The sequence below is a fragment of the Takifugu flavidus genome, chromosome 2 (genome assembly GCF_003711565.1).
Source record: "Takifugu flavidus isolate HTHZ2018 chromosome 2, ASM371156v2, whole genome shotgun sequence".
Taxonomy (NCBI): Eukaryota; Metazoa; Chordata; class Actinopteri; order Tetraodontiformes; family Tetraodontidae; genus Takifugu; species Takifugu flavidus.
In genome coordinates, this window is record NC_079521.1 from 3,128,767 (window position 1) to 3,198,561 (window position 69,795).

Below are 69,795 nucleotides of genomic sequence, written 5' to 3' on the forward strand. Positions count from 1 at the left end.
AATTAACACATTTCAACTGAATCCTGTTACGACGAGCAAAACCTGCCATTTTTAACTAAGCACTCTCATTTTCATTCGTGCAATTATTTCATTTGTGATGTAGAGTTCTTCCTAATCTGATGTGTAAAATAATGAAAATCAATGACAACTACAAGGAACAAGAGCACTAATATCATAATCAATTTTCTGTTTTGGAGCTATCAGCACCAGAGATCAGCTCAATCACCATTGACAACAATACTGATTAGAATGTGTCCATGTAAATTCTCATTCATCCAGCTTAGAAGTCTTTGGATGACAGGTGACGCATCTTCCAGTTAGTTATAATGCTTTGTTACACCTTTATGCAATGGAAAGAATAAGAAAAAAATGCCAACAAAAGTGTTCTAAACCAAGTTATGAAAACATCAAGAAAACAGATATTTATGGCCGAGTGAATGTTACATGTACTTAGAAAACCAAGCAGATTATTTTTTTCATGTCAAATAATGGGTGAGCTGTTCTCAGCATGTGGTGAATGCTGCTGGGCCAACAAAGGCTTAATGTTGAAACTCCTGCTGGTGTGACCAGCCACTGCACGGCCTGATGCTTTTATGGTGTGGCAAAACTATGAAAAACTTGGTCATTAAATATTCAAGGAACCCAGAACTTTTGAGCAGGAAGAGGATTATGATGATGGTGTGAGGAGGACGAATACTGAAGGATCCATTAGGAAGGAGAGAAGAGAGATACTGTGTCTTATTGTGTTCTTCTGACCATGTGTTGAGTGTATCTAAACTCCCACTGGCCTGATTCAGGCTTGATCATTTACATTAGGCGAGAACAACAGTCAGATCAGAGGTCACGTCCTGATCACATCTGTCTACAAAGAGTGCAAGAGTCAGTGCAAATCGGACAGTGCTTTACACTTTTAGGAATGTACCACAGCTCCTCAATACCTGAACCCTGAGGTGTTTTAGCTGTCAAGGCTTTACCAGATTGGGATTTTGGGGGGGAAACACCAATTAGTGAGTTTACGTAAAGAACCCATCATGTGAGGGAGCAATATGTCTATTTGAATAACCTGTTTATTTACTGTATACACTTGCCTACTGGTGAGTATCTTTTTTTGCCAATTTTTGCTGAAAATGAAAAGGTTAAACATTAACGACCTCTCGCGGCTGAACAATCGTTCACCACAGAAACACTCAATGTTCCTCTGACCGTATATTAATCAGCACCTTCACCTCCTCCCCGCTCATTTTCCAACAATGCACAAACACCTATAATGGTGAAGTGCTCTAAAAGGCTGGTTAACCACCACATAATCTCCACACTGACCTCTGGACTTGACCTACATCTGTTGCACTGAGGACACCATCTCTTCTGCTCTGCACCTGAGTCTGGCTCACCTGCAGGACAACGACGCGTATGAATGCTGCTGGCTCAGACTTCGACACGATCATCCAGTAGTTGGTGAGCAGACTGAGTTCATCAAATATCAGGGCCCCCATCATCAGCTGATGGACTCTCTCACTCACAGACCACAGTCAGTGAGCGCATGAAACACCATCTCTGGCTCTATCTCTGGCTCCCCCACAAGGATGTGTTCTAAGCCCACTACTGTTCTGACACACAGCTCTGCGTCCCCCTCAAACCACATCATTAAATATGCGGATGACATGACAGTGGTGGGTCTCATTCGAGACAATAACGATCTTTCCTACAGAGAGAGGAGGTAAAGCGACTGGTGGACTGGTGCTGTGAGAACAATCTGATCCTGAATGTCGAGAAGACCGAGGAATTGATCATCGACTTCAGGAGGAAGCAGCACAGCCGCCCACCCCTCATCAGCAACAACAAAGCTGTGGAGGAGGTCAGCAGCACCAAATTTCGGGGGGGTGCATGTAATGGAAAGGCTGGACTGGTCACTGCAAACATCCTCTGGTTTGTCAGATCCAGGGACTTAGATCAAAAATCCCTGGTGGTTGGTGGTAAAAACAGTAGAGAAAATCATTGGGACTTGCTCAAAGCCCGAACATGATCACAGACTCCACGAACCCCCACCCTGGCCTGTTCTCCCTGCTGCCCTCTGGGAGGACGCCTTGCAGTTTCAGAACCAGACCTGCCAGGTTCTGCAACACTTTAATAACCCTCATAATACTTTTAAATTCTCAGTAGTTCCGTTTGTTACTGTTCTCACTTTTTTTGTTTTTGTGCACCAGTTAGTGTCTATTCTATTCTATTCTATTCTATTCTATTCTATTCTATTCTATTCTATTCTGTTCGCTTCTTTGGATTTCATCTGTTATGTGATGCTTCTTCCTCTCTTTCACTTCTGCATTTGCGTTCACACTGGAAGCGAAGGGCACCAGGGTTTGGTTGCAAACTGAAGGAGTTCCAGGCGTTCAGGCCAGTCAGTATTTGATACTTTCAGCTTTCACGTGTGTCCAAAAGGAGTAGAAGAGAAAAAGTCTGGTCCATTTAAATGACTCAAAGAGTTTTTGCTTTTTGGAACGTGGCAACAATACTGACCATTGAGGAGTGTCTTTTATTGTTTCATTGTTTTACACTTAAATATTTACACATCAATACAGTTTAAAATACCTGAAATGTATTAATCATTAGATTAATTCACTTGGCGCACAGAAATAGCCTTACATGGGTGAGATAATGGTCCCTAACCGAAGAAAACCTTTCAAACTCTCCCAGACTTTCTTGAAAGGTCCATTTTTTCCATTTGTTTTAGTCATATGTAGGGCTACTTTCAGACTGCCTAGTCAAATCATCTGTGCTCAGATGCTTGGCCCACGTGATCATCTCGCTGCAGTCTGCTTCACAATGGTAGCTAATTGCTCATTTAGAGTCTTGGGTCTCCTTTTAGATTTGCCAAAAAAGCATAATGAGGGGATCGTTGCTCAATAGGACAGAGCAAAACAGTCAGCGTGGCTGATCACCACTGCTGTGTGGGTGATCATCTGATGCCACAGGAGGTTCCGTTTGTTCTCCAGGGAGAGAATCTAACTTTGTCCTGAGCGAGATGGCTATCTGCCGACTCTCTTCTCATTACTCCTCCCTATCTGCAGTCGGATCCTTTTATTTGTACCAGTTGATCTCATATTATCTCAGCTGAACTTGATCAGTCTCAATTACAGTGCTGCCGCCCCTCTTTATTGGCCATTCACCTCACTTCATATCGGGCAGAGATCATTAACCAGCGAATCAAAAACCAGACATATTCAAAAGTTGGGAAACAGAGAATTTCAGTAATGAAAGATTTCATCCCATCTGACATATGATGCATGTTTCTCCAGCCTTTGAGCTTCATCTGGACGTGATGTGGTGTGAAAACAGCTCTGCTGGTCCATGTTAAACCTACAACAATTAGCCTACTTGATGAAGCTCTTGATCTGTGTTTCCTCTGATGGTATCTCTTAATGAACTGACCACGAGAAGAGAAACACAATAATAGTCTATTGAGCTCCAGTCAGCTGTCTGTGCTGCTACACCAACCCATCCGTCTTAACAACGGCGCCATGTTAGGTAGAAGAAAGTAGAACACATTAACAACATTATTACTAATTGTCTTTATTTGATAGTAAGTCTAGAAGAACAGATATCTGATATTTGTTGTTTAATATCACAAACAGAAGCCAAGTGACTTATTACTGTTGCCAACTTGCTGCTCCCTTGACTTTCCTGGATAAACCTTGTACAATAAGGCAAATATTTTTAAAATTATTCTAAAACCAGAGGTTGGACAGCTTCTCAATCTGACAGTTGCTTGATGGATGAAACGAGCTCCCCTGTCAGTTTTTTTCCCCAAAATCAGAACATTTGAAATATCATCTGTCATTTCCTGCTTGTGTAAAACCAGGGTAGATTGTTTTTCCAGGTAGAACATGTAATATCTCATACGCATTTGGATGAGTTTGAAAGCAAACTTTCTTTTGAAAAACAATGTAATTCTTCTTTTGGACAGAAGCTGTAAACTCACTTGTTGGTGTTGTAGGTAACAGCACACGTGTAAACAAAACAACTTTACGTGTGACAACTCGGAGTACAGCGTGTGTGAAGAAGGTGTTATGCATAAATACATGAACCTAAACTGAACAAACTCAGCAGCCATTCTGTAAGATCATTTTGTGACTCTTCGATCCCTCTTTCATCCCCCCTGAGCTCTTTTCCCTCCATCTTTTGCTTGCAGCCAGTTTCATGTTTCTTTCTATTGAGCCACTGCCAAATACTGCTTTTCTTCACTTTATGTAGCCAGAACGTGAGTCTCCTGTAGAAGGAGAAACCTCTCACCCCTATTTTCTTCAAAAGATGTTTTTTTTTTTCTTAGATGTAGCAACAAACTGCCCTCTGCCCAAAATCCCTCTTCCTCTGGGAAATGTCCCCAACCTTGACAGCCCATTAGGACTATTTTCTTTTTCCCTTGAACAAATGCTTTTAGTTTTTTCTGGAGGTCAATGTTCAGGTTGGGTCCAGGCGTGAGCAGCCTGCTTTTACCTTTATTTGATATACGATGGCATGTCGGATATTCACTCCCGATAAAACTTGGGAGCCATTTGTGTTTAGACAAAGCAAAGCTGGAGCCTCTGCACTTTGGCCCTTGTCTCCTTACTGTACCTCCGTCAACATTTTCCTCTTAGATTCACTTGTGTCCATCTGTCTCTTGCTGCCAACTACACCATAGAAGAAGACAGTATACAACAGCTTCAGCTTTGGCTCAATGATTGAAGATTTTTGTTTCAGTTCAAAAAGTACAATGTCGGATGTACTTACTTGGTCAAGTGAAGATTATGCGTGTTCTGACGTCTTCTGCTCCACTCATTAGATTATAGTTTGAAAGCAATATCTGTGAATGCCATCAACAATAACCAGCATAATTAAATGTTTCGGAAAAGTGACTTCATCTGAGAGAAACAGGACTTCTCTCATTAAAGTGATAGATCGATGCAAACATGCTGCACTTTATCACTGCTTGTTTTTCTTTTTTGGATTTTGGTTTTTGTGCCGACTGACAGTAATGCAGGTCTGCTGTCGCCTGCCGGGAGGCTGGGCAACATCTGATTGTCATTCCCACAAAATGGCGGAGGAGTGACAGATGGATGTCCTCCAACCTCTTTTTAAAACAATATTCAGTATGACTTTGGCTTTTTTTAGCCTCATATGCAGCTAACTTTCTGTTTTAATGTAGCTATGAGTAACGGTGGCAAATTAAAGCAAAGTTTGATATCTATTGTTCTCACTTGAGAATGTTGCAGGTCATAGAAAGTAAATCCGAGCAGTTTTGAAAAACATACATGTAAACGTGTATCTAAATAAATTATATCCACAACTTATATCAGAAGAATAAAGATGAAAATGAAAAATGAAAAAACTTTATTATAGGAACAGTAACTACTATTTTTCGTCAATTCCCTAGAATATAAAGTAATTTAAAAAATATACTATGTGTTCAGTATATACTGTATCTGCTTGCATCTGCTTCTTGATAGAAGTTCTCTTTTAGGTTTTGAGTGAGTTTGGAAATACTTTTTCAAATATTAGATTTGAAATAATTGTGTTTTGTGACACGTCACGTCCAATGAGCATCTTTTCATGTCCCCAAGGGGCTTTTTTTTGCTTTGCAGACGTAATTAATCCAGTGAATAAAAATGGAAAACAAAGACAGGATGAGATCTGTATCGCTCATACAGTTCTGGGAGTAAAAGTTTATTTGGTCCTGCTACTCTGTACGGATGGAGGCTGATCAACATGTGCATGCTGACGACCTCCTGCATGGCTCCAGAAAGGCCAGCTGAGACGCCTGTGACACCACCCACAGGAGGGGGTAGCTCCGTCTGCTGGGACCTGGGCTGAGAAGCAGGCACTTCCTGGTTCAAGTCCTGGTGCTGCCAAAACTTGGAAGGTGTTGTACTAGTAAGGGAAGGTGTCAGAGCACTGCTGAGCTACCGTTGGGGAAGGTGCCAAATCCACAAATGCTCATATAGCGTCCAGCGATGAAGTGGTAACTCATCCAGGGGTGGACCTGCCTTGACCCCTTGTATTCCAAAAGGAATAAAGTGGTTAAGAAGATGAGATGAGACTTTGACAATTACATTTAAAAGCTGCAGTGAATACTTTACTTTGGGAATTTGATCATCCTTTTATTGGTCATGAATCAGATATTCTGGACGCATATCACACCCCTCCTCTTTACTAAAATAGATGATGGATACCTTTCTTGATTCCTGTTTGTTTAGTCTCTTCCTTCTTCCGCTCCACTTTAATTTCCTTTGTTCATGTTCTCATCTCCTTTTTAATTTTCCCTCCTCCCCCTCCCCCCCCCCCTATCTTTTTTGTTTCACCATTAACCTCTTCATCATGCACTCCCTCCATCTTTTTCTTCTCTCCCCTTCATCCTCCCCTTCTTCTCTCTGCAAATACAGAGAGAGTTTTGGAAGAGAGAGAATGAGTGGGTTGGAGGGGAGGGGTGGGTCTCTATAAGAGCTGCAGCCTCCAGCTTCCACGTAGTCACAAACATCACGCAGAGACTGACAGGAGGAAAGACACACTGACTGAACATCAACAAGCGCTCCTGGGACCTGGATAGGCTTCCATATCCTCAGTCTGATACAGGTAAGAACCCCCCCCCCCCCAGTTATTAAGGAGACCAGAAATTGTCACGACCTCTGACCTTTGCTGAGTTTGTCCATTCCCTCGCATTTCACTCCCTTTTTTTTTTTTTTAGGAGAGTCTATTTTATGATGGAAGATAATCTGTTGGAGTTTCCCTTCAGGAAAAGTCATTTCAGACATCCATCAGTTGATGTTGATTGTAAATGCCGCACGTTTAATATTTTCTTTTTTTACTTTTTGTTGAACATATCGATCCAGCTTGTATTCTCATGCTGCTGTGACCTCCAAATCCTCCAGGTCCAACAAATGATTCCTTTTCATGATGTGGACACTTTGGATCATTTCTCATGTGCCTCGTCTCTAATTTTACATCTTAAATAATCAATTTTAAGCAATTCTTTTAAAACAAAACAGCAATTTTGAACACTATTGTATTCTCCAAGGTTAAATGCTGGTGTTTCAGTGGCATGAGAGCACAGAGGACGGTCAGACTACAAGCAAGGGAAAGCAAGGGAAGACTCTCAGTTGAAGGAGCGGACTTGCGCAGGCACTTTGTTTTGTCTGAGTTAAGAGTGAAATGACTTAAATGGTTTACTTCCAGTAGCGGTTAATCGTTAGGGCCTAATTTACTGCTGCACACTGCTGGAGTGAATGAACAGGGTCTCTCTCCTGTCTTCTTCATGCTGTAGCTGGTAATTTGGGTGAGTGCTCCTTTGTTAACCAGTCACAACATTTCATTCTAGAGAGCTTATTTGTTAATGTGTGAATTATGACAAACATCAACGGAAAGGAATGTACCCCGACCAGTAATTAGTTAACTCTTAAGACAATGCTTCCCGAATTACACCACAACACACCACCACAAGATTAAAAACAAACAAACAATGAAACGGCAATTAAAATGTTTTTATACCAAAGCTTTACATTTTAGGAAATCACAAATTCTGTCATTTTCCAGCTTGAAACATTATAAACATGTGGAAAGTTTTATAAAAACCTCCTGAATTGAAGCTAAAAGTATCTACGCGAGCCACAGCCTGACAGTTTTCATTAGATCCATTGTGCTTTCCTGAAGATACTTAAAAACACCAGATAAAAATGTATTAAAATGTATCAGCGCTGCAATTTCAGTAAAATCCGTGAATGTTTTATGGAACCTATTTCTGTCTTTATCTGTTGAAACATCTTGGTGTAATGGACAAATGTTCAACAAATTATGACTGAAATATGTCACTTTAACGCTAATGCAAGCCACATAAGCATAGGAGTTGCTTTATAATTATTAGTATTTTGGCACATTTTCCCTATTACCCATTAATTCCTAGCAAACTTGAGGCGTTATAATGAAAAGCCAATCAGGAGTTTGTTTTGATCAGTGTATAAAGTTCGTAACCTTCTGTGTTGGATTAAATAATTAAGGTTCTGTGGAGCCTGAGGTGCTTTTGCTTCTGACCTTGAAAGAAATTTCATTAATGCCGGAGAATTTGGAGTGGATTATTTTAAGAACGCTTTTATAAAGAGCTAACACAAAGCTTTTCATTTTTTGTCATGCAGGTAGCATTTGTCAGTGGGCTCCGACAGGTTCAGGCCGCAGGCGCGGGATTTTTTTCAAATTCCAGAATTCGACTTTGCATTTGTCATGATGTAAATGAGTCAACCTTTCTTATAGAAGTCGTACAAATGCATTTGAGCCTCATTCATTTGGAATTTCTCTAATTTTCCTCCTGCAAGGGGTCATACAGTATGATGTGGGAGAACAGTTTTCTTGTCTTATTGCAATATTTAAACCTTGATCCTATAATAGAGTGTATTTGCAAACATGCATGTTGGCGTTGCTAAAGAGAAGTTGATTGATAGCTAATTTTGCTACTGTGTAGGTTTGGATTTTTCAGGGAACAGTGATGCTTCAGCAGTTTCACAAAACAGTTGCCAAAGATGTTGTTTCCTCCCAAACATACTTTGAACAAAACCCCATTTAGGCCATTTCCTTGTTGAATTCACTCATTTCTCCTCAAAAATGAGTCTTATGAGCATTAGGAGAGTTCCTTAACCCTAGGAAGTCATTCACATCCCAGGCTGATGGGGAGAATGGAGTGAGAATCACAGGTCACACAGCATCATTATGGTGTGTGAAACCCTGGTGGCTGCTCTGAATGGGCTGTAAACACGGAGCGTTGAGCCACAGATATTCGGAACGGCAGGGTCTCCTTCCATCCTTTTGTGCTGGGGGGATTTTCTCCTTCATGTCCTCAGCAGGGGGGCCACCCCTCATTTCTATAGGAAATGAAAAATAAGTGCAGTAAAAAGCTGTTTCTGAATGAAAACCAAGACAAAAATAGTCCCTTGTGGCTGCATCTGATGGAGATATTTGACCAGTAAACTGAAAAGATCTAGAAATAGTGTGATCAGTTACAGGTCGAATCCTCGGAGTTGGGGTTTTACATGACTACATATGCTGCCATGTTGAGTCACCTTAAATAACTGCTGTCATCATTAGCCTGCAGCAGCAGCGGAAGCAGGTTAGAGGCTTTCAGGGGCATCCACTGCAGTTCAGCTCTGTAACTGGGCCCGAGAGCACAAAATACACACCTTTGAGCCAGGCTCATTATTTTGGTCTTTATGTTCTTGAGTCAACCCAGCTACACACCAAAGTAAACAGGAGTTTTGTTTTTTTTTTCATTTTTCATCATATCTAGAAGAGCTACAACATTAGGTGTTTTTGTCCTGAGATTATTATTCTTATATTTGGATGATGTCTTTATTCACTTGTATTTACATGCTTTCTGTCCATAATTGAACGTTATTGGTGGAGGAATGAGTTGTGGCCTTTCATTTCCTTTGGAATGCAATTTTTCTTGTTTTGGCTTGTCCAAGGAGATATAAACCATGATTTAGCTCTACCAACAAGCCAGCCATAAGAGGTAATAATGATGAAGACAGTAAATGATGACAGCAGGAGGCGGTAAAATTTGTTCCTAGTTGTAATAGAAAATCACAATATAACAGGGCGACACCTCATCTCAAACAAACAAAAAATCAATATGAAATTAGTGTGTTATGATCCCCTGAAGCGTGTTTGCAAGGAGCACGTCCCGGCCATTAATCGACCCGAGGTGATTTGATCCATTGAGAAGGGAAATTGATTTGGCTGAGCTTGTCTGCCTGTAATGGTCTCAGTATGTAATCTTCAGCTACGTCACACAGACCGACGACCAGGGAACATCTTTAGAAGCACTAAAGATTCCTTTTAAAGGATTCTCTTGTTCGACAGCCAGGACCTTGCAAGACATTTCTGTTTGGTCATATTTTTATAAAACACACGAGAGGTAGAGGTAAAAACACGCACGAGAAAGACACTTGAAGCAAGTATTTCTTAGATTGTGTAGTGCAGCTTAAAGAGGAAAACATCCCTAGTTGATGACATAGAGGATTTATTTAAAGATTTTGCCATTTACCAGCCTGATTGGTGCCACAGGTCTAAATCAAAGTTACAAATGGGTCTCACCAGTGACCAGTCATCAATATAAAGACAAAGAGGGTTTTTGTTTATTTGAGTGGGCCTGAGAGAAGCTGTCAGTCAAAATGATTCTTCTGCCAAATAACACTGATGTGAAGTAGTTAATTACTTGTCAAACTGACACTGGATTAACAACACATCAAATATATACAAAACGTCCAGTGCTTACAGTGTTCACAGCATTATAATGACGCTATTGTTGGTTTCAAGAGCTGGAAATGTTAAAGGGGTTAAGGATACAAACACAGTGAAATATTTGAGATTCCAGCTAAAATAAATAGTAAAAAAACAAAGATAATAATAGAGGTTGAGCATAAATCAGTTGTATACTCCTAAAACTAGTTTTGGGCCACATTTAAATTGGGAATTTGATCAAAGTTGAGTCACTGAATTTTCCTAATTTAGTTATTTAGCAATTATAATTGCGACGCCTTCACTGACTCAGACTGCGCTAAGGCAAATTAAAATATTCTGCTCGTATAAAAATGTGAAGTTCAGCTTGTAACAATCTTGAAAAGCTGTAAGTCTGCGGATCCTCCGTTCAGCCATGCGTGAACAATCCGGCTTTAAGTCTCCACTCGGTTTGGGAGTAATTTATTTTGTACCGCCTGCTCTTGATGAAAAAATAGCAATAATGGAGGACAATAATAGCAGAGACAGTTAATAAAAACTGTGGAACTGAAAATGTACTGGAGTGAGTCGTGACTTATGTGAAGATGGGACTCCACTGGGCGTGAACTTCGCTCTTCTCCATTTATTTTTCTTGTGCCACAACGTAGAGATTTCTCCGCGGTTCCACTCGATGGTAGCCTGGCTTAGCTTGCAATACTTTAATAAAGTTACAAGTTAGAGCTCCACAGATGCTTCCCCTGAGCAGCTCTGATGCTGCTGCTTCCTGAGGACGAACATGCTCCTCTGCTACCTGTCCAAACCTGAGAAGTCATGGTGTCGTTATCATCTGCGAGGCTCCACCAGCAGCCGCTCAGCCCAGACATGGGCAGTAATGACTTAATTAACTGGTGTATTACGTGGTTAATCAGTTAATTAAACGACTAATTGGCTTTTACGTCCCCCAGGAGAGCCTGAAAGACGTCAGAACGAGACCTCGTTGAGAAATCACGTTTATCCATCCAGAGCTTTAAACAATACAAATAAAGAAGAAGGAATAGATTTGGGGGAATATGTGGATGCGTCTGTCGAGCCAGAAGCTGGAGCACCAGTCTGTGTCCATGTGTCCTGCACATTAGAGGAGCTGGTCACACTCGGCCTCAGATGACAGCTGTCAGTCACTCCCGTTTCCTAAGTATCAATATTTCTGTTGGAATTATGAATGACAGAAGGCTGAAGCTCAGAAAAGATCACGATCCACAAGCTGAGCTGCCGGTTTCCTCTTTCTGCCTCACACTTTTTGGTTTTGATGATCCCGTGTTGGAAATCACCGACCTTTCTTCTGCTCTCACTGATGGACACATTTATATATTTTTTCATTTAGATTATTTCTCATTTGTGCTTCAATTACTGACTGTAAATCAGTGGTCGAAACGACGGCTCTGAAGTGTCGATGAAGAGTCATTTAATCTGCTCTTCCCTTTCTTTAATGCAGTAACTCATCAGCATTTCCAGACTGACACCCTCCAGACTGCCTCTATATCAGCTCCCTTTTAAAGAGAGCAGCTGAGATGACTCTATTTTTATTTATTCCATTTTTACATACTGTACTTTGTTTTTATTTGTTTTCATGCATTTAGTTGTCTCTATTTTAATTTTTAATTGATGTTCAGTGTCTATGCTGGCATCAGAATCTGGAACTGTGAGGGCGCCTCCCACTTGAAAACGGAGGCAGCAGCTGGAACTTTTGCAACTTCAACATCTGTTCGGCTGCTGGCGACATCATCCAAACACCTGTTTTAACGTTCCAGCCTCTAATGGCTGCTTCCTTTTTGTTCTAAGGGGCATTTGCAAGTGATCCGACACCCACTTGGATGGTTGCACAGCACGTTAATCTCGCCATTTTATGGGATGTTGCATTTTGGAAGGAACAGCAGTGACATTAAACTTTTAGCTGTTTTTAATTATTCCGACATTATAAATTTCTGTTTGATTAATGGTAAATCAGCTTCACTTTGCGCTCCACAAGTTGAACAGATCACATCCTCCAGCTCAGAGGGCAACGAGCTGTTGCAGCACTCTTCGGCGAGCACGGCTGCTTGCACGTGTGCACGGCGTGTGAGTGGGCGTGTTTCTTAGCACCAAACAATGACTAAGTCTGTTGCCAGGGGCGTTTAATGAGGCATCACTTAGAGGTTAACAAGTTTGTTTAATGAGATGAAAACTCTGCTGGTGTTTCTGACGTCAAACTCTTCAAATCAGGTCGATTTCCCCTCTTTGCCGATTCCTGACGTCTTTTTCCACATCTGTGCTTTTGGCGGTCCTTTTGTCGCACTTACTGTCCAGTCTCATCATTAATTCTTGCCATCTTCTATCTGATTTTTTGTGTTTGACTGTGTAATGTCTCATGATGAAAAATAATGTTCAATCCTCTCATTTTATTGGGATTTGGACCCCAGCAGCAGCACAGCATCCCTGCTATGACAGCAAATGAAACAGAGCACTCATGCATGATGCCACTAAAAATGTGACTCATTACAAACAGGAGAGGTTCTTTAAGGGTTTTGTGCTCTATATTCAGTAATTCTTCTTTTCCTTTACGTTTTGCCTTTTGCAGAGGCAAACATGAATGTTATTCTATTAGTTCCATTCTGTTATAGCATTCTCTTCTCTTTTGGAGATCAGTCTTGTATAAATTAAGCAATAATAACATTGATAATTGAAAATGTATTATCTATAACATATAGGCTTGGCAGAACGTGTAAAAATGTTAATAACAGTATCGAGCATGTGATTAAAATCGCTTTTAAATAGGAGCTTTTTGAGTGTTTTCAGTGTTGCGCTGAGGAGGCGTCAGTTTGTTGGTGAACATTTGTGTTTGTTCTGTGTGTTGGCAGACGGTGGGACCATGAAGACGGTGCTGGTTCTGCTGCTGCTCTGTTTGAGTGATCCTGGACAGAGTGACTGCCAGGCAGACTGCCTGTCCTGCAGCAACATCCTGCCCAGACACCTCAGTTTCAACACCAAGGTGAAGAGCACCACACACACACACAGACACACACAGGCTCAAACCCAAATCAAACTTCCATGATGTAGAGCTTCACAGTGACTTTTTATTTTAAAATTTTATGCTGGATCATCCTTGATCTTGTTGGTAACATTGGACCCGTGCTAAAGATCTGATAAAGACACTAATCATTGGTCTCAGTCAGAAAACCATCACGCAGTCTTCCTCCCTTCATCTCACGCTCCCTCCCCATCCTGTTCCCTCTGACTCAACAAATAACTCTTTGACATTTGCGTTTTAATTTGTTGTAGTTAATTGATTCCAGGGGACAGATTTGTGTTTCTGGTGCCAGTGCTCATGATTATGTCTCATGTCGTCTGCTCAGACATTCATGCAGAGAAAACAGTAAAACCTTATTAGAGCCGCAAAGCTTCACATGAAACATCGACTGTTTGGATTAACCGTGCCCACATTTCTCATTTTTATGAGAAAATCTATCACCCATTTGAGTTCATTTGCTTTTTATGCCCTTTAATATCTCATCCAACAAAGAAATAGGTAATGAATTGTATTTTTTGAATTGTATGATAAAACCATAGTCAGATTTTTAGACGTAATTGATCAACATTAAATCTCTTTTGCCGCGTGCGCGCACACACACACACACCACACACACACACACACACACACACACACACACACACACACACACGCACAATTCCACATTCTGAGCATAATTACTTGAGACCCAACAAATCAAACGTCTGCATTAGTCTTTCTTGGTTTCTGACAGAGAAATATTGGATGTATCAGCTACATGATCGGATTTATTGGCAGGGACAAGTTTCCCTCTGTATACTAATGCCTGCATATAATGTCCTGTCTTTGTCTTTCTCAGGAGTGTCTGACACAGTGTGAAGGTGACGTCCCTTCGTCCTCTTACCTGGACTTTTGTCGCAAGACACTGTCTGCACAAATTTCGTCCATTAGTAGAATGATGCAGAAAAGAGCTAAGGAGGAGGTGGAGGCTTTGTTTCCTGAAGAGGAGGAGGTGGTGGGGCATTTGGAGGGAGATCTGCTTCTACCTGTTGAATTACAGAGATTTGATGACATGACCCAGGCACTTGGAGTGGATGAAAGAAGTTTAGGTGGAAACACCCTGTCTATTGACGATAAGTATGAAGAGGAGGCAGAGCAGGAAGAAGGACCTTCGGATATGGCAGCGGGAGGTCAAGGCGATTACGGTCTGGCTCTCTCCAAGAGGTTTGGCGGCTTTGTCAAAGGGCGGCATGGCTACAGGAAGCTGGTGTATCCAGGAAGGTCATACCAGAAGAGGTACGGCGGCTTCATTGGTATCCGGAAGTCAGCCCGCAAGTGGAACAACCAAAAACGTTTCAGCGAGTTCCTGAAGCAGTACCTCGGGATGAGCGCTCGTGCCACTGAGTTCAACAGCGTGTCAGAGGACCTCGGCCAACAGGACGAGGTTTAGCAGACAGGCGTCATGAGTGACTGATATGAAACAACGTCATGATGTGTTTGTGTTCATCTGGTCTAACTGGCATTCATCTTTACGGTTAGTCCATCAGTGGGAGTTTCTGAAAAAATAAAAAGTCAAATCTGAATAAGTATCCCGTGTTGGCTGCTGTGAAAATGATAATCCCTGAAGAACAGCCTCATAGATGCGAATATTCCCCCTCAAGGCCCTTAAACAAAACCTTAAAAATAACAGATTTAGCTTCTGAAGCTCCTTTGAAATTAAAAAGTAACTGAAACAAAAAAGATATTATTTATGACACAATAAAAACAACTAATGTAATGCATATATGATACAGAGGATCACTGCCATATTAGTTGTTTACTTAGTGTCCTGTATCTCACAATATATTGCCATTGTTTTTCTGTATTTGGCTTAATTAATGTGGCATTCAGCAGAATTTGGCTCTTTCGGGGCCCCTCACACACTTTTCCAAGTGGAGCCAACCAGAAGAAGCCGTGTGTGTGTGTGTGTGTGTGTATGCAGTCAACTTTTCTACCAGACTCACTGAGACTGAGGCCACAGACACACAGAGGCCACTGCTGTTGTCCTGATGTTTAGTGGGTTCCACTGAATGGAAGATTGCGAGTCCCCAGAACCAAACACATCCCTCCTTTAATGTTGCAGTGGTGTGAGGCAAGACGCCGTGTCTGTCCAACTGTCGTCATGGTCGTCATGTACACGTAAAGATCATTTCTGAATGGCTCGAGAGTAAATATACCTGTTTTTTCACCTCAAGCATAACAATAATATGTTTCTGTTGTCCAGCTTAAAAAAAACCTTGTAAATAGCTTAATTTAAAATGTCAATAAAAGCAGTTTACTATTTCTTTTGTGACTTGTCATGAAGCAAAAAATTCTGTGTCTTGAGGTGGTTTGTTCTCAGCTGACATCAGTGTGGCTACCGATCAGAAACCATACTAGTGTCTAGTTTAAAAATCAGCCTTTGTTCTGAAAATGCTGCTTCTCGAATCCTGAATAAAGCTCGAACTTGTTCCGTTACACAGAAAGGAAATTAAGTAAACCCCTGACCGAACATGACTGGCAACGTAAATCCATCTTTCATAGAATTCATGAAAGCAGTCCTCTATTACACGTTCACTGCTGCACATCCTGTGTGCAGGATTCGTGAGCTTGTTGTACACAGGTTGTCTTTTAGGAAGATCAGTGGAATGAAATTTGCCACCAGGGTGTCACACTTGGTGACCTATAGATCGCTGCTTTTGTGAATGACGCGACCTTACTGGCGTCACTGACCTTCTGCTTGTGCTGGAGTGGTTTGCACAGACTTGTGTGTGGAAGTCAGCACCTTTAATATTCTTAAAAGGGTCCATGGTTTATTTTTCATGCCTGAGGAAAAGACTGCAAAATGCCTCTGCAGCTCTGTTTGTAGAAGAGGTAGATTATAGGTTTTTCTTTTTTATCCAGCTCTGGGTGACATCCTGTTGCAGACGCAGGACATGCTGCAGGGATTACACTGCCCATCTACTTTAGAATGCCTTGATGTTCTGGAGGAGCTGGAAGAGGTAACTCAGTTAATGATGAACAGGGTTCTCCGACAGGAATTGGTGCTCTGGACAAGCATAAATGGAGGGAAAACATAATCGAGGCATAGCACAACATTCTTAGATGTGCTGTTAGTTTGAATAAATATGAGCCAGTCCCGTGGATGTAAGGCTTTAATGTGTAGTTTGGCGCTACCTAGCGGTAACCATGTAGAACTACAACGATTTGCGCAGTAGACTCATTTGACCTCCACTACTGTCTGGATAGCTGTTATAAAATGCTGCATTTTGGTTAAATTAACCTTTTTATTCAGTTATTATATGGCAGTCTTTTCCTTGCAGTTGTAGTTGCGTAAATGTGGGTTGACAGTGAAGTATATTAATTATACCCACGGTGTGTTGCGATACTTTGGTGTTGTTACTTTATAATTGATGTACTCTATATTGTTGTTTATCCTTAATTCTAAACTGCTTTAAAAAAAGTGACCTGAGTGTGTCCTTGATTGTTTAACCTTTAAGCATTGCTAAATAGGGAATCAATTTGAAAATTAGGCATTCAATCAAATGAACATCTTAATATTTATTCTCTAATCATGTCAATTATTGAGGTATATATAAATATAAATCTAAAGCGGACTTTGGCTTTAACAATGAATAAAACATTAATACAGTAACATATAAAGGTAATTGAAAAGTACCCAGGCATATTACGTAGTCGGAAACAGTTAAATAATAGTAATAATAATGACGTCAATCAATCTTTTTGATTTATAAATAAGGTCTTCACTAATTTACGAACACATTTTACTGTATCAAAATATTTTTTTAAATATCTCTGGAGATCCACCAATAAATCCAGTTAAATTACTGACATCACTTTGAGGGTGTTCGAAAAATTTCCAGTTAAACGGATTTTATACTGAAATGCTCGGACCGGAAGTTGCCTCTCTGATTAAACTACTTGACATTGTTTAATTATGTCTGCAGAATCGAAATCGTTCAAGACTTCCTAAAACATCACTCATTAAATAATATTCTGTTGTCTTCTGTAAATACCAGCGTCTGGACCTGGGCAGTTCGGTGAGATTTATCACTCCATGAGTAAATGCAGTAAAAAGAGAGCGGTGTAAAGAAGTGAGCTAGGTTGATGTTTAGCAAGAGGCTAAACAACACAAGCGAGCTCAGTTTGTGTCCCAGCAGCGGACGCTAAGCTAAAGTTACTCCACACTTAATGCCGACTTATTCCTCGGAGCTTTAAAAACGCGAAATAACATTTTAGAAGCTCTGGCTTGATTAAGATATCGTGGGGATCGCTGGGTTGCTTTCAGCTAACGTTAGCCAGGCAGCTAACACTGGTTTGTGAAGAGCTAACACAAGTTAGTCAAAGCAGTGACAGCTGAAGGGCGTTACTAAGGTTCCACAAACTTTAGTTAAGAGGAAGTGTCATTTAAAAAAAACAACAACAACTACACACTAACTTAGTGGAATCTACGTGTTTGCTAGTAGACATTTTAACAGCTCTCATCCATTAAACCTAACAACTTGGTTGTTTGCGTCCGCAGAAAGCCCAGTTATGTGCAGCTGTGTGCGGAGCTCCAGGGCTCTGTCCCCTGCCCTCCTCCCCAGACTGCTGCTTTCTCAGTCGGGCTTCAGACTGGCCGACAGGGGCTTGAGGACCTCTTCTCGTTGTCTGACATCCAGCGGGGACTCTCAGCCGCTCCCCCTGCCCGGCCAGGCCCGTGTGGTGATCTGTGGAGGAGGCATCGTCGGGACATCGGTAGCCTACCACCTGGCAAAGCTGGGCTGGACCGACATCGTGCTGCTGGAGCAGGGCAGGTCAGGCTGTTATTGAGATGGGGATGCAACAGTTGCAATAGCTTCTGAACCCCCAACAGTGTTGCACTTTCTTTCCAGTCTCAGATGAACACGTGTTAGGATGTCAAACACTGATTTTTTTAATAAGTGGAATCTATGAACATGCTGGCAGACTCGGGGCTGGAACAACCAGAATGTGTGCAGGCATCGTCACGGTGGCCAAACCTCTTTCCATTGAGTGTCAGATGGCAAACTACTCCAATAGTCTTTATGAGCAGCTGGAAGAGGAGACTGGGGTCAAAACAGGTCAGTTATTTGCTTTCATTCACTTGTATCTTGTCTGTATGATAACAGCATTAATAAAATAATCTAAGTGGTCGTGTTGTTATTATTATCATCATTTTAAAATTTAATGTGATCCCTCCCCCGAACAATTAGAATCTGCATCTCAATACAATTTTTAGTCAGAAGGTGAGATCATGTCACGTAGATTCTCCTCCACTTTAAGGTGCTTAAGTGAGAATTTTCTAAAAACTGATTCAAGTTTTGTTATAAGTGTCAGGTTTAGGCAACTGCTGTCTCATACTGTGTATGATTTTATACTTGTTTTCCTTCAGGTTATGTGAAAACGGGGTCACTGTGTCTGGCCCAAAATCAGGATCGCTTCCTCTCTCTAAAACGTTTGGCGTCCCGGTTAAAGTAAGCCTCCAAAATCTAATCAATGATCCTTTTTTTTTTTTTCATACTTATATGTTTATTAGTTGCACGCAGGCTTTATAATTCAACACTTTCCAGGGAAAATCACAAATTCTGGGAGCCTTGAATGTGTTCTGACCAAGCTTCACCTTTGAATAACTGGAAAAAAAATCAACTTTTAATTTGACTTTTCATTCATAAAGTAAAATCACTGTTTTGTGCCTTTATGCTAGTTTTGTTATTGGCCCTTCATGAGTATCTCTTTTACTCCAGGGTGATGGGAATCAGCTGCAGCATCATCAAGCCAAAAGATGTGGCCAAACTTCACCCCTTTCTCAATATTCATGATCTGGTGGGGGCACTGCACCTTCCTGAAGATGCTGTTGTCTCTCCATCAGATGTGAACCACGCCCTGGCTGTGGCTGCTGCTGGACGAGGTATTCATTGTTATTCAAATTATTCCTTAAAAGGATTTTAATGATGATCTAACCTTTTTCTTTTCACATCTAATGTATCTCAAAATTTTCCTCATCACATTAGGTGTTCAGATCCTCGAGAGAACCAGTGTTCAGCAGGTTCTGGTCGAGAAGGGTCAGGTAATGGCGGTGGAGACGGATCGTGGATCCATTGAGTGTGAATATTTCGTCAACTGTGCTGGACAGGTAAACCTCCACCCGGGACAGTCGAGCCAGGTGTCCCTCAGCTGGTTTTCAGGTTTTTGTTTCAGCTTTTCTGAAAGTGGGTTCATAATTTTTAACTCTTTAGATTGAGAAGAGTTGAGGTGTAAGATTGGGGGCAAATGACAAGAATTTGCATTTTGCACTATTGAAATAGAGCTTTACTGCCAAAAAAAATAAACAAGAGAGATAATAAGCTGGAACTCCAACAGGTCGTTCATCATCTGATCAAAAGTTTAAGGCCTTAAAACAGGGGTGGGGAACCTTTTTCATATCGAGGGCCATTTCAATTTTTATAAAGTCCTCCGAGGGCCATACTATTACAAACACATACCTAGGGATGCAAAAAAAAGACAAAAAAAAGTCTATAACCACTGTGTTACTAAGTCTCATGATTGCTGCATTTGAGTTTGAATTATTTATTTAACACACATGCATATAAAATCACCAAAAAAAATAGAATAAAATGACAAACAAGTAAAATATGTTTTCATGATCATACAAAACAATAAAAAAAAAGAGGTGCAGAGTTGAGGCAAGAGACCCGTAAGGGCCTGTTCGAGGCCTCTACTCACAAAAACTGCAATACAACAAGATAATCAAGAAAATAAATGAAAAGAAAGAAAGATAAAGACAATAATAATAACAACTAGAAAGCACTCGGAGAGCGCAGACCTCCGCCAAGCGCAACAATTCCTGGCATATTGTGATTTCCACCATAAATATTAGTCCCACATATACTTTGACTACATATTTAGATTCCTTTACCATAAAAAACATACCGTTAGCCACTGGAATCATAACAATATATGTCTTAGTTAAGTAGTTATTCACAAAAAAAAATTCACTTTGAAACAATTTTACTTGTCCGGCGCAAGCGCCTCAGCGGCGGCTACGAGGCACGTTCACGAACTCTCCTTCGGCGTGAGGTTTCAGCTTCGTGGCTATTAATTCACTCATCACAAAACTTGCACGCGTAATATTCTCTCTGTCGGTACATGGTCGTGTGAAAGCTGCTTGTTGAGCCTCCAAACTCCGACGAAGAGCGTTAATTTTATCCAAACTCATCTGTCCTTTCAACACGTCGAGTTTAGCGTGTTTCGCTAGGTATTATATGTCCGTGTCAATCAGTCCAGCCCACTACGTACATCACATGCTGTGTTCACTGACCCTGACCTTGACTCGGACATAACATAACCGTCTGTTTTATCTCAGAAAACGGGAAAATATTTCCTCTTGTTACGAAAGAAATTTCAGGATACGAAAGGCAAAAATACGCTACCGCTGCTACTCGCAGCTCGCGAAGTTTAGCGAACGGTCCCACTGTATAAGTGCACATATAAAATATAAAAATCTTATTGCGTTGCGGGCCGGTAGAAATGGTCTCGTAGGCCGTATACGGCCCGGAGGCCGGGGGTTCCCCACCCCTGCCTTAAAATGTCAAAATCTGCCCGAAAATATATCCGACATTCAGGCATTCACAAAACCCCGGAGGGCAAAGACTAAACGACTGTTTGCCTGTGAGGACCGTTGAGGTACTCAAGTAACGCCGCCAGGGTCAAAGGCAGTCTTTAAATAGTCAGGTGGTAGACCCAGAAATGAACCAGAGGGTCTGACTGGCTGTCTGTGAACATACTGTACAGACCCAAATAAATGCTGGGACTGGTTCTGTAACCTTTAGAGGGAGTTCCTGATAAATGGCTCCAAACTGCCACAGTCAGGGAACACCAAACATGATGGAACAAGGAAACTTCATGGATGTGCACGCAGCAACTGGCCATGTGGAGATGTTGCAGTGGGTGTCCCTCTTGTCCGAGGACCCTCATCTGGGCTGGACTGGTTGGGTCCTACCACCACGCCTGATTAAGGCCTTTCTGCCGGGGAGTAAGGTTACTCTTCCAGACCGTCCTGCATCTACCCCTCATCCAAATCCCATTAAGAATGTGTGGGAAGGATGAAGTTTACAGATGTCAGTCACAAACTTCCAGAAAGCACCAAACATAGCTTGATTCATTTTTGATGTGATCAGCAAGAACAGCTCCTCTTTACTCTCATTTTAAATTTCAACGCTGTGCTTAAAACCTGCCTGAGATCCACCGGTAAAAAGAGCAAATGCTTGTATTTTTCAGGAGTGTTTCTTTGTTCACGCTGATAAATGTGAAGTGTTTTTTCTGTCTCTCCTGTAGTGGGGTTATGAGCTGGGCCAGGCGAGTGAGATGAAGGTTTCTGTTCCTCTTCATGGCTGCGAACACTTCTACCTCATCACTAAGCCTTTTCAGGAGCCTCTTTCGCCCAACACTCCAGGTCTTACATGCCACACATGGAAATTTTTATATTGCAGACAAAGATCCAAATGCCTCTGTTTATTTGTTCTTTCTATTGACATTAATGGGCCCCGTGGCTTTACTGTTTTTTTTACCACACATTTGAGGATACAGCTAGTAATTCATGGAGTATTAGAAGTCATTATTTACCATTAAAATAAATGATTTATGTTACAGTTTAAAACAGGACAACATGTGTCATCGTGTGTGTGTGTGTGTGTGCGTGGTTTTTCCCAGTTGTGATTGATATGGATGGCAGGATATATGTGAGGCCCTGGCAGGGAGGCCTGCTATCAGGGGGGTTTGAAAAGAACCCCAAACCCATCTTCACTGAAGGCCGCAACCAGCTGGAGATCCAGAACATGCAGGAGGACTGGGATCACTTTGGTAAAGGAGGGAGGGTGAAAAAAGATCAAAACTGTTTTATTAATGATGGCCGTTAATTGCAAAGGCGTAATGTTTGTGGGCGGGGAAGTTTCCACCTTCACAGTAAACTAATGCGTGCTTATGTTGTGCGTCCAGAACCAATGCTGAGTTCTCTGCTGCGGAGAATGCCTGCTCTAGAATCAGCTGAGATTCATCAGCTGGTCAACTGTCCAGAGTCCTTCACCCCTGACATGCGCTGCCTGATGGGCGAGACCCCGGGGGTGTCTGGGTACTACGTGTTGGCAGGGATGAATTCCTCTGGCCTGGCCTTTGCTGGGGGAGCCAGCAAGTAAGTAGAGAACTGAATACCAGTAAGGATAAATACCTGAAACTGGTTTGAACTCCAGAGCGGACCCTTATGGTTCAGACCCCATTTATTGAAGCGATCATAACTGAACCTGTAGAGGCGTCACAGTGAAATGTAGTCTGCTGTGGTAACCAGGTATTTGGCTGAGTGGATGACGTACGGCTATCCTACCGCCAACGTGTGGCCACTGGACATCAAACGCTTCGGCAACCTACAGAGCAGTCGAACCTTCCTGCGACACAGAGTAATGGAAGTCGTGCGTAAGTAGCCGACTGTGGTGACAATTTCGGGCGTATTTCTTTGTGTTTGTTCTTTTATAGAGGCTCAGTGTGGAAAATGACACCATAGATGGTTGTTTGTGCTTGTGTCCAGCTCTGCTGTATGAACTGAAGGTTCCTCGCTGGGACTTCCAGACTGGGCGTCAACTGCGGACCAGTCCTCTGTATGACCGCCTGGACACGCAGGGAGCTCGCTGGATGGAAAAACACGGGTTTGAGAGGCCCAAATACTTTGTTCCTCCAGGGAAAGGTACTGGGCAATAGCAAAGTGAATTAAAGCATTCGTGTGCAAGTCTGTAGAACGCACGAGTAAACCGCTAATTTCATTATGTGGCTTAGATTTTGTATTTGATATTAGAAACAGATCTAAGAATGTTGTGTAAGCATAACAGTTGCATGCAGGAGTGCAATTGATTGCATCCTGTGTGAAATTATATGTTGGATTTGCTATAAAAACTTTGGTCCTGAAACATTTGTTGGAAACAAGAGTTTGCAAACTAAAAGATAAATGGAGAGCGTTGTTTGTGTTCAGATCTGCTGGCTCTGGATCAGAGCAAGACCTTCTATAAACCGGACTGGTTTGACATCGTCGGGGCAGAGGTGAAGTGCTGTAAGGAGGCCGTCTGTGTCATTGACATGTCCTCCTTCACCAAGTTTGAATTGACTGTAAGTCTTTCTTCATTATACAATAATATACAGGTAGTGACTGCGTATTGAAGGGTAGCAGATAGTATACATGTGTGTTTGTTACGAATTCTGATGTTTATTGATCACATCATGATTAAACATGAGCTTTCTGCTTTGCCCTGTTGCTACAGGCAACCGGGAACCAGGCCCTGGAGCTGCTGCAACATCTGTGCGCTAACGATTTGGACGTTCCTGTCGGGCACATCGTCCACACTGGCATGTTAAATCAGAGGGGTGGGTATGAAAATGACTGCAGCGTGGTACGACTCAGCAAGAACAAGTTAGTGATTTCACCTCCAGCACTCATCCGACCGCTCCCACTGTTTCGGTAATCACTCTTTTATCCTCCCCGTAGCTTCTTCATTGTATCTCCCACGGACCAGCAGGTCCACTGCTGGTCCTGGATTAAGAAACACATGCCCAATGACCCACACCTCCACCTAGAGGACGTAAGCTGGAAATACACCGGTAAGTGGAGGCTGAGCTCTGCGGTGTGCTTTTATTAGTTCAGTAGTCATTATATTAATATTAATCATCCCTCGGTAACAACTGCAACAATAATTAGGATGAAATAATGTGCTCTCCATTTTGAAAATCATCAGTTTTAATAACTCTGACCCTTACTCATCAGCTTTGAATCTGATCGGACCCCGTGCAATGGATGTTCTGGCTGAGCTGTCATACGTATCCATGACGCCCGACCATTTCCCATCCATGTTCTGTAAGGTGCGATACAAAGGCTGTTTTTACACATTAATGGAGGAAAAATGATGAGCAACACGAGCAACAAAGCAGCTGTTCAAATGCGTGTTTGTGTTTGCAGGAGATGAGTGTGGGCTATGCCAATGGGATCAGAGTGATGAGTATGACCCACACGGGGGAACCAGGTTTCATGCTCTACATACCAATAGAGGTGTGTGAACATCCATACGCACATGTATTTAATATTCTTGTGACATGAAGTCCAGTATTCTGATGGTGTGACTCCTCTCTCCCCAGTATGCGCTACATGTGTACAATGAAGTGATGTCGGTGGGTCAGAAGTATGGGATCCGTAATGCTGGCTATTATGCCCTCCGCAGCCTACGCATAGAGAAATTCTTTGCCTTCTGGGGTCAGGATCTTGACCCCTTCACCACACCGCTGGAATGCGGACGAGAATTCAGGGTTAAGTTTGACAAGGTCTGTTTACACGAGTTGAGTTATTTTTAAGAAAAGCACCGTTTGCCAACTTTAGATGTCATGTCTTGTAGAGTATTTTTGTTTCTTAACTTCCACAGTCTCGAAAGATTAGATGACCTGATGACATCGACATTTTTAGCCCTTCTCTTTTAAGAAGGCAAAAAGGAAAATGTTTATTTTCGGGGGCCTGTCAAGCCATCACAAACATTACAATTTATTTTCGCAAGAAAAACTGCTTTTAACGTATTATTCATGCACGGTATTTTGCTCTACTAGGACACAGACTTCCTTGGTCGCGACGCCTTGCTTCAGCAGCGCCAGGACGGCGTGTCTCGGAGATTTGTCATGCTGGTCCTCGATGACCATGACACCGAACTCGACCTGTGGCCGTGGTGGGGCGAACCCATCTATTGCAATGGTCAGCTAGCCGGGACGACCACCAGCAGCGCCTACAGCTACACTCTTGAGCGTCATGTCTGCCTTGGCTATGTGTCTCCTCCTACGGGTCCAGATGGGCTTCCCACACCGATCACTCCTGACTTCATCAACCGTGGCGACTATGAGGTAGACATCGCTGGTCAACGATACCCAGCCAAGGCCAAACTGTACCCCTTCAGCACCCTGTTATCCCAACAAAAACGCCGCAAAGAAGACATGGAGCTCAGCAACCTCCACAGGGAGTGATGCTGATTGATGTGTTGTTGTTTTTCTTTTAAGCTCCTTCACCAAATCCACTCCTGCACACCAGTTAATAGCACCTATTTCCTGGCACCTAATTTAAGGGCTTTAGGCATCATCACTCCTATTGTTTCTTATTTAAATTAAATGGCGTTTCCCCCCCTTAAAGTGCAATATTTTCGAGGCACCTTCTGCTGGAGCTGTGTCAGGTATGGAGCTCCTGCGCTGTCACATTCTGCTCATCTCCCACCCTCTCGCTCACTCCGTGCAGTCTGATGTGCGTCGACTCGTTTGTAGACAAGTGCCTTTATGAAGGCAGTGTCAGCATGTACTGAAAACTTGCACAATGTTCAGCTTAATGGATTCTCTTCCAGTCTTGGCCCACCGTAGTTTCGGCGCTGAACCTTGTGTGACTAATATCTTTCAGTGCTGATGCACAAATGCCTGAGCAGTCAGTGTGAGGAAGAACCGTCTTACAGAATGTCAATTGCTGCTGTGCACACATATTATTGCTAATGCAGCCCATCATCCAGACTGTCTTTTATAATCCCGGTATAAATGGATTTATGTTGTAATCAGCATGCCTGGCTGTTCTGTACACGACATTTTCTCCGATTTATCATTAAAGTTGAGCTGTTGTGGCATTAAGTGTTTATTGAGCGTGTAATGTATTTATACGGTAACATAATCAAACTTATTTATCTTTTGTGGTTGTGTGAAGAAGCATTGCACAAGTTTTTTGTCTTACTGATGCGTTGCTGAACGTGTAAATGATGTCAGGTGACCTGGACTTGTAAAGATTGTTCAACTGGAGCCATCATCCTAGATTCTGTCATTGGTTATTTGATATTTGGATGTTGGACTGTTTATGTAACAGATGGTTTTTGAGGTCATCTAAAAAATAAACAGATGTATTTTTACAGGTGGTGTGCAACCTGTCTGTATTTTCATTGCCATCTCTTCCCACATGTACTGGGAAGTCTACTGTATATTTTCTTTTTTGTGTTACAGCATCCATCATTTCAGAATTACAATAATTTCATTCAGATAATTTCACCTTTTCTCTATAAAAGGTTTCTAGTAGAGGAGACTGAGGCACTTCACTCTCAGTCTGCAACCCTTTTTTTTGAGCTTCACAACTGTTTTATTACCTAACTGTTGGTGACTTTACATTTGTTTGCAAGGATGTCAGTGCTGTGATAATACACCACCCAGCTGGGGTAAAGGAGGATTTAGTTGTCATGGCTACTGGCTGTGTACACACAGCAGTCAGTACAGCAGTGAATCCTTGTTTTCCTCACCCCACACGCAGTACCAACGGCTGCCTATTAAACATCAGAGTGCCTGCGGTCAGAGTGGAGATTTATTTATGTGTCAGCCATCACAGCAGCTGGTTGAGACACCTGCTTGATGCTCATTATTTACACCATCTGCAATTCATTCCACACGCCAACGGTGTAAAATCAGCGCAGAGCCAGGGATGAGACAACAAAACACTTTATTAGCACATTACGTAGCGGCTTCGTTCCGCTGCGGGGGGTCACATCCTCCTGGCTTTGCGTGGGCGACATCCGTTGTGAGGCACGGGGGTGTTGTCAGTGATCGATACCACCTCCAGCCCTCCCATCGTGAGGCCTTTGATTGCAGACTGCACAACAGAAAAATGGTTGTTCATCCAGAAAGCAAAAGACTCGACGGGTTTCTGTTTTTAATGACAATCCTCTTTATTCCCTCTCTTTTAAATGTACGTTTGGCTGTGATTTTTACGAATATTTACACCAGGCAAATACTATTTCTTTTTCTATCAAATTTCAAAAAAGTTTGCCTGAAACATGAATAAGCTGAAACTAACCCGCTGAAAAACGATCTGAATGGATTCAGTTTTTTAAACATGATCTCTTTCAACTATATAATTGAGTTTATCCTTTATTAGTATTGGGTTATTAAACTGATTAACCAAATCTTCAGCACAGTGACTGTTATCTCCAGGTTTAAATCATTCCATTCTATACAAGTAAACACGTACACAATTACTAAAATTCTCAAAATACAGAGTGACAAAAAAAGGACCCATAATTATCTAATATTTTCGTTGGCTACACTTCGACTGTCATTGAACTGGCACAAAATGACTAAGTAGTGTATAATTTGAGAATAAAATGACAACCCATAATGATGGTGGGAACCGGAGTCGCAAACCATTCAACTCACCAAGCGTCCAGGACCAAGGCCTTTGATAACCACGCGAACAAACAACAATCCCTTCGCTGTGGCTTTCTGTTTGAATGAAGACACAAAGAGGACAGACTCCATCAATCAGAACAGCCAGAGTAGAACCTTTAATGCAGTTAAACTCTAGTATTATCACACTAATCAAAAACAAACACCATAGAAAATAAAAAATCAGAGTAAACATTCCATTACTAGCGCTGAACTGTGCACAGATGCCAGAAGAGAGTAGCAAACATGCAGGAAGGTCAGCTGAAAAACAGACTGGACTGCCCACCAGCCCATTAGTGTTGACTTTAAACTGGCAGAATTCAGCCGACTATCTCACTTATACAGCACCCGATGCTCCAAATTGTTAAAATAGCCATTCTATTGGCAAAAAAAAAAAATCCTCCAAACTATGATGATGGAGAATATGAACTTAACTGAGAGATTTGTTGCAAAAGCCTCATCTTTTAAAAACAAGCCAGAAGTGTGATGGAAGAAATTACCGCAGCGGCTGAGATGCCGGCCGTTTGAGCAGCAATAGGGGTGGATTTCTTGATGTTCCGAAAACCTTCTGTTCCACAGGATGTCCTGACCATCGATTTTCCTTCACTGTCTGTCACCTGGATGTGTGTGCTGGTGAACAACAGGGCACTTGATGAAATCTTCCATTTCGTAATGCATCGAAACCCTTTACTTCACAAACCGACACGGCTGTTTGACAAGACGTGAAGTATTTCCTTAGATTTTAGACAGAAAAGGTCAGATCTGAGCAAATTCTCCAAATGTGATTCTACTTAATGTCCTGTAAGCTACTCTTTATATTTTAAACAATATTTAACATTTTTGTTCATTCCTTAGACAAGAGGGACTAAAATCACTTTAATTAGACAGCCTATAATGCCAATTTTAAGTGTGAAATGTGTTGCAAACATTAGTGACATCTTTGTTCCTGCAGTTACATTGATTCCGCCATATGTTTAATGTCGACTGCTCTCCATTCTCGTTTATCAGTGTGGCCTCTTCCATGTTAACTGGTTCTGTTCTGGATGCAGCGACATGCAGTTGGCTAAAGAATGAGCGTTTTACAAATATAGACAGTTGCTGTCAGTGATATCCTGATGGGTATAACAGTTAACTTAAATCTAAATACTCACTTGTTATACGTGGCTTTAATGTGGGCGATGGGTAACTCCTCAAACGACTTCCCTGCCCATCTCAGTGGACTGTCCTGACCAGGAAGTGGAGGCAACTGGCTGAAGTATTAAAAGCAGAAAAGTAATTTTAATATTTCATAATAAGCAATGTTGGAAAATTGTGTCAGAAACTGACTGGTATGAAGAGATCACGCTGATTTTACTCACCTGAACGTTGAACTTTCAACGGATGTTGTGGCATATTCTTTGGTGTCGTGCAGCCTGACAGCACTGCTGGATAATGTTCGTTGTAACGCAGAAGTTGCACATCTATCAAATAAAAAGTCATTTTCATTGCAATTAAATGTTAACTCGAAGCATGGTTCCCCAATGCCTAGCAAGGATGCTAGTACCCATTTAGCGATACTTACATTCCGTTTGTTTTTAAGGATGCAGTCAGCTGTCGACATACATTACTCACAGAATTAATCAATGTGCAGTTTAATGTATACATGTTTAATAGGTTTACAAACTAACTCGCTGTCATACAGCACAAACAACAAACGTGACATTGAAGATCTGCGATTCAGACCAGACAACTGTAATATTCTTTGAGGGAAGCGAATGTTACCATAAAATAGTTACTGCAAATACAGTCCAAAATGGTATCAACATTGATCATGTATTTCTTGATATAGTTGATTTTAATAGCCTATGTATTATTTTGTGAGTAAATGCATGCTAAAATGTCTATATTTATTATATTACTTTAACGCTCACCCCCATTTTTATTCCGAATAGTTCGTCCTTTCTTTACAAAGAATTGTGGGACAAAAATACGGGGATGTGGCCTTGAAAAACATCGTAGATAACGCAACATCCGAACTGATACTTTTCTGTGATCGTCATTCTGCCTCAAACAAACAAATAAACTAATATTAAACAAATAAACTGGAGTTCACATTTACACGTTCCACTTTGATCATATATAGAATGCTTAGTTTTGAAAAAACATTGGTTCGTTACGGGCTATTACAAGGGGTACTTTAATTCCCGAAGAGACCATGAACGCAGCAAAAAAGATGGCTGCGCCCTGTAAAAGGATGGCGAGTCGGGCTGTGATACCGATTCTTTCTCAATTTAGGAGGACATGGTCTAAAAACAATGTTTTTTGCCAGGGATTCAGCACATCTTTTTGCCGACAGACCTTGCAAACCAGAAGTGTAATAGAAAAAGTAACCTCTCCGTGGCGTTTACTGGCAGCTGTGTGTCTGCAAAGGCTTCCGGTCATTTCAGCGAAATGCTCCCCAATAGAGCAGCAGTTCAAGGAGATGTTGCAGCAGGTTTGTAGATTCATTATTTTTTTCACAAGAGGTGTTATTATTATTATTATTATTATTATTATTATTATTATTATTATTATTTTAACTTAAAACTATTATCTTGAAATATCAAAATTTGAGATGTTAGCGTAATTATTGTAGCCTCTAGGGTATTTAACACTTACATTGTCCTGGTAGATGGAGTTGGAGAAAAGTTTAATTTCTGACCATGAGATGCGGCTACTGGAAGATGTGGAAAGGCTACGTCGAAAGCAGGCAGGCGACTACGACTCAGATGAAGAAGACAGCCGTGGAGGCCAGGAAATTGTGCTGTCTCAGGATCTGGAAGACATGTGGGAACAGAAGCTGAAAAACTTTGAGCCAGCCCCACGGGTCAGGGGTCAGTATGAGGGATGGATAAACTGTTTGAACGGGTGGGAATGTTGGATATGAATATCGCCATTGTGTCAGAATGAAGTGTAACCTGCAGCAAATGAGAACAAAAACAGCAATCAAGGTCACATGATTTGCTCTCCTGTACTCGTCAGCATGTCTCAGTTGCTTTCCCACTGCTAACAAATGCTGCTTAACTAAGCTGGCTGCTATCGCAGTTGTGCAGGACATTACTGTGCTGCAGCACAGCCACAGACTGTCCAATGCCTCACAAACAATCAACATTGTCTCGGGCCCATCCTGACACTTCTATTTGGAACCATTCCTCATTCTTCCCTCTCCTTGGACGGGGACTAGGCGTCCCTTTTCATGCCCTGCCACAGATTTTCGCTTGGATCATCTAAGCTTTGACTCTCCATATTATGTCGTCCTCTTGTGTCGTTGTCTGTTTACTTTGGGTCGTTGTCTTGATGGAAACTGAAATTTCACCTCAGCTGTTTTACTGAATACTGCTGCATTCATGTTACCTTTAGAAACAGCTTCCAGAAACAGCTGCAGCCAGCAGAATATCCAGATATTCCAGAGAATCTTCTTCTCTTTGACCCTAAAGTCTCCCTCGTGTTTTTTAGCAGCGCACAATGGAGTTTCTGATTTTCTTCCTGCGATTGTAAACCAGACTGACCTTTTAGACAAAGGTCTTCATGCTTTTGGCACCTGAGATGTCAGGCAAAGTTTATCATATGTGAGGAATGTGGGTAGTTATTTTAAAGGTGTTTATGCTTAAGGAGCAGTGACTGTTTGGTGTAGGCAGATTGTTTGTGCCTGACGGTGTGAGTGGGAGGTCTACCTGAGTTTTGATGCTACCTGTTGTATCGATATTACTGTCTTGGCATCTCAGCCCCGGTGGTCACAACCTCATAGAGCTGAGGTGAGTCAAGTAGTAAAGAGAGTAAAAGGGTCATTATATTATAAAGGTTCAGGGATATTATCTTACAGGCATGAGTTTTATAAAGTTCAGAATAGGAGTTTTAGATTTTCTTGACATTCAGAAAGTCTCTTCACTCCAGCACTTCCCAATTTGCATTTTATTTCCTGCGACATTTCCAAAGCGTATGCAAATTTTTCTCAAAAAACGGAAGCGCCTTCGTCGTCGTGGAGATGCTGATGCTCTGTTTCCCCTTCAGCTGACGCGGAAAAAGACTTGACATCTTTGGAGCGCTGCATGGCCGACTCGCTGCTCCTCCTGTCCGAGCACCAGGTTGGCGACAAGAAGCTGTGGCTGATGCCACAGAGCGAGTGGCAGGAAGGAGAAACCCTGCGGCAGACGGCTGAAAGAGCCCTCGCCTCCCTCTCTGGTAACAGACTGTTTTGATATGTAATAAAATGAGTAACAAGTTTGTCACAACTTACAATTTCACAATAGTTGACATTGTCACGGTTGCCGGGGGAAACCCATCGACACACACCAGAGTATTTTCAATTTGAGAGCACGTCATGAGTTGTCTCTATTTCGTGCCTCTATCTTCTCGCAGCAGCAGGGTTCTTTTTTTCTAACATGCTAAAGGTTTTTACAGTTTATGCCATTGGTTCCACTGTTACCTGGGGACAGTCGCCGTGAAGAGAAACTCAGTAATTTCCTGTTTTCGATTCACAATGACTGTCACGCTTCCCTTGTGTGCTAAATGAAAGTGCTTTTTTCCTCCTAGCTGGTGGCAGCCAATCCAAACACAGATGTCCATGTTTTTAACTGCACTCTCAAAGCTGAGCTTTATACATCTGCATTGTTTTTACTTCACAATACATTATAGCTGTGTAAATGCTCGGTGGACCCCGTAAGCCAATGTTGATTTAATAATTAATGTTAAAAAATGAGCCACTAAATGCAACCATATTGGCTGAAGTCTTTCTAGTGTCAGATCTCATTTTATTTAAATTATAGCCAAGTTTCCCTCCTGTTTTCTTCTTGCATCTTAGTTGCTCTTAATGAGAAGAGACGCATCCAAGAAGTGTTTTGTATGTTGTAGGAAAGAGCCATTGTCATCTCATAAACCGTAACGAGCCTCTTGGGTCGTATCCATGCACACAAAGTTTCGCTGCAAATTGTCAGTTTATCATGCATATTTTGTCTGGCCCTAAATTAAAGACCATTACAAACTATCTGCAAATACAAACCTGATGCCATCTGTGTATCAGACGCTATAAAGCCGACTGTTATTATGTTGTTATTGTTGCAGCCGCTAATGCCGTGAGCCTCTGCCAATTATCCCAAACTGAAACTGATACATCTACACGTTGATGTTGGCTCACAACAATCTAACGCCTCATCTGAGACCAAGTCGGGAAGATGTGATTGAATTTGTTGCCTGCTTTCTCCCAAAAGCACAAGCAGGTGGGGGGGTGAGCGAAGGACCAGTCCCCAGATCTGTAGTTCATTAGGTGTCAATTTGTCCCTTTTTAATCATTTTAATATGGATGAATCAGAGATTAAGTTTATAAAATTTTAGTCAAAGGCCAGGATTTTTTTAAAATGCAATTGGACCCGTCTAGAGGGCAACATAAGTGCACCATTCCACACTAAGCAATGAGTTTATTTCCCAAACAGGTTTTTCCAAAGTTCTGTTAGCTGTTTCTGAAGCAAATGAAGGCGGTCTGGGTTAGTGTGCTTATTGATTTTTAGAACATTGTGATGTAGAAGTAAAAATGCTTGTGCATGTTGTAACGATTTACTGGCGTTACTGGTTTAATGATGTGATGGCTGCAGCGTAAAAATCTGTTTCGGCTGTACAGGAATTTTGACTGTCTGTTGACAGAACAAGCTGGAAAAACTGGCGATTTGAGGTGGAAAGAGTGGTGTTAGTATGCTCTCTCAAAGGGAAACCTGTGTGTTCTGTTCCACCAGAGATGCTTCAAAATATATTTGAATCAATATATTTTATATATATATACACACACACACATATATATATATTTTTTTTATTCACATGCTGCTTTCGCGTTTCTTACTAGCAAAATCATTTTTATTTTTTTGCAACCGTGACCCAGTTTGGATAAGTCGAGTATGATCTAACCTAAAATAGCTCTTTGGTACTTTGAGAACACTCAGCTTCAATTGCAACAAGAGACTCTTTACAGTTTCATCCACGTTTGCAGAGTTTGACCAGTCGTATTGTAGCAGTGGCGCTAGTCTCTGCTCATCCTTCAGGATGTTAAATAACAGCAGACAGCTTCTCCGCGCTGCTCATGAACCTTTCATGTTCCAGCCTAATCAATCACTCCCCATTAAGACTTTCCGCTTGACATTAAGGCTTGTCATTTGGTGAAGGATTTTATTTAAAGCGTCTAATATGAGCCATTTTTAATGTTGTCAGACTTACGCGGGAATCTGTAAAGCGGCCACGCCGTAGCGTCTTGAAGCCATGTTTAAATGACACAAATATGTACTAATTCCTCCTCTTTTTTGTCACTATAGCGGAAGAGGAAAAACCTGATTATGATGACACATTTAATTTGTGTTGTGCTCAGTTTAAGAACACGGGCTCTTGTCTCTGGGTGAATTAACAGCTTGTTTATTTCCTCCTGCAGCTGATTTCAAGGCCACGTTCCTCAGCAACGCCCCCTGCGGGGTGTACAAGTACAAACTGCCCAAAGGTGCGCGGACAGATAGCCTGATTGGAATGAAAGTGTTCTTCTTCAAGGCTGTTCTGTCACATCGAGCCCCCCCAGCAAGCACAAACAAACCATTTCTGTGGCTGAAGAAAAGTGAATTAGAAGGCTACCTGAAACCAGCGTACATGAAGAACGTTGAACGCTTCCTCATTGATCAGTGAATGCTCGCTTGATATTATGAGTAGTCTCCAGTTGCTTGTGTGTCATCCTGTAATATAAGATTCATCATTGCTCTGTGTGAATAAATGTTTTCACTCACGCTCCGAAGTGATTTGTCACAAACACATTTCCAGCATTGAGATTCAATAGTTGCTTCATGAAACTGCCAATATTGAGTTTTGTGGATTATTCCGAGTAACTGGATCATCTCCTCTGGAGAGAAATTCTCCTTAAATGTGTTCTATTGGCATCTTGAGCAGCACTGCAAAATGCAATCTAGTATCCGTGATGTTGGAGAGAGGGCAGGAAGAGCTCATTGTAAATCCATCAGGATGATAAAGAGCACCAAAGATAAGAGAAGAAACCTCAGTATTTCTGTGTGAGGCGTTACTTTAAACACTTTAAGACCTCATTTGAATTCATTAAACTTCTCTGCATTCATCCTAAAGGTAACAACCTTTTTGAGAAACTTTATCATTCATACTAAAGTGATTTTAAAATGCTTTTAAAAGCTCTTCACAGCATATCACAGACAAAATTTGGGACTTTTCTGTAAAGAGAGTCATTTTTAAATTTAGAAAATAGCTGAAAGAAACACTCCAGTAAAGACAGAATGAGAGGAAAATGGATGCATCCCCTCATGAACACAGATTTGATCCATCCTGTAGAAGCACATTTTTACAGAATCCAAAGTATAAAACCCCACACACACCTTTTTTTGGACCGGAGATATGAGAGAGATTGTTTTTATTCAGCTCTATGGTTTCAACGCTTGCTGGGTGCATTGTGCAATTGGTTCATGTCCAGTCCAGTCAGGCAATAGTTGCTAATGGTTCATCTAGAAAACCTAGTCTGTTTGAGTTTAGCAGTACTCCTGGCAGGTATAACCACTCGGCTGTTGGGGCTGCAGCATTGGTTGTATCGTGTGTGTGGGTGGACGGAACATCTGCAGCAGCTGCTGCAGCTTCCCATGTCTGACAGTAGATGGCAGTGTTTAAGCACCAGCAGTCCTGCAGCACTGAGGAGTAATCAGGCCTGTGTTCTGACCTCGGAGGGGGACTGCAGAGAGCTTTTTCTGCTCAGCTTGGCTCGCTCCTCCTTTACAAGGGAAATATCCATCATTGCTGGCTAATGTTCCGACGAAATAGCTCTGATAATTTGTCTTAGGTAACAGCGTTGTGATGTTCCTGACCCATCCTCAGCACTCTCTCTGTTCTTTCTATTTTTGTCCGCGGGGACAAAGAGTTAATGTTGTAGATTATTTTTTTCCTCGCCTGTCTTTATTTTCAGCGTTCCAAAGCACTGTCATCCCACTTAAGATGTGAAGGTCAGCGCAAGCTAACACAGGGCATTTTTAGAGTTTGTGTTTATCTTCCTCATTCAATTTTGGCGTCTGAAGATCAATCAGGGGTGTATTCACAAGTTTAAGGTCTGATTTAACACTTAAGAGCTGTAAAAACAGCCTGAAATCCACCAGTGCAGTTCATGAATATCAGGGTTGGAGATAAATGCTGAAATTTTTTGAACAAAAAAAAAAAAGCAACAGCATTTTGAGAGGCCCCGGTTAAAAAAAGAAACTCCATTTGAAAAAGATAAGCCTGCCACAGATCAGCATTCATCCCCGGGTCACATGATGCCACCTTCATATCCCATCGCCCAAAGTGTGCAAATTCACAAATGGAAATCTGGGCAGTGACGCAGGCGTCCCCGCCAGCTCATCACAGTATAACAGTGGTAACCAAGGGCCAAAACAATGCTGCTCGCAGCAGAGGAACAGATAATAGTTTTTCTGGGTTTAGCGTGTAACAGCAATTTCACGCTGTGGATAATTATGCGGCCCTGGTAAGACAATAAGGTCAGAGAGCTCCTTTTGTTTAGTGGTGGAGCAGAGATAAGCGCTACATTTGTCTCGCCACTTATATTGTGTTTCAGTCATTAGTCGACTGTCTTTGTGTGTTTAGACAGAAACATGGCAGCATCATAGCAACCCTCCGCAGTGCGATTCAAAGATATGAGAGTTCGGTTTCAACACCGATGAAACCGCAGCGACGAGCTCGTGGAAATTTTCGGGCATTCAACATTGATCACGTTAACACTGGTCTGACGCCTCCAGGCAATCTCAATCGCCAGCCATGATCATAAGGAGCCACTAAGTTGGCTCTTTTACGCAGAGGGGTCAGTGTGGACCTGTTCTCTTTCTGCCTGATCTGCAAAGACTCAACCAATGTTTTCATCGACGAGGCTCTGACATTTAGCCAAACGCAGTAGGATTATTTGAAAGCAGCACTTAGGGGTTAATTTAACAGTGGAGGGCGTCTGGGTTCAGGCTTTTCAGAAGAAAAGCGGCGGTAAATGTTGCAACGCTGGCCCTTCCTTTACTAATTGCTGCTCATCATACGTTTGAAATGTCACATCAGACCCCAACTCATCTCACCTCTTTTAACTGCAGGGAGCCACCTCGCAGAGTTGATCAGGAGTTTCTGCTCAGTGCACTTCTTCTCTGTGCTTTAATGAAACTATTATTTCTAGGAACATCTTCTCAATCGCAATTCTGGAGTTCGGGGCAGGTTCATTTGTCATTTTACGACAATGTTTTCAGTGTTTTCGGTGCTGGGTGCATCTCAGGTGTGTGTCCCCGGTCTCTCTTTGAGTGAGTGTGTGTGAGACACATGACACCAGTGTGCACATGTGGATTCTGTAGATGACGGAGGGACTAATACTGAGTTCAGTAGTGGTGATCATAAAACAAGGAGTCATTCCAATCAGCTAACCTTAAAAAGTACAATCGCCATTTTCAATTACATGGTGACCTTTGAGAGAAAGCGTTGGCTTAATTCAACTGAGAACTTTTTCAGTGCTGTTGCACTGAAAGTTTGGAGACATGCGTTTTTGATAAACTGCTGGTGATCTAGATTTTCGCTCCACTGTTTGCTGTCCTGCACGGCTTTGTCCAGAAAGTCAAAAATGTGGACTTGAAGAAGAAGAAGACGGTAAATAACATCAGACCAAGGAAACAGTGGGTGCTGGTAAAAAATAAATTTTTGGACAAAAGGGGAGATGTCGGAATGTTGTGTTTCAGTACATTACAGTGTGCTGGGAAATGTTTCCGCTACTGGTTTATCAGATTATCTGATTACTTGAGAAGGATTCAAACCCCATTGTATTTTGTTGATAACAAGATTGAGGCTTTTATTTTGGTTCCCTTTGTGAATCAAATCCCTAAATAACAGGAGATTACAGCTGCATCTTGCACTGAGATTTCTACTGGTCAGTGCAGGCAACCTCTGACCTTTACACTCACTTTTTAATATCTGTAAATATATACCTTTAAATAAACCCAACTAGTGGGGACCTGTTCACACCACTGTGACTGCAGGAGGAAACTGACATTTGTGCAAAACTGATGAGGAAATGCTTTTATTATTCTGTGTCTGTGAGCAGAATTTCTGAGAATAAATGCACATGAATCAGGTACTACATACTGCACACAGACAATAACAGAGCACGCCAAAGGCAGAGGCTGACACATATAGACCTCAGTAAAGTATCTCACCTCCTCCTTCTGCTCCTGCAGGCTGCCCCACAGTCTCCTTCTTCATCCAATTAGAGACCACATGATAGCACCGGGATAACAAAGGTCAACAGAAAGGTCTCGTAGTTTTTCGCCACTGAAAAGGGTAATAGAGAGACGGTAAATGCCGCAGACGAGGCGCCTCGGAGGCGGCTGATAGCGTTTGGTAAACAGTAGCATGTACTATATAATAGAGGTTGTAACAGCTCTGCAACACCTTCACATTCATGCTGGCCTCATTCGGACTCAAACTGATTTTAAAGCTGAATTTTAACCTTATTCTTATGATCCTTTGAAGTTCAGTGCACAGAGCATTAGCTGGAGGGCTCCGATCCATATGAAACGAGCTGTGCGTGCTATCACTCGCATGTCTCTGACAGGAGGAAAAGGGACTAAACTTATCTGTACTAATATGCCTTCCTTACAATGTGGTAATCAAGTCACATCCTCCAGAATATCAAAACAACAACAAAAGACTGCCATAAGATGCTAAACGTACATGGACTGATCTTAAAGGTCCAGCTGTATGAAGCAGAAAGAACACGAGCGTTCTATCACGTCTGGAAACTGTCTCCCAAATGGCCAAATTCAAAGTCAGTTTTTGTTTTGATAACCAGAAGAACCATAGCAAACATATCCCATATCTGCCCTAAATAAGGCCCTCTTTAAACACACACACACACACACACACACACACACACACACACACACACGCACACACACACACACACACACACAGATCCTACACACACACACAGCACTTTCCACTTGTACTTCAAACACACATTTTTACACAAACAACCTGGCTAAATAATACCACTTATACTACTAATAACCGCACTTTTACATTTATAATCCCATCTAATCCTATAACATGTTTGCTTTTAACCAGTATGTATGTGTATTCAGGTCAACTTTATTTATATAGAGTCTGTTACAATCATGTCTTTAGGTGCTTTACCCAGAGTCTGACCCTCAAACATCCAACAGTGGCAGGAAAATCTGCCTTTTACCTGAAGGAAACCCTGAGCAACCTTGAGCTTATATGTGCTCCGTTTTGCAAAACCGTAACTCTCCGTACATCAGTGAAAGATTTGTGCCTGCTGGCAGAGAGTCGATGTTGCTGTGAATGTGCACACAACAACACAACACACCAACAGAGCTTGAACTTCTCCATTCTGACCTGTCTGAATCATCTGAAGCTCAGAAACAATGGCCGCCTCTGGCTGATGGAGGCCATATGTGGGAAACAGGCCACTGCTGTTTGGAGAGTGCAGAGAGGACAGGCCCTCCCTCCCCAGCTCAAGCAGTGTTTACGCACACACACTCGCTGTTTTAAGTTTTATGCAAATGATTAGACTGAGAAGGATGTAACCAGGCGAATCATTCACTGCAGCTTACCAAAACATTTGATAAATGGGCTTATTCAGGCCCTTTATGTAGCATATAATAAAGCTCTGAAACATGCAGGTAAGGAGTGTGGCAGTGATGAAGGCTTATGGATCCCGGCCGAGCCAGACCACATTAAGCACCTTAACCACTATCCCTCCTCACTTTCATCCTCCCATCATGCAGTGCCGCACACTGTGCCATATTTCTTACCTGGCGATCTTTCTGTGACAGGCAGCTCAAAACCCGGATCTTCAGTTCAGCTCTGTCACTGTATGTGCCAGACAGCCCAAAAAAAAGGAAAAAATAGCAAAAAAGCAATTTAAAAAAATGAAACAAAGTGTGACTCAATAAAAATTTAGCAACCCAACAGCCATTATAAATAGATAGAATTGTTGACAGTGAATATATATCTGTCCTTTGACCCTCGAACTGCACTTGATGCCACATCTTTTAGAGAACATCTAACAATTGCAGAGAACATCTAACAACGCAATGATGTTGGGCCTGTGATTTGTGGCGACCCGGCGGTTGAAAGGTGCAGCAGAGATGTGCTTTCCGTCTCCTGGATAAACTACTTTATCTTAGATCACAAGCGCACCCTTGAAGTAGAACCCGTTTTCCAGGATCAAAAAGCTGCAGTGTTTGTGTTCGGGCAGACGTATAACAGAAATCAAAACCTGAGCCGAGGTTCTTGACAGACGATAATGCACCACCCATTTTATTGTTAATCTAGTCTATTCATACACCGCTCAATAATCTGTGGTAGAGTACATAATGTTGGCTTGCACTGTAATTACATATCAGGTAAATCCAAATGGCTTTTTGCTGTCAACATAGAGGCCTTCAGTAAGCATCCCCACGCATCACAACACCTTGATAATCTTTGCATACATAGGCGTCGTGAATGAAAACTGAAGTCAAGGTATCAAGGCCGGTGTCATAATCACTCATCATCCACATCTCTACAAACGATCCAATTTGACGGACTGCAGGTGTCAATATTTACTCCTCTCTCCATATCATTTGTTTTCTCTTCTTAAGATAGGAAGATTTACAATATAGGGTTTATACACAATGAAATAATAGGAAGAAATTACACATCAACACACTTGGAACAGTAATTAACCCAAACTTAAGTTTGTTATACCTGGTCGGCGCCTATGAAGTGGAACATGAACATGCAACTCATTAAACACTAGTCCTCCAATAAAACGTTAAAAAATAATTAAAACAGCTCAGGAGATGCTGTTTAACAAGCTCCGCTTCTGGAGAGGACAAATGTTAGGCTTCACAGTCCACCTCCATTTTTCTTGATCGATAAATTCATGATTTGGATTTGGAAAGCAGTGAGTTAGTGAACTGTGATGCTGCATCTGTAGTTGAAGCCATATTAAATCAGCTGATTAAATGTTTCATATTTGACTCCTGGCTGTTCCTGCCTTGTGTACGTCTAGCGCGAGTCAGTCTGCATGTATTAGCGCAAAGGCAGCGAATGTGTGCGACATCGTTAGGATGGAACAGTTGGAGATGGCAGACGCTCCCCCTGATGCCTCCTGTCCCGGTCTACACTCTGCAGGAGGAGTGCGTTGGTCCTTCACACCTCCGTCTCTCCTTCCTTCTCACCCTCTTCCCTTCCGTCCCTACATCTAGAGTGGCATTTCAGTCATTTTTTGGCTACATTAACTGTGCAAACGTCACCTAATTAACTGTGCGCTTTTCTCTAGAGAGAATTATGCAGCGTTTCTCAAAATTTTGGGCTCATCGTCTTTGTTTTGGATGCATTTAACCAATCAAACCAATCTCCCCTTCAAGCGTGATGTCACATGTCACAGAAGTCACTGTGAAGTCACAGCCAAGGCTGCAGAGATGTGTCATGGAAGCACATCCTGACACACGACACACGCAGCACGGTGCCACCATCAATCATCATCCAACATGTTTCCTCCACATGCGCCAAAAATCAGAGAAATCATCCTTGGCCATGTACAGGTTTTTTCTTGAATACATTTACAAAATCAGCACAAGCAACACGACTACTACTAGTAATAGTACCTTCAGTGTGTGTTCTCCCTCTGTTCTTCCACTCAACCTCTTCAGCCTCTGCTTCACCCCTTTAACATAAACACCTACAGATTCTCAGGCCCTGCGTGTTGAAGCCAGACCTCTAGGCTGCAGGGTGAATCCTTTTTTTTTCTTCCTCTCACTATGTGGATCTGCCACCTCCTCCGTATCATGCCAGATTCTTTCACCTTTCCTAAGAGCTGTCAGTCCAAAGCAGACTGCAGTGTGGGTTTGTTGGGGGCTGGGATGCAGCAAGGATTGATGTCAAATGAGGCATCCAAGTAGGAGGTGGGATTGAGTTGGAGACAGTGCTAATGGACAGCTTGAGGGTTGAGGTCATGCCCTTCCCCATGGTAAGATGGCGCAGTGTCAGGACAGATGACCCACGTGCTGACCTTTACTTCCTTCATCACCATCAACTCCTCACAGCAGTACTTCTCCCCAACTTCCTGTATGAGGGCCGTCTGAGTGACTGCTGGGGTCAGAGGATCACCCACATCCACCAGCTGGACTGGAGCATCATTACACCTCCAGGTCAGCGGCAGCATATGGAGCGAAGGCTGGAACATGTTCCTGGTTTAACGCTGTATGATAATGAGGAAATGAGGAGGTGTTTGATTTCGATATAATCACAGAGACTTGAAAGTCAGGCAACCACTGACACAAAATCAAATCGCCCAGCCAAATCAGCAGAACTGGGTTCAGGTACACGTACCAGCATCTTGGATAAAGGATATCATCATGCGTGTGCGCACTCACAGCATGTTCATCGATTTCTGAGTGATTTGTTGGCAGTGATCTGTGAAGGGACGAATCCCCTTCCAAAGACCTTTTTAACAACGATCAATGGTCCCTGAGGGACGCTGAATGGCCTTGCTTTGGCAGCACTTCTCGTCAGCATCCCTTGGGATCAGAGTGACCGCAGCTGTTCCTCTAGGACCTAACATCTGGCAAAAAAGACCAGGGGAGTCGAATTCTGGCCGGCACTCATAATGAGAAAATGCCACATCATCCGCAATCTGCAAAGCAGCATGGCAGATGACATCCAGATGCCATCGGGCACCCACATGCATTATGCCACCCCTTACATACCGTACATCCCAAGCAAGGGCGGTGATAGCTGTTTGTAGGGTTGGGAAGTGGATGGTTCTCAGTTCACTGCGGACAAACTGTGGAAGGTGTTGTGGTAGTGGGTGGGGGGTTGGGGTGGTGCCAGGACACCTTCAAAGCAACTGAAACCTTGAATACTCACATGGGGCCCTGCAATGAGCTGGGAACTCATTCGGGGGTGCACCCGCCCTCACCCATATGCAGCTGGAATAGACTCCAGCACCCTCCCCAAAAGGTGAGTGCTGTGCACTGACAAAATCCAACTTATTTACATGTCAAGTATCCATATACAAAATTGTGTATGCTCACATGACCTTCTATCTTTTTGAGGACTTTCATAGAAATAGTGCATCCTGACCCTAACTAACGTTGTAACTAACCTCGTTATCCTAACCTCAACCTTCCAACCAAGTCTTCACCCACAATCAATTCTTTGAAGTAGTAAAGACCAGTCAAAAGGTCCTCACATCCCCAAAGACCTCCTCTCTATGCAAGCAGAATGCACATTTTTATGCACTAAGCACACAAAAACGCACAATGTAACCAGCAAACTGTCCTAATATCACAACTTATTAAAATTTCTTTTCATATTTCCAGGATAATTTGTACTTCAGGCACTGCAGAGCTGGGAGATGGTGATGTTATTAACGCATCCTTCAGCAAGTCACTGCTGTTAGAGAATTAAGTGTCAACTGTTGGAGGTTCATCTATGATTCCTTTCTTACTGTCCGTGCTTCTCCACCCTCATACAGACATTTATGTACATCCAAGATGGCTGCTGGTACACACAATTGTTTCACGGATGAAATAATGTTACACTGCAGCAACGCATTGTTGTAATTTAAAAGCCCTCAAACATCGCGGCAGTGAGCAGTGTAGCATGGAAGAGCCAGGATGCAGGATGTGCCGACCTTCCACCGTGTCACGGTGTTTGTTGGTGAATGCCACAACACCGGTCCCTGAACGGGAACAAAAAGCCAGATCACGAATTTTTACAGGGTAGTGCCACAATGAAATGACTAATATTAAGAGCAATTGGTAGTTTGTTTAGAGAAGGGTTATTGGTTAATAAATGCTGATCTGGCTCTGAGCTGAAAGATTTTCCTGAAGGGCTGGAAAAAATTCTTGGCAAATAAAAGATCAAACTAAATGTTTTTCAGTGAAAACAGGCTAAATAGAAAGTGGAAAACACACACAGGTTATACTTCCCCTCCCTTTTTAATTTTTTGAAACTGTTTTGAAATAAAAATAATCTGCAAAACAGAATAGTGAGAAAAAACCACACGAATTTAAAACCAAATTAAATTTGAACAAATATATTAAATATATTAATATATGAAATAACACCGACATGGAATACAGAATATATGTGTGCACGTTCAGTGGCCTGACTGGTACAAAAAACATTACGTAAGAGAATAAAATAAAGAAATTGGTAACTAGTTTGGAGCAGTGATCTGTCAGAGTCAGTGTGTTTAAGGGACGGACAATAATTACATGCATGATTCACTCTGATCATGTGCCATGTTTCATAATGAAAAACGTCAAGCGTGCATATACAATTTTTAAAGGATGAATAAGTATTAGATAATCTCAGGAGCCCCAAATATTTGATACAAGTTTTATTATAATACAGGATATGACCAAGAATCATAGTTAAACACATCAAATGATTGATTATGAAGAAAAATGTAAAAATAACTCGTTGTCATAATGTTTGCAATTGTGAGTAATAAGCATTAACATGATCACTGCTTGGATATAATTGATATACTTATCATATTTCTTCATGATTGGGAGCAGGAAATCAGTTCTATACAGTCTTTATAGATCTCACCCCCCTCTCACACACGTTTGTATGTTTATCATTGTGAGGACTTTTAAAATGTCCTTGCCTCCCATAAATCTAGTCAATTGGACACACACGCACGCACACACACACACACACACACACACACACACACACACACACACACACACACATCCTTGCACTTCTACCTTTGTGAGGACTTTCATAGACATAATGCACCCCAGGTCCATACCTGAACCACCTGACCCACCCCCAATATTAACCGTAACCTAAAGCCAATTTTAATCATGTCTTTACCTTCAAACAGTCCTCTGAAGTTGTGAGGACCAGCCAAAAAAACTTTGCTAGTATGCGAATTTTAGAACTCAGCAAGTACAAGAACACACACACACACACCACACACACACACACCACACACACACCACACACACACCACACACACACACCACACACACACACACACACAGAGTTAGAACAACTTAAATATGGAAAAAGTCCTCAGGCCGCTTTAACAAGAGTTTTTACTTGTTTTGATGTTTTCTTGTTTAATATGAAATATCTTTTTTAAATAGCTGCCATGCTTTTTAGGATAAATTCTTAATTAAGTCGCTTCCTGTAAATTCTGTCAGATGTAATGCTGTCAATTCAATAATTTACTAAATTCAGTGCGGCCAATGAGCCATCGAATTTAGATTTAACTTGATTCGCCCCAAACTTGCTGTATTTGTGATCTTAGGCCCGTTTCATAGCGTTACACCCGACTATTGATTCCGAATTTCTCAGCAGGAAATATTTTGGTGAATTTTTTAACCAAATATGCCATTTCTTTCGAGTGTTTCCAGCTTGATGGCTAACATCATAACTGCAGGGGTGAGACTATAAACTGTGCTCAGCAGAACTTGAGCTGCTTTGAGCCAAACATAAAAATAGCTAGAGGAATTTACTGCACCTCTGAAAATGACTGGCAATGCTGTCTTTAGCAGGGTTTTTGTCTTATAGCTATTATCTGATTGTGCATCATGCTTGTTAATGGTTTTTCTACCGTTTTTTTATTCGATTTGTATTTGTCAGTAACAGCCTCTCTTTCACATTGATGGAGAAGTTCCACAGGAGGTTGCTGAGCATACATTCTTAACAGAATCCCTTTTCAAATTAAATTTAAATGACCCCCTCATCTCATAAGCAGAGGCTCTCCTGACAACTTAATTCATAATTCAGTGCTGAGCCAGGGCCTTTAGGGCCATAATGATGGCCTAAATGGAGAAGAGATGCTACTAAATGGGCTGTTTGTTTGCACCTAAACCTCTTTATAGGCCACAAGTCCAGAGCTCAGCACTGTGGTGTTGGTTAAAAGAAGGGCTGATGCAGAGAGAAGGTGGAGGGCTGAGACCATTTGCTGACCAGCTGCTTTTATGTCTTGGGTTGAAGTTTGCAACTTGACCACAGTGAGGTTTCAGTGTGGGTTTTTAAGTGTTTATGGAGCTTGTAAGGCATGCATGAGTTAATGGCTGTGGTTTTTATTTGTGCCTCATGTGAGGGGAAAGGAAATGATGGCACCTCATGAGATATTTATGTGACGGCGAGGATTGTAAATGGTGAGACAGTAACACGGTCCCTAAACTAGGCCGACAGTTACTGGAACCGGTTAATGTGAGAGGAAATCAACGCCTATCGTGACCTGCCTTAGCCGGGGTTGGTCCGACTTTAGTTTGGGCTGGAGAACGCTGAAATGCAAATTCAAGAGGAGAAAAACCTCTACGGATTAAAGCTGGCTCACCTGTAGGTGACATTTTGCCAAAACTGACAGCAACTTTCGACAGTTTGGGTAAAGCTCTAGTATGGACTCTATTAATATTTGAAGAAATTAGGAGTTTATTGACAAAATTAATATTTAGGAGCACAAAATTTGTGCTTGTAGCTCCGTCCACCCGTCCATTTATAAATATACCAAACACTTTTAAGGAGACAGGCAATCACATGAGTGAAGTAGCCAGTTCCATCCAAACAATCAAGTTAGGATTTGGACCAGATTAAGGGCTGATTACTTCTTGGTTGCTTTCTTTCTGCACATGTCTTATCTTAATGTACTGCAAATGAATGCTGACACTAGGTTCTCTGCATCTCGGTGAACGGAGAAGAAAAAAGATGACCTGCAAGACTAAATAATGACTGAAATAATAGAAGTTAATCAGAGTGTTCTCAATTCTCATTGATTAGACAACTCAATAATAAGTATTACTGCAGCAAATAGGCATAATATACAGTAAATCATCTTCGGAACAGAGAGGTAAAAGACATTTACAAGAGGAAAATAAAAGCAGTTACCATCAGGTGGCCAAGGGTGAATAAGGAAAACCATTATTGTTTAAATAAATGTTCAAAATTCAGGAGATGGATCCTCTATTTATACCATAAATGTGTAAAATCTGTACAAAATGAAAGAGACATCTGCCTGCTGTGTGAAGACCATTATTCTGGGCTAATATTTACCAATCTGCTGAAGCAACAAAAGGTTCTTTCACTCAGTATTTATGAAACATCAATGTGTAAGATAGTCTAGGAAGCAGAACCCACCTCAGGAACACAGTGATTCATTTTCTTGTAAAACATAGTGAAAGACAGGTTTCTCCTGTTCTTTAAAAAAGAACTTATCACAACTCCAAAGCAACAGTACAGGATATTCTGAGGGAACAGAGGATCTTCTTATCTTTGCCATACGGATGGATAAATCATTTCAGGCTGTGGCCGAGAAAACGTACCAACAAAAACAGACTCTAACCTTACGGAGTATTTTGACATCATCAAATGTCAAAGAAATGGTAAAACAGTCACTCACTTACGCCCAAAACCAAACTGGATTAACTCAAGTAAACATTTAAAATGCTGCAGAAGGACCAGAATTGGGAATCAAACCCATTTTTGGGGGTTTGACACAGTGCACTACAACTCAAAAAAACCCCAAAAACCCCCAGAAAAGCTTATAACACAATAGAAGGTTTTTTTTTTTTATAATAAATGTTCAGTTAAAAAGGGAATCCTGAATTGTTCAAAGATTAGAGTAGCCTTTCTTTCCTCATAACAAATCTTCAGCTGACTCCCATTCAGTTAATAAACACAGATATGCTAACAACAGAGCTAACATGTCAATAAAAGCCACCATCATGTTGCTTCTCACCTCTCTGTTCCAGATGGGTGGCTGAGGCAATGGATAGTGCAGGAATGTCAGAAGTGTGCAATGGAAAGTGTATTATTCCCGACTGCAGAACTTCACCCAGATCAATACACAACTGCACAATGAGAAAATGTTACAGAAGATGGATGGATTTAATTTTTGGAGATTTGCCTGGTCCTGGAACAGCTTTTTTTTTGTTAGGAACGGCTCCATTTACACATTGAAAATATATGAGAGTGGACTTTTATAGCAAATTAATGTTAAAGTCCCCTTCCAGTCATTGATTAAACGTTTAAAAACTAATTTCTTTTTGTAAAATTACACATCATCCATCATCTATCACCACTTATAGTGTACTATGCAGGGCTGGGGGAGGCTGGAGGCTGTCCCAGTGTCAATTAGGCAAAGACAGGATACACCCCGAACGTGCTGTTAGTTCAGCACGATGCTTTCATACTGAGTAGTTGTAGAAACCCATTTGCACAAAGTGTCTTCTTAGGAACCTTTACAGGAACTTAATTTTCCGGGGATGTTTTTCTGGTTGCATTGTCACCTCTTTTAAAGACTGTGAAGTGGCCAACAGTGATACCTTAATCTACTAATGGGAAATCAGTCTGCATCTTAATGTTAATTGTTACAAGGTCATTATTTTTTTTATATGGCTGCATCCAGCACGTCTTTAAATGCAGGGAGGTACTTTTGTAATGTATTTAGGTTTCTTGCAGGGGCCTTGCAGAGTGCAATCAAGCAAAACAGCAGCTGTAAGATATGTTGTAAGATGACAGTGCAAAAAGCTACAACAACTTTGCTAAAAAGAGGAAAAAAGAAGAACAAAAGTCCCTGTAGTGCTTCGTCCTGGAGACACCTGGTTTGAGAAGTACAGGAATTGGAAAAACACCTAGAAAGTTAGAGAGAAGTTTTATATGTCCAGAATTTTGTTTTCTTGGGTTTATTGTTCATCTGTTGACAGCTTTAAGTCGAGGCCAATGTGAGCAGAAATAAAGTCCCCAAATGTGACACAGGTTAAACTCTATTCTGCACTCACGTCTGAGCAAAAACAGCAGAAATGAATCTGTCGGCAGCTGGCACAACTATTTAAGAGTGTATTTTTAGCAAAACCACAGAATACTCTCTGTAAGTTCATTAAAGTTCACACTATAAAGAGAATATATTTAAAATATATGATGAAGGAATGTACTGAGATGGAAACTCCAGCTCCTCCTGACATGAGAGCCTGCACAGCCACCGAACGATCCTCTGCAATTGTTTTCTCTGCCTTTTCCAGTAGGAAATAAAAGCAAACAGACAAGCCGATGCAGTTTTCTATGGATGGGTGAAGAACTACACAGAGTTTAAATTCACAACTTAATGACTTTATTTATCATTTATTTACACACATGCCCACCTCAGGCTGGTTATATCAGAGTCAAGGAAACTCAGGGACTGGGAGTGCAACACACACCAAGGTGCGGTTGTCAGCCAGAGGGCTGGTTGGATCTAAAGAGCCTGAACCAGCCAGTCTGGCTGTGCCTTTACCTGATTTAAACAACAACAATTTGTTGGTCACTCTCGTTGGCACAGTGCGCTTTAGGTTTGGGAGTGCACTCTATTAAAAAGTCATTAAGGCTGAAGGGAAGCATGGTGGGCTCAACCCTCGTGGTGAAAGGCGCCTCTGGAAATTGCTCCATCCATCATAATTACACCAACTGGACAGTGTCTCACAGAGGCCAAGGGACGCAAATCTCTTCATGACCTCACACGGCCAGATTGTGAGCACATTAGGAGGAGAGATGGAAGGGATGAAGAAAGAGATGGTGCATGTGAAAGACATGAAGAGGAAGCTGGAGCACAGAGGAAGTGTGGAGGAAGGATGGAAGTCAGGAGAGATGTTGTCTGAGCACAGAATTACTGTGAATGAAGGCTGCTGCCGTGAAGCAGATAAGAATTAGGGAATATGTTTGCTTAATAACTTACTCAGAGCAAGTATATAGACGTGAGTGCTCAGGATGCGGTGACTGACTTTTAGCAATTTGGAGCCAGAGGCAAACAGACGCAACTGGAAATTAGGTTGGATTTTTGAGAAATACATTATGTCAGTCTGGATTCAGTCAAGTCTACTCAGATAAGCACTTTTCCTTCCTTTTACAGTTTGATAATTTTGTGACGTGTTCTTCCAGAATCACATAAGTCTGCCGTGAAAGGATATTAATGTCTTTATGTGGGTGGTGCCGCAAGAAAAAGGTACCTTAAATAAGCTACAGGCACTCGGGGCTGCTGCGTGTGTGTTGCTATGGCCTTAGGGGAGCTGTTTGCCTGTGTAGGAAATGATATTAGATAAAGAGACAATCAAATGTTGGCAGCAAAGACACCATGTTGGCCCACACGATTGACTCTAGACCGTCCCAAAGCACATTGTTGAGAGAAAATAAACACAACCTTGATGACCCTTCAGTCCATTACTCGGCCAACACAGATGAACCCGCATGCATATTCAAATCCAGGGGAGAATTAAACTGTCCTCTCTGGAGTTGCAGTTTGATTTTATTGAGTTGAGACCAATATCTAATCCCTTACTTATTAATTCAACAGTTTTAAGTGATTACAATTACAAACTCTAATGAACTGTAAACAGATTTTGTTGAAACTGAAGGCAAATGCTCTTTTAATTAATCTTTACAAACTGTGGCTAACACCTCAAATTAAATGATCATTAAACTGATCACTTTAAATTTTATATAATTTTCCTCTTAATTTGACTCTTCTGCACTGAATGACTGCAGGTCAGGATGATCTTTTCCTTAAATAATAACGACGCAGGGACACGCTGATTCACTTGCTGCCTACTGGTTTTGGGGTGCATTTAAGACACGAGTGGGTCAGTATCCAACAGTTTCGCAGCATTTGCCTGAATGTAAATCAGTCAAAAGCTCCATTTGCTCCATAGGTGCAACGTGTTTATTTAAGTAATGCATCTTTTTCTATCACTGAATATTCCCACAATAAATGAGAGGAATTGCAATTTTTAAAAATAACGCATACTCAGAAACTTGTGATCTTTACTATGTGCAGTCATATCAGAGCACTTGGGGCTTTGTTTTCATTTGATTTTGATTAAGATATCGGCTTGAGTGTCCATACATGGGATGTACAAAAGGGTCTCTGAGACGGACCCTTAATCTTTATTCTAGCAGCTTCATGATGAATTGTGGATAAATTCCAGTTTGCAGGAAAAAAAACAAAAATTACAATTCCACCTTTGAGGAGTTTAAAAAAAATAAATGCTAATTTATTTGTCCATATTCTCCAGCTTGTTTGTCATGCGGCGTTCCTCTTGAATTCAGCGTGTCACAGTGTGTTCAGACTGATTTACCTTCTCCGTCGCTCTGCTCATGGGAGGGTCTGAAACCTGGCACCGCTGCCAACAGGCTGCAACAAACATCGGCCTGGAGACGCAGAAACTGGCAGCTCGATGGCGCTGACGGTTATTAATGATGACCACTGCAGCCCCCCCCAGAAAACAATGAAGCAAATCGTTTGTGGAAAATTGTCCGTTTCTGTTTTCATGACTCTCGGTGTAAGGTGAGTCCTCTGAAGATGGACGAAGAGGTCGTGGGCGTGGCGGAAAGTGGCGTGGGAGAGGAGGCTTGCACAGGTCAGACGACGAGACAAAGGAGGTGAACGCAGCTCTGGGGAGCGGGTGCACAGCACAAGAGGGGATCCAGAAGATGGCATGAATAGAAGACTTGAGGGAGCTAATAGTGTCTGTGATGACTCTGTAGTGGAGGAGGATGGGTGTAAAGCACTCTGGAGAGCAGTGCAGAAGAAAGAGGAAATGTTACAGAGCAGGAGTAGGTGGAGGAAGAGGAATCTGCAGAGGTCGTATTCAGCTGTGAGAGCAGAAACAATGGAAAAAGAGAGAGAGAGAGCGAGGAAAGAGAGGGGAAGCGATACTGACCCATATTTCTATTACTATGCAGTGTCAGTGGTCAGTGTGTGAGGTTTCCTGTTGCTTAGTTACAGTATTGCAACAGCAGTATCAGTGTGCATTTATGTGTGTCATCCTCACAGTGGTAGGTGTCGGCACGACTCTCCCACTGCTGCCGCCATGTCTGCTGCCACTGTTAACAAGAAACGCTCTCACCCATGCTTGTTCGCGGAGGTCCCTTGACGGTGCAGCGACACAATCTGCTCCAGACGCTCGGTACTGTAGGGAGGCCAGCTGGTGTCGCGGCGTCAACGACGCTCCCCGGATGAACCGTGTGCATCGGCCCAGATGCCCTGCCGTAACCCCGCCCATCAATCACGATTGGTAGGCAGCACCAGCAACGGCATCTACCCTAAAGGAAATCTGAATCTCCCTTTTCTCCCCCTTCAGGATGATGGATGAGGACGGATCATCGAGGCCTGAGGGCTGGAGCTCCGTGGGGTGTGAAGATAGAGTTGGGGGAGGCAGAGGAGGGCACGCGCTGGGTAAAGTTGCAAGAGCAAACATTTTTATATGCTCTTTACAGGATCGTCTCCACAGCAAACCAATAATTGTTCATCTTTTGGCTTTGTTGGTGTTTTTGTTGGGTTAAGGGTCCAGCTACTTTTTGTTTCTCGTGAAGTTTTGTTTGATTTAATCTTTAGATCAGGAGGATCGTGATGCTTGTTTCTTTCCCCTGTTTTAGGCTCTTGACTGCTGAAAGGTGACCTGATATGATGCCCCTCATGAGAATAGTATCATGCACGCATGTGAAAGTTTAACAAGCAGACTGTCAATATGGGCTGAGCTACTCTATTATTTGTTGTCTGTTTGTTCAATTACTCAGACTGAAATAATTATTTGATAAGACGGAACATTTGAATACTAAAAATGAGTTATTCCATTGTTTGTGCCAGGGATAATATAACTTACAACACATCACATCCAACATTCAGAAATGTGTGACTGATATATAAATAAAACAAAACATGTTTTTTTTTGTCCCAAAGTATAACTCAAAATAATAGATCATGATAGGAAATAGTGTATTGTTCTAATAAATGAAGTTGTTGTGGCTGATTTTAGTTTACAGACCTCCAAACACATTCTTTTGATGTAAATAACTAAATATAAAACATTTTCTTTTTGTAATATTCAACAAGAAAAGGGTGAATGAGAAAAATAAAATGTTCTTTTCTTACTGATCTTGTGTCTAAGAGATGTAAACATGTAGATATGCAAGTAACAGAAACACACTTCTTCCACAAGGACAGATCTTCACTAGAGGACATGTTATAAAAGGGCCTAAGAAGTCCTCTGAGTTGGTTCCTGGTCCTCCTTTCTGATGGTATCAGTTCATATTCACAATAGCGAGGGAGTGATAAATTGCCCTCTACTGATGTGCTCTAAAACAAAACCGGGTCTTGTCTGTTCTCGACCAGCGATCCTATTGTGGTGTCTGCCTGATATATAGCAACTGGACCCCCCGTATTTTGTACCACTCTTGAATTTGTCCCCTGGTACTTGAGACCAGTGGTCCTACAGTGGCCTCGGTCCTTGGTTCCTCCCGCACACTAGCATAAACAACAATGGTGGCATCTAAAACGGGGAAGCTAATGCTAATGTTGGTGAAGTCCAAATCGGGATGATGAGGCTTTTTTAAGGCACTTCTTCGATAGTTTTCAGAGCAGTCCTGCCACAGGGAGGAGATTTTACCTGTTGGCTTGATGCCCACTGACATCGATCATCCAGGTCATGATTGATCCTCTCCTCTTCCCAAATCTTTTGAGATTATTTGTGCACTCACAGAAGAATCCTGGAAGAACTGCTGATCATAAATCATTCTACTTATTTGTACTAGTTCTTATTTCTAATCATTTCATTGCGACATGTCCGTTAATGACAGTTCTTGAAACCAAATCTCCACCTATTGTTCTTATTTCAATGTAAAAAGAAACCTTCAATAAACAGTTTTTTTTTTTTTAAAAGGTAGTAGGGATAAGTCTGAACAAGTGGAAGGCCGGAATGAAATGCAGAGAGAACCTGATTGAGTTGATGAAACATAATTGAACTGAATTTTGTTTGAGTCTAATTTCAATCAGGTTGCTAATTTTTGGTGAAAATGTTGGTGTTATGCAACATTGCTTGACTTGATGAGCTCAGTACAGCAACAGACCAAAGATAGACCAGAGTTTGGATTGTTGCTGTACTGAGCTCATCTTTACAGATTTCCTACGCAGTTTTAATGCAGTCCTACATCTTTACATTAAATGTGCTGCCTTTCTCTACCCCCCTTTCATTCTTCACCCATCATTTAATTGCATCTTAGATATGTTAGATGTAATTCAGATGAATGCGAGGGGCTCTCAAATGTGTAAACACGTATGAGTCAGAGAACACAGCCTTTCATCGCCTTTTAAGAAAAAAATGTCAATTTTTATAATCTATGACTTCTATCAAATGCAATATTTACTGTGAAAGGAAGTCAGGTCACAAGCACAGGAATCATTGAGGATACGTACAGTCCACCGGTCCACGTGCATCGCATCGGCCTGCTTGAATGAAGCAGCAGTGAAGCAACAAATACTGAATGGCTGAAGGTGTTTTCCAGTGTTTTGACAAAACCTTACTGCAAAAGTCGCAAAAGTCAGCATGTTCAATGCAACGACCACTTTGGATCCCAAACACAGACCCACAGCGGCAGAGGAATTTCATCAGCAATGATTGAAGCTGAACGTTAGTTATTATTTGTTGACCCTGCAAAATCTCATGTTTACGTGTCTTATATCTGCAGGATGTTGCATTAGAACTTTACGGCTCGACTGCGGAAACACAAGCACTCCTGAGGGCTGTATCTCTCCCCGTCTAAAAGGTTGCCTCTCCAGTACAGTCTGTGGTTTTTCATGGCGTCTAGTTGTAAAGTCACTCATAAAACAACATGGTAGATCTCTCCCAGAGGACGCCATCAACAAACGAAGGCAGCTGAGACACTCCGTGGACGCAGTCACGCTAATAAATGTTAAGGAGATGAATTGTTGATTTTTGCCTCTCCTCTTTCAGTAGAGATATGATAACAGTGAAATTAGAGCCATATGACTTGATGTTGCAGGCCAGCTGCAGCACTGCTCAGATTATGCAAATGTATTTAATGCCTTATCCTCCAAATAAATAGTTGCTGCCAATATTTGTGCCTCAACTGTTGTAGGGATGTGCTCAGAGCTGCGGCTCTACTTAATACCAGCCAACCGCAGTGAGGATTTTCCACTGTGGCATGCTCAAAAATGGGAATCATTGTCCAGAATAACACAATGGCCATACGCAGAAGCTGCAACTACAGCTCTGATGAACACATTAGCTGCCTCATAAATGCACTGCCCGTATTTGGGCTCTATTAGAAATGTCAGCAGTCTGATTTAAAAGGAATGAATCTCCTAGGTGCGCAATGGCATCTCCATACAATGCTCTGTTTTGCATCTCCCCTGTTCCAGTCCTGTAAAATGCAGAGGGTCTCATCACCAAATGAGTGTTCATTACTTACCAGTCATTTGCAATAGTTTACACTTGTACTGAAAATGATTTCACGCTCAGAGATATTTCCTTGGAGTTTTAAAAGGGTTCAGAGTATTAAAACATTCATCAAAGTTAGTGGGCATTGGAGAAATTCAGCCATTATTGTGAGTTTTACAGTGCAGCTGCCAGGCTGGCATCTGCAAGCAGAAGCATTTAATAAAAGAACCAAGTCAGTTTAATAATACACAATCAAATATAACAACTCTGACATGAATTAGTTAACAGCAATTTCACCCCTGAGGTTCTTCAGCTGCTGCTCTGGACACGTGTCCACTGACCTGATGGAAATATTTTGAAATCACAGCGATGGAAGATGCACATCGGTGTAAAGAACCCCTTCACGGCTTTAGGGCGATTCCACTTACTTGGTTGCTTACTGCTGTGAGGCTACAGGTCCACCTGCATCGGATCAGCCTGCGTGTATGAAGCTGGAACCGGCTGAGTAAACAGCAGTGAAGCAGCTAATGGAGCAACGTTTAAATGCTAAAGGAAACTAGCCTTCAACCGCATGATGGTGTGTTATTTTTACAATTTATAAAGAACAGTTTAAAAAATTGATCATGTCAGACAGGCTAGGACATCCCAGTATAATCAATCTTCACGTGTTTTAAGTAAACCTTCACATTCTGGTACATTAGCTTCTACAATTAGCTCTCCTTTACCCCAGAAATCTGTATCTGATTCCAACACTTCTACCTGAGCTAAGTGTAGCTACACTAGTGTATGCACCAGATTAGACTTTAACATCTGACAAGCCATCAGCTCGCTTTAATATACATATCATCTGATTTTTTTTTGGTATAATAAACACCATATTTTTGAGAAATCAGTGGTTGAAAACAATTAATGTTTTACAAGAGAATAAATAGTCTCATCTCGCTCACGTTTAACTGGGATGGCCTCAGTTTTACAGGCCAGTGTTCATTTTATGACAGTGACAGATGGATGGATTTTGTTTATAGACTAAGTTAATCTTTTTCATGTACAGCTCACTTGACTCCAGAGATCCCTGAAAACAAGGTGCAGGAAGCCGCTGGCATGGCTGCCTAATAAAAACTGCAGGATGGTTCCTTCAAGCAGATCCCGAAACCATATATTTGATTCTTTTTTAACCATAGCTTGTCGTCCAAGATTCAACATTGAGGTCGTCTGTGTTTAACCAAGCACAAACCTCCATCCACCTGTCCATTAATCCATCCATCTGTGCACTGCGTCTCTTGTTAACAGCCACTTATTCCTAATTGTGATAGGGAGTTTATCCCAGCAATCAGTGAATGAATGACATGACAGAATAGGACACTGGTCCATCAAAAGACACACACACACACGCACAGACAGACAAGCACACTATTTACGTGGAGGTCGAACCTATAGTGTGCCTGGTCGGTGAGAGGAAAATAAAAGCACAAAAACCTGCAAACTAAATATAGCAAGAATCAAACTCCAGACCTTTTTGCTGTGTGAATCAAACAAAGCCGTTGCTCATGAAAAATCTGTCCAAGTACTCCAATTTGTCAGCCAACTGTATCATATGGAAAGACTAGGAACAGCAGAAAGCAATTGGTGGTTTCATTTGTTTAACAAATGCAAAAGTTACAGACGGTCTAAGTGCTCAGATGGATGCTAATGATGCCATTTGAAATAGTGACCTGCTCTTATCCATCACAAAGCCCAATATTTATTGCTCAACCAATGACCCAATTACACAGGTGAAAGCATAGAGGCTCTTGTCCAAGTCTGCTACTTTACACATGGAACCTTTGGCCAAAACCACCAACATCCATTTAGCGAAGCATCCCCTCCACCTCCCGAGACACGGCTGACCCATGACTTCACCATCCATTAAACTCAACCCACACGTTTCATAAAATATTAAACACAACAAATTTTATTGCGGGTGACTTTTCCAAGTGCCAAAAAGTATTGACAAAATTTTGACCACCAGATAATTCCTTAGTGAGATCTTAACTATGCAAATTTACAAGTTCAGTCTGATGTCTTCATAAATTAAAGATTATTGGAAATATTAGGCCGATTCAGTAAAGAGCAAGAAAGCTACCAACCCTCTGAAAAAAAGACACACAAAAGCTATGATATAAGAAGTCTGTCTTGTGCTTTTGGCTTTAATGTTTTTAACTATTCTTTTCTCCTTGATATAGAAAAGAAAATCACATTTCAAATCAGATGGTTAAAACACATTTTATTTTCCTTTTTCCAGAATTTATTATTCGATGTATAAGAGGTCTTTTATTATGTAAATAAATAAATAATCTTAAGAAACTATGTGAGGTGAAAGACATCTTTTTCTGATAGTGACACAATAATGCTCTGATGCAAACACACACACACACACACACACACACACACACACACACACACACATACACATACATACAGACACAGATCTTTAGTACACAAAGGGGATTATGGAAAAATTAGAAGTGACAGTGACCTCTCAGACAGAAAACATGTGGGGGAGCGTTTTTAGATCGCTCCAGTTCCACCGACAGTTGGATGAGCTGCATCTCTGTGACAAACTGTGAAAGGATTCTTTGTTCTGATTTTAAGCAAGGCTAAATTATTGATATATGTTGACATCAATTATTCAGGTTTTAAAGGGGAAAACTGACTCTGTCTTGCACAAGGCTTCTGTGTAAATGTGTTATTTGTACTTCTCAGATGCATATTAATGCTCCACATCACAATTTTCCTAAAAGGTTGGAGAAACACGTGTTGAATGAAGCACACAGTTCAATATGACGTCCTTTAGATGATTAGTTTGTGTTGAGATCAATTTTTGTGCAGGTGCAACAGCTGACTGACGTCTGAACTCATGTGGTAGCTAAACTGGTACAGACTCTAAAAACACCACATTAGTTCACATCCTTTAAAAAAGACACTCAGCCCACAGAGAAAGGCATTTATGAAAATCTTTCGCTAACGGAGTAAAGTACAGGGGCCAGATTAGCACCGCTAGCTCACTTTGTGCAAACCAATGAACACAATGATTTGTCACCTCCTTATTGATGCTGAAGCACTGGCTTTCAAATGACCACACCCATTAGCCAACTGGTGCACAACCGTCAGGTGCACAAACATGTTGTGCGCATTGCTTAATTGTAGACACAAGTCCAAGCACTATAAAAAGGCAGCAGATGAGTTCACCTGGAACGAGTAAGATGAGGAATTTGAGGAGGAAATATGACAGAGAAGGAGGTGGAGGTGGAGGCAGAGGCTGGGCCTGATGAAGACCTGAAGCGGGGATTGATGCTCAAAGCTGAGCACTGGCTATGTCAAATCAAATTCGGGCAACTATAGTTGACCATGTGGCGAAGCGCAGACTAATGCTGAGGGAGTCAAGAGTTCTTAGCAGATATACAGAGGCTTCAGTGATGAGGATAGTTCGATATTAAAATAGGTAAAAATGAATCTTCCTGCTAAAGTAACCAGGTACTTCATATGTGCCATATCAACACAGTTGATCGTGACATTTTGTGACATGTGGCTCTTTCCTCAGGATTCAGGGTTGACAGCAACAAGGACGATGGGGGCCTATTTTCACGCCAGAACAAGAAAAAGGAATCATTAACATGGTTCTGGCCCATAACGCTATGAAGCTCAGAGGAGTTCAAATCGACATCATAGGTGTCATTTTCAATGATCATCGGGTCTCTCTATCAACAATGTCACGAGTCTTGAAAAAATAAAAAATTCACATAGAATAACTGTATCAAGTGCCTTTTCAGCAGAATTCAGCGAGGGTCAAACAGCAGCGCCGTGCTCTTATGGAAGTATGTATTGCTCAATTGCACTGAGATGTGGCACAGTGTGTTAGATCCATGCTAAACTACACAATCTCATCTTTTTGTGCGTTACAGAGTGTCACAGATGGATGCTGACCAATCCCACATGAGTTGATCTCCATTGATGAGACAGGGTTGAACTTCTCCAAGGAGAGGCAGGAGCATCATTGGAAATAGGGCTATAATCACTGTGACGGGGGGGAGGGGCATCTCAGGACCAGTTGCACAACGTCATCACAGTGAAACAAATGCAACAGATACAGCACATTTTCTTCTGGGACAATGGATTATGCACAGGTCCAGAAATGGTTTTAGCAGCATCCACAATAGGCTGCTTTATACATTCCACCATACTCTCCATTTCAGAATCCAATCGAGTTCTTCCCTATACCGCTCACGAATGAGGCCGCCCTCATTCACTTCTGAGTGGAGGGCTGTGACAAAATTGACACCGCAGCCATTCAAGGATGGATTCGACAGTCACTGCGGTTCCCTCGTTGTCCTGCCAGTGAAGGTATCGCCGGTGCTGTTGCTGAAGTCCTCCGGCGTGATCCAGCTCGGTGGAGACATAATCCCTCATATTTTTCCTTAGTGGATTTTCTTTTTTTGGTGTTCTGCTAATTATCTGTCTGGCTATGCCAATTATGTGTAGTGTTTTGAGAAACTGAGCTCTCTATATAAACTTGTGCTCGGGCAAGTGGAAAAGCTGTAATATTAAAGCAATAAAGCTAAAACCTTAACAAATGACACATATTGAGGTAGTTGTGTATATACTGTGTATGGTAGAAGTTCTTAGTGTGTATGGAACATGTATAAAAGGTAGCACAATGTTTCTGTTCCCAGGAGGATGTTATAGATGGCAAAGTTTGGTGCCATTTTCATCTTGTTGTAACGCATTACATCTGAGGGCTACTGCGAGATACCATACACATCATGAGCGATCTCTCCTCCATTTTATGACTCTGTGGTGGGATCTGCCATCTTTTATGGGCTAGTCTGCTGGTCCATCAGCATCATGGACAGGGACAGGATGGACAGACTGGTAAGGAGGGTCAGCTCTGTCCTGGGATGTCCCCTGGACTCCGTGGAGGTGGTGGGAAACGAGAGGATGATGGCTAAGCTGTCATCCATGTTGAGCAACACGTCCCACCCCCTACAGGACACTCTGACAGCACTGGGCAGCTCCTTCAGTGAGTGGCTGCTCCTCCCTCGCTGTGTGAAGGAGAGGTATCGCAGATCTTTCCTGCCGGCTGCTGTCAGACTGCACAATAAACATAATGCCCGCTAGTCTGCAGAATAGTAGACGTAAATAAATAACTGTTTTTACCACTGGACTCACACAATAATTCTCTAATAGCATTTCAACCATTCTGCACACACTGAATATTAGATATTCTGATAGGTATATTGTTCAGGTAAACTCCTCTCTGTACTATGTACAGGTATACAAAAAGGCTAATCATCCATTCATCTTGGATTATTATATACACGGTATATTCTTTTTTAAATGTATTTTCTATTCTTATTTCAATTTCTCTGTGTGTTTTTGCTGCTGTTGTGCTGTAAATTACCCCGTTGTGGGACAAATAAAGGAATCTGAATCTGAATCATAGCCATCGGCTGCTCTTTTGCTCTGCACCTTGTTGTGTCTTCTTTTGACACAAACCCGGGGACGCAGACATTATTTCGCTTGTCCAAATGGCAGCATTCTCTTCTATTCTCTTCTTTTGTAATGGATAAGTGAGAGCACAGGCTGACAGACAAACTTGATAAATTCTCAATGATCTGTCATGATCTCACCTTTAAAAAATAGATTGAGGAAAACACTTTTTTTGTGCTCTGGACATGTTAAAGAAGCACTGACTGATAACATTCATCTCTCTATCTATCTATCTATCTATATCTATCTATCTATCTATCTATCTATCTGTCTGTCTGTCTGTCTGTCTGTCTGTCTATCTATCTATCTATCTGTCTGTCTGTCTATCTATCTATCTATCTATCTGTCTGTCTGTCTGTCTATCTATCTATCTATCTGTCTGTCTGTCTGTCTGTCTGTCTGTCTATCTGTCTGTCTGTCTGTCTGTCTGTCTGTCTATCTATCTATCTATCTATCTATCTATCTATCTATCTATCTATCTATCTATCTATCTATCTATCTATCTATCTATCTATCTATCTTTTGTGCCAAAAACAGACACTTTATTATAATAATTATAATCACATTAATACCAATAATACTCTAAATGTCTCTTTGTCCTCCACATCTAACATTACCTTATGAGTCAGTGTCAGTAAAGCTTCATTTAATGTTTCTCCTGAATTTGTCACCATCTCTAGCTTCAGCCTTTTATCAAATATCCTCACTGTGGATAAAAAGATGCACAGGAGAATGCAAAACGCGCTCTCATCCATATTCTCATTCCAGGTTTCTGTGTGTCTCACACTGAAGTGGTAAATTCAGGCAACCAGCCTGTAACAAAAGCAAGTTGAGTTGATATGAGTGCAAAAGATAATCAGCAGTGGAATAATGCCTTAAACTCTTACTCTGCAAATGGAGATTATACAGTACATCATTATACATATGAGTTTCTTGTTTTAAACACACGTAGTTTTATCAAGATACATTAAAATAACTGCACTGTAAACATCAGATAAATCACGGATCATTGGCAGGCATGACATTGTCGGCAAATCATAAATTATGCATAATACAGGTAGTAGAAATGAGGACAAAGTAAACCCTGAGGTGAATTAGAATGCGAATTTCAATCTGTGTTGTTGGAGACTTTTGATAACAAGGCCTGTTTGACTTTCTCTCACCCCTTTTAAACCCCTTTTTTTCCCCCAGACAGAAAAATGACAGAGCCTTTCCTAAAGCCAATATCAATCAGAATATTGTCACCTACAGTCAATTCACAACATATTTGCTGGTTAAGGATTTTAACACTCCTGGTATTAAGGAAACACCTTTGTGAACCAAGGAACCGAACACAATGGGCAGTGTGGAGGAAAAAGATCATCCGCTGTTTCACACCCAGTAGCTACAGGAAAACGCTCTCTGTAAACAGTTTTCTCATGGCACCATTTTTTCATTCATGGCCAACAGTGGCAAACACAAGCAGGTGATAATCCGGACCAGAGGCCCAAACAAACAGATGTGCAGTATGAATCTGTTTTCCTCTTCTCTTTTGTCTTATACCTTTATATTTGACTGACCTTTAGGGCTGGTGAGTTTTTTTTTAGAGGTACGGTTTCCATTTCCTCTAGCAACACGACACCCCATACCTCCCTCCCTTCCTCCCTCCCTCAAATCCATCCATCCATCCATCCATTTCCTTCAAATGACCTAAAGTGTAGCACATCACTGGTCTGTTTTTGGAACCCCTGGCTCCCGCGTCGGTCAAATGTGTTATTACAGCTGATAAGTTGATCCACTTCTTTGAGCCTTCTATATGAGGAGCTTTGTATGCAACAGGCAAACCTGATTTGTTCTAGCCGGAACAGTTGGCGAATGTCTTCCCGGCTCAGACGACTCAATCGCAGCGTGACGGCTGTGCTCCATTGCCTCATCTCATATTTCATCCCAACCAGCCCCTGCGCTGATTTTTTCTGCTCTCTCTAGTTTTCTTATTACAGCCACTACCAAGGAAATAATATCTTGCTTTACAATGCTTCTGTGGAAAAATGCATTTCCTCTCATCTAAGCCTTGTGTGCAGGCAGGATCCTCATAAGGTGTCTTTGCACCCACAATCGGCACAGCCCCCTTTTCCACTCTTCAGTCTTTAAATAGGCAATTTTCTCCCTTAATGTTGTTTCCCTCCTTTTCTGTGGTATTGATTGGACAAGCTCACTGGATCAATAGATTGCTGTAGATCAGAGCGATTCCTGCTCTGATGAGCTACCATCTCTCAGCATTCAACACGGTCTCCTTCTAAACAGCTTAGAGACCCTCTCATATTTGAGACAAGGCTATGAAATGAAGGGCTGATAGAAGTTGATGTTTGGGCTTGTTTGTTTTGACCGATGAATAGGTTAACCGCCCCGACATCGCGCCAAGTCTTCCACCATCGCTCTGATTCTCACCTGATTGTGGAGCAAATTGCCTTGAGTCTACGCTCTCTTTATTGCCCTCACAAATCCTGAAAGTTGTTAGTGCCACAGGGCTGCAGAACACAAAGGGAGATTGTATACTAATGGCTCCATGATGTGTGCATTTTTGTATGATTCAGTTGAGATAGCAAACTATCGATCACTGCTCTACACCGAGGGACAGAGGTTCTGCCCCACATTTCAGTTTCACTTGGTTTTCTTTCAATTCGCTGTTTGGGTATTTGGCTGAAACTGTATTTGTCTCAGATTAAACCATATTTCCAGTATTCCTTAGTTAGTTTATTGAAAAAGTAAAACATTCAAAAGCTTTATTTACATTCTCCTATACAGTCAGGAAGATTGCAAGCATTCAATAACGGACAATATAGATTGTCCCGAGAGTTAACTTTACTGATATCAAACACATGTTAATCACTCTGTGATTGATAAAATGTGTCCAGGAAAAACAAGGAAATTATTGGCATTTGTGTCAAGAAGACTAAAAAGCTAAGCAAAATACACAAGCTGTGAAAACAGGAGCCTTTTCTGCTATTCAGTGAGCGGCACGGCTGTTGGTCCAGGTCTGGCTGTTGGTCCAGGTCTGGCTGTTGGTCCAGGTCTGGCTGTTGGTCCAGGTCTGGCTGTTGGTCCAGGTCTGGCTGTTGGTCCAGGTGACTGCATCTCTTCCAGAAGTGAGCGAGAAAGTGTTGAGATCTGATTACACAAACCACATCTGGAGGTGTCTGAACCTCTTGTGATCACATTATTTTTGTAGTAAGAGAGCAAATGTGGCCTACTGACCCAACACTATGGGACCCCCCAAACAGATGGTCAGTGACAGGTACTATCTGGCATGCACATCATACCTATTCATTATGCAACGGTGCCGCTGAAGTTCATTAAAAAGTCATGCTTGAATCTCATCAGAAAAACATGAAAGTGAACTTTTTCACACTTTCCTGTTTTTTTTATTTGGTTTTTCTCTCTTGTTAAAGAAAATGTGTCATAGGAACATATATGTTGTATATGTATATATATATATGGCCCTAATCTGGTGCCTTTTAAAATGTGTTTAGTTAGAACAAATCAATTTTATCCCAGCAATGTGCGCCTTCTTTAGGTCTTTAGGTCACCTCCATGTTGGAATGCAGTCTTCAGCAAGGGGTTTGGGTTCTGTACAGAGCCCGCAGGAACTTTTTTTATGGTCTTCACATGTGTAACACAGGCCAACACTGACCTCAGTGTCAACGTTTACTGATAAGATACTTGGACTGATCTGTCTGTCTCCACACAGATAAACACCCATTCACACTTGGGTGTAAACATTCTAGTCTCTCCTGGGACATGTGGTGGTAACAATTCACCTAATGGGGTGGGACGGGTTAGGTGGGGGTTAGTATCTTTATCCAGGGGACCAATATTCATGAAAAAAGCTCCCATTCAGCCCCAAGATTATAAACACAAATAGTCTCAAATCCTGCCAACTAGTCAGGACTGACAACGCCAGATTACGTTTTTTTGGGAGGGGGGGGAGTGACATAAAAAAAACAATAAAGAGAGCAGGTTGGTAACCCGCACCGCAGCCGTTGTCACGTAAACGCAGAGTAGCGCTTTTTCAGCAGACGATAGAGCAAGTGCAAGTAGCCGTTGACCATAAGTAGGCGTAGAAGAACAACACATTGGCAAGACTCCCAATCCACATTCTCTGCATTATTTTTAGTTTTGTAGGTCAGAGTTGTTGAAACCACTCCTCCTCTTCATTGGTCCTGTGCAAAACTTTGGTGCCCGCCATGATGATTGCTGTTCTGCAGATGGTCACTATTGTACTTACAAGCTGAGGAACAAAGTGCCCCCACACATACACACGCCTGCTTCATTATTGCAACATACTGGCAGAACATATGCATTACAGCATATTGGTGGTCTGAATGCATGGAAATCATTTTCCATACCTTGTCATCTGCATATTGTATTTCTCTGCATTTGGTATACGTTGCTGTGGTAACGGGGGCTGAGAGGTGAAACATCTTCCAATTTGTATTACAACATCTTTTCCCAGTTGCTAACACAACTTAAATATATCCAGTGTGCATATTTTGCACTGGCTTGTTTGGAGGAAAATAAAAACAAAAAATCCAAATTTTACAACAGCATGTTGCATGCAAATATTTCAGGACCTGTGAACAATCTGAAGAATTTTTACAAGTTGAAATCTTTGAATATTATGGCAAAGCACACTAAAGATGCTTTTCATCATGTCCATTTGTCGTTAATTGGTTAATCTGGTAATTTAAATGAACAAAACCGCCTCTCAAGATTCAACATCTCGATACACATTTTCTGTTTATATATAGACATTCAACCAGGAAGTCAGCATAGAGATCACAGGTGAGCATCTTTTATTTTACAACAATAGAAAACACTTCTGCTCTCACTGTCTATTGAGGGAAGATCAATCAATCAATCTTTATTTATATAGTGTCTGTTATAATCAAAATTGTTTCTAGGCGCTTTACAGAATTTACAGACCCCAAACAAGCAACAGTGGCAAGCAAAAACTCCCCTTTAACAAGAAGAAACCTTGAGCAGGACCAGACTCATGTAGGGGGACCCTCCTGCTGATGGCCAGCTGGGTAGAGAGAGAGGAGAAAGAGGCAGGGGGGACAGGTAGAGGATAGGTAGAACATAGAGATACATACAGAAATACATTATATTAAGTAAAGTAAACTGCAGGTAGAGTCAATGCCTGTGCCTGTGACGTGGGCAAGGCGTGAGGCCAGACCCAGCTGTGTGGCAAGATGCTGCCCAATTATATTTCTTGTATCTTTCTTCATATTTTTTCCTGCAATTTACTTTTTCAGTCAACTGTTTTTTGTGAGCATATCTCTTTTCACTCCAATTTAAATATATCCAGTGTGCATATTTTACTTGTTTGGCAGAAAATAATAATAAAAAAACAAACAAAAACAAATGTTACAACATCATGTGTGTATCTGAAAATATTTCAGTACCTGCAAATTTTCTATAATTTGAACTCTTTGAATATTATGGCAAAGCTGTAGTTAGTTTGGCAATCTGGTAATTTGAATGATGTGTGTGCCATTTAATGCAGAAGTTTGATAAAGCTAGTTGTAGATGGAGTGCCTTATTTTTCAGGATATAGGAGGTATTTTGCAGTGGGGTTGTGAATTGTGTTCTGTATTTTGATAAAAACCAGCCTAGCTTGCAAATTTTTGTTTGGGTTAGCGACAGGAAAAAATTAACAATCCTTTTAAAAGTCAGTACGTTTACATACAGAGTTTAAACAAGCTATGCTCAAAATTGGACTTTGGTGTCTTGTCATAATTCATTCTTTGTCCTTGTTTACACGCAGCCGAGAACATTGGATAACTGATGGGAAGATGTCCTCATTACTAGGTAGCGAAAAGCGTCTTTTTGGTGGGTTACATAATAGGGTCTTCTTTTCTGGGTGCCATATTACATTATGAAATAAACAACTGTAATCAAGTGGCAGAGCAGCGTTTCGAAAACAATCGGAAGATGGATAATCATACAGCTTTTTTTCATCGCGTACATAATGTTCGACTGTACTTTATATTGTGTTGATTTTAAGAGGTAGACAAGGTCAAGATTAAGTCGGACTAAGGCATTTACATGCCGGGGCAAAACGATTTCCGACTGCATTTTCTGGGCGTCTTAGTCAGATTAGGATATCAGTCAGTTAGACTAAGGTTTACATGCAGTTGCCTCGTTACAGTCAAATTAAGGCAACAATTGTTTCTTTCCACATGGCAACATACTGCCTAAATCTCCTTCTGTATGAAATACACCTGTCTTCGCGGGACTCTTTAACTCTAATGAATTTCATGATTTTAATTCTATTTTGGATCCTGATTTTGTCCTCCACGTTTCAAGCGGTGTGGCCAAATTTAAGGAGTGTCACATCCAATTATTTGTCCAATTGTCTGACATCATTAGGATTATTTATCTTAAAGCTACAGATAGAGTTGGAGCCTGCCTGATCCAGAGCGATGGCTGTCTAGCTGCATTACCATATGAGGATGACAAGGAAGCCTCATCAACCAGATGTTGCGCAGTTTGACTAACGCATCCTTTTCACCTGTAGTTTTTGTCTCTTTTTTGGCTACACAACAGGGTACACACAAAAATAGCAAGCTAATGATGATGATGATGATGATGATGATGATCCTCCATATGTTTTTAAAATCAGGTTTAATTACCAAAATTCCTGTGGGAGCTGGAGTCTGTTGAATTCAGACTGTGAAATCTTCGCTACAAACAGCTGGTGTGGATTGGACTCATGTGTGTGTCCTTTTGCAGGATTATTGTGTTGAAAGTCACTAACCAAAAGGAGAAGAGCAAGCTCGCTACTATGTTTAAGTTGCACTTCCACTGAACAGAACAATTCACTTTGGTATGTCAGGTACACATTTATCCATGTTTGTAATAGGAAAGAAGCCCAAATGATCAGATTCTACAGTAGCTCATTTTGCTACCTTTCCATTAGAGCACCGAAACAGCAGTAAGATAGGATTAGAAAGGTGGCTGTAGACAAACCGTAATCCCGTAATTGGAAAGCAGCGAATCATCACTTGTGAACCATAATGTTCTCTTTCTCTCTCTTGTAATTCATCAGATGCTATCAAGAATGAGGATTTGACACAGAAGATTTAGAGCTGTTGCTTTTTGTCTTTTAATAGTAATTTCATCAGTCATCAGACCTTCCTGATGTCATGCTTTTGATCATAGCATTTATTAGAAGGCCGCACAACTCTTCTGTGCTGCTGTGATATAAAGCTGCTTACCTGACACAGCTATCGCCATCTGTGCTGCGCGCCCCACAGTGGAAAGGCAAACCAGATCACGCCATACCACGGAGTGGAAAAGTAGCTGAAATGGCGGTGCAGCTCCACCTCCACAACTTGATTCCCATCTGTCCCCACTTCGTGGGTTGCCATGTTGTTGTTGGTAGTGGCTGTTGCTGCTCTTTGGTTGCATATTTCTCATTCTGCTTCCAGTTTTTTCTAATTATAAATTGACAAGCAGGTCTATCTCTGAGGTCGTATGTGACAGGATCTCACATTGACTAGCCATTTCTGCCCATATCTTTAGTAATTGGTATGATTCATGTCTCCGCCCTCACAGATGGCAAGCATCTGACATCAATTTGTGACTTTGTGTTTTACTTACATTTGCAGTTCCAAACTACAGAGTCAGATCATAATTATTTGCTCTCTAGTGAGACTGGTTAATTCATCTTTCTGCACTGCAGTGAACAGGCAAAATCATAATGAGGCCTCATCCATCTTCCTGTTTGTGCAGCACTTCAAAGATTTTAACTGTAGCTCTGTCCATCTTAAATGACGAGCTCCTTCACCTGTGCTGCTTGTCCTGTGACATTATGCAAATGTCTGTCCCCTCGCCAACAGACCCCTCTGCTCCCTGCCTGTAATCAGGCTTGATTATGCGCTGTTGGCTGTAAATGCTTTATCAGCAAATAAATTCACAATGAGCATTATAATATTCAGGTCCAGCAGCAGAGAGAAAGGTCAAAGGGGTGGACAGGTGTCAGCAGGTACGTTCAAGCACAATAATACAGCACAATGGCAGCATGTTTAGCGGGGTTTCGACCATGATAAGGAAATGTCAGGTGAAGGAATTAGTGGTTTGAGTCAGGAATGAATGGTCGTCAGAAAAATGTCCTCAGAAACAACTGTTCTCTCAGGACCTGGGCAAGACTCACCTTCAAATGTATTATCTTACATCTTATGTTTTTTTAAACTCACTCCTTGTAATAACAAGACAGCTGAAGCTTTGAAGACCCCTTAATGGTACCTATTTATTTTTAAGATAAACCGGGCTCATTGGACTAGCATAGACCTGGAATGTTCTTAACGGTCTATAAAATATTGCTGTTCTATTATTATTATGATTACATTTACTATTGGGCCACCTGGGGGCCAGGGGCATTTCTGTGCGAGGTTAGCATGTTCTTCCTGTAACTGCGTGGGTTCTTGCTGGTTACTCCGGCTTCCTCCCACAGCCATAGACATGGATTTGGAGAATTGTCCTTGAATGTGAGCAAATAATATGATAGAGCCATGTTGTTTTGTCTGCAAGAAAAAGAAAATAAAGCTCACAATAAAGCACCAAATCATGACAGTGTAATGAGTACCAATAACATGTTTCTGTAGCAGTCCATGTTATTTTGCCTCTTACAATTTTAGCAGACTAGAAGCATCTCTGAGTGGGTGATGGGAATGGCATAGACCACCGAGCCTGTCCCTTCCTTATCTGTTGCACTACAGTGACAGGTGACATTGTGTATGATATCAAGATTCTTAACGTTACCGTGACATCCAAATATATGTGCTGATTGTCAATAAATAACCAAGAAGAATGTGAGTGACATGAGAAACTACCTCAAAAAGGAAAAAAAAAAACACTGCAGAAAACAATAAATGAGAATTTATAGCCTCACACACCCAGAAGGCCTGTGATGCTGTATTGCCTACTGCCCTTAACTGCTTCAGTGATTTCTGTTCCTCCGTCCGCTGCGGTAGCTCCATTCATTTTAAAGGAAGAGCCTCCACCATATTAAGGTGAATATTTAGGGTACATTTTAATTTGGTGAGAGACTCAGCAGGTCAACTGGTGGGTTAATTAAGAGGAAAAATTTGACCATATGATGGGAATTGATGTTAAAATTCTGATTCACAGCAAACAAAGTGATGCACCTCATGAAGAGCATAATGACTGTGGAAGACGGGTGTCTCATTTATGATGTCCATGACAGTTTTATTAGCGTAAAGGTCATTTATCTTTTGCGTGGCAATAATGCTATTGCATTGATCCGGTAACGGTGACCAGAATTTCAAATTGTCTTTCCAGAGGAAATTGATGCTGTCATTTTGGAACTGAGAAAGCTAAATCAAACAGCTTGGAGTGACCAAGCAATTACAGAAAATGCCGAATGCAAGTGTCCTTGGCGAA

General features: G+C 41.6%; 4 protein-coding genes and 2 long non-coding RNA genes across 6 annotated transcripts; 4 read left to right on the forward strand and 2 right to left on the reverse strand.

The window, feature by feature from the left end:
• The first annotated feature begins 6,450 nt into the window (after nucleotides 1-6,450).
• On the forward strand, nucleotides 6,451-15,044 carry pnoca (prepronociceptin a). Its single transcript, XM_057019062.1, has 3 exons — nucleotides 6,451-6,606; nucleotides 13,128-13,258; nucleotides 14,136-15,044. Exons 2-3 carry the CDS (start codon nucleotides 13,139-13,141, stop codon nucleotides 14,724-14,726), a joined length of 711 nt encoding a protein of 236 aa, XP_056875042.1. The 5' UTR covers nucleotides 6,451-6,606; nucleotides 13,128-13,138; the 3' UTR covers nucleotides 14,727-15,044.
• Nucleotides 15,045-17,196: 2,152 nt separating this feature from the next.
• pdpr (pyruvate dehydrogenase phosphatase regulatory subunit) lies at nucleotides 17,197-26,265 on the forward strand. The gene is made up of 18 exons (XM_057019041.1): nucleotides 17,197-17,355; nucleotides 17,838-18,111; nucleotides 18,263-18,396; nucleotides 18,708-18,789; nucleotides 19,060-19,223; nucleotides 19,327-19,448; nucleotides 21,650-21,767; nucleotides 22,025-22,174; nucleotides 22,310-22,502; nucleotides 22,656-22,780; nucleotides 22,893-23,048; nucleotides 23,331-23,464; nucleotides 23,617-23,765; nucleotides 23,841-23,953; nucleotides 24,117-24,211; nucleotides 24,309-24,398; nucleotides 24,485-24,667; nucleotides 24,944-26,265. The coding sequence occupies exons 2-18, from the start codon at nucleotides 17,849-17,851 to the stop codon at nucleotides 25,349-25,351; spliced, it is 2,679 nt and encodes an 892-aa protein (XP_056875021.1). The 5' UTR covers nucleotides 17,197-17,355; nucleotides 17,838-17,848; the 3' UTR covers nucleotides 25,352-26,265.
• A 561-nt stretch (nucleotides 26,266-26,826) lies between these two features.
• On the reverse strand, nucleotides 26,827-29,366 carry mrps11 (mitochondrial ribosomal protein S11). The gene is made up of 6 exons (XM_057019072.1): nucleotides 29,127-29,366; nucleotides 28,924-29,025; nucleotides 28,717-28,815; nucleotides 28,066-28,195; nucleotides 27,557-27,622; nucleotides 26,827-26,993 (listed from the first exon to the last, which is right to left on the reverse strand). The coding sequence occupies exons 1-6, from the start codon at nucleotides 29,207-29,209 to the stop codon at nucleotides 26,886-26,888; spliced, it is 588 nt and encodes a 195-aa protein (XP_056875052.1). The 5' UTR covers nucleotides 29,210-29,366; the 3' UTR covers nucleotides 26,827-26,885.
• Nucleotides 29,367-29,744: 378 nt separating this feature from the next.
• mrpl46 (mitochondrial ribosomal protein L46) lies at nucleotides 29,745-34,335 on the forward strand. The gene is made up of 4 exons (XM_057019048.1): nucleotides 29,745-30,038; nucleotides 30,216-30,417; nucleotides 31,595-31,765; nucleotides 33,993-34,335. The coding sequence occupies exons 1-4, from the start codon at nucleotides 29,760-29,762 to the stop codon at nucleotides 34,235-34,237; spliced, it is 897 nt and encodes a 298-aa protein (XP_056875028.1). The 5' UTR covers nucleotides 29,745-29,759; the 3' UTR covers nucleotides 34,238-34,335.
• Nucleotides 34,336-37,636: 3,301 nt separating this feature from the next.
• Nucleotides 37,637-40,250, reverse strand: LOC130521503 (uncharacterized). Its single transcript, XR_008949348.1, has 2 exons — nucleotides 39,409-40,250; nucleotides 37,637-37,903 (listed from the first exon to the last, which is right to left on the reverse strand). It is a non-coding gene; the product is annotated as an uncharacterized LOC130521503 (long non-coding RNA).
• A 10,646-nt stretch (nucleotides 40,251-50,896) lies between these two features.
• On the forward strand, nucleotides 50,897-60,300 carry LOC130521760 (uncharacterized). The gene is made up of 4 exons (XR_008949440.1): nucleotides 50,897-51,660; nucleotides 51,727-51,821; nucleotides 52,022-58,676; nucleotides 58,764-60,300. It is a non-coding gene; the product is annotated as an uncharacterized LOC130521760 (long non-coding RNA).
• Nucleotides 60,301-69,795: the final 9,495 nt, after the last annotated feature.

Bases quoted from the DNA above. Each gene is read 5' to 3' on its own strand.
- pnoca (XM_057019062.1), top strand. From the start codon at position 13,139: ATGAAGACGGTGCTGGTTCTGCTGCTGCTCTGTTTGAGTGATCCTGGA. The intron at 13,259-14,135 runs GTGAAGAGCACC...TGTCTTTCTCAG, and splicing joins ACCTCAGTTTCAACACCAAG to GAGTGTCTGACACAGTGTGA.
- pdpr (XM_057019041.1), top strand. From the start codon at position 17,849: ATGTGCAGCTGTGTGCGGAGCTCCAGGGCTCTGTCCCCTGCCCTCCTC. The intron at 18,790-19,059 runs GTAAGCCTCCAA...CTTTTACTCCAG, and splicing joins CGTTTGGCGTCCCGGTTAAA to GGTGATGGGAATCAGCTGCA. The intron at 22,503-22,655 runs GTAAGTAGAGAA...TGTGGTAACCAG, and splicing joins TTTGCTGGGGGAGCCAGCAA to GTATTTGGCTGAGTGGATGA.
- mrps11 (XM_057019072.1), bottom strand. From the start codon at position 29,209: ATGTATACATTAAACTGCACATTGATTAATTCTGTGAGTAATGTATGT. The intron at 28,196-28,716 runs GTGAGTATTTAG...GTTGTTCACCAG, and splicing joins ATTAAAGCCACGTATAACAA to CACACACATCCAGGTGACAG. The intron at 27,623-28,065 runs GTAATTTCTTCC...TCATTCAAACAG, and splicing joins CCGGCATCTCAGCCGCTGCG to AAAGCCACAGCGAAGGGATT.
- mrpl46 (XM_057019048.1), top strand. From the start codon at position 29,760: ATGAACGCAGCAAAAAAGATGGCTGCGCCCTGTAAAAGGATGGCGAGT. The intron at 30,039-30,215 runs GTTTGTAGATTC...TTGTCCTGGTAG, and splicing joins TCAAGGAGATGTTGCAGCAG to ATGGAGTTGGAGAAAAGTTT. The intron at 31,766-33,992 runs GTAACAGACTGT...TTCCTCCTGCAG, and splicing joins AGCCCTCGCCTCCCTCTCTG to CTGATTTCAAGGCCACGTTC.